General features: G+C 34.8%; 1 pseudogene; it reads left to right on the forward strand.

Moving 5' to 3' along the window:
- Positions 1-8,829: 8,829 nt before the first annotated feature.
- On the forward strand, positions 8,830-32,701 carry LOC109679321 (aldo-keto reductase family 1 member B1 pseudogene; annotated as a pseudogene).
- Positions 32,702-72,089: the final 39,388 nt, after the last annotated feature.

The raw sequence follows: 72,089 nt of genomic DNA on the forward strand, positions 1-72,089 counted from the left end.
TTTTGTAAAGGACTCCATTTTGTCTGGCAGGAAGGCTACTTTACTTTGTTTAGCAAAAACTGTTTCTGAACTAGAGCAGAACCCACTTGCATCTTGTTGACAACATATTCCATCCACATAGTTGTCATAAAAAATATTGCACAAGCTAACAAGCAACCACCTTGGCAAAATATTGAGAAACTAACCACCTTAGCTGGTTCCTGATAGAGAGAGATGAACTAAAAACGACAAAACATTAGTAGTGCATTCCTTCTACATTTTAAATGCTTATAAAGTACAGTTTTAACCTCATTCTGGTCTGACCCTTCCCGTAGTTCTTGCCCCATTTCTCTCCTAGAAAGTGAATAGCACTTTGCTTCTTCCACATTTCCTGTCTTTTCTGTGAAATCTTTCACACTCACACTCACACACACACCACCAGCCTTATAAACGAGGACCCAAGATTACCTAGTAGTTTCCTAAAGGTGATTTGTCATGTCTAATCTGAAACCATTCTAACAACTTCATATTCAGAGAAACTAAAGTTCATTTGTGATCTATCACACACATCTTGATTTCCAATAGTACTTTCTAGAAAAAGGAAATGAAGATCCTTGAGAAATTATTAATTTTACGACTGTGATAAAGGATATACATGATGATACTGGATTATCTTGCAATTCTAGTAAGGTGCACACAGGTGTTTTGCCCTCTGTGCACACAATGATGAGTGTATGTACATCACAGGAATCCAGGAAATAATTTATTTGTGCTATTTTCTTTCTTTCTTTCTTTCTCTCTCTCTCTCTCTCTCTCTCTCTCTCTCTCTCTCTCTCTCTCTCTCTCCCTCTCTCCCCCTTCCTTCCTTCCTTCTTTTCTTTTCTTTCTTCTTTCTTGTGCTACTGGAGACAGAACCCAGAATGTCACACATGATAAACAAACACTCTCCCCAACCCCAGGAACCAATTTCAAAGAGGTCCCAATAGCCAAACCTAAAATAATTTGAGCAATAAAATATATTTTGATGCATTTTTTATAACCTAAGAAAGACCTATTTCTATACGTCTTTGTTCCAGGATTGAGCATGCCATTTTATATTTAACTGTCATGAGTCCTTAGGATCCTCAATTTTGAAAAACACTGACTAGACATTTTCAGGTTATTTTTTCAAGAAATACATTGTGGAAAACAGCTATGAAAGAAAATGTGAAGGGAACACATGGGTGAAGTTGTGGTGAGTGTCCTGCCAAAGAAGAACACCCCGTCCCCAGCACTCACTCCCAGAAATAAACTTACTTTAGTGTTGCTGCTGCCTTCAGAAATTGCCATTGCCTAAGAGCTGGCATAGTGTTCCAGAGCTCAGCAGCTGGAACAGGCAATCAGGGATCTGAGAAGAACATTTTTATGACTGGAACAATCAAGGACATGTCTGAGGGGAACTGGAATTTATCTTTTGAATGTAAATATGTAACAGTCATGATGACAATGTCCATTGTTACACTTATTGCCATCAAAAACAAAAAATGGATTTGTGCTGAGGTAGTATTTTGCAGCACCACTATGAATATCAACACAATGGAAATGCAAATACTGTCTTAATATTATTATGAAAATATTCTTTCCATACGGTTCTTGTGGAAAAGGCTTGGAAGCTGTCTTCTAATTTTCCTCACTCCAAACATGTTGAAAACCACTCTGCTAGATTGAGTTAGGAAATGCATGACTGTATTAAATTTCTTCAGTTCATTTTTCTTGCTAAATGATATTCCATTATATGTATATGTCACAGTTTATTTAATTATCTCCTGTTCAATGATATTTCATTTCCACTTTAAAGAAAGTATCCTTACTGCTGCTATAGTATCTTGTGTAAATGGAAGTTTTTATTTCTCTTGGATATGGAATTGAATATCTGTTAGGTATATGTTCAACTTTATGAGGAAGTACCAAAGTGCTGCACATTTTGAACTCTTTCTAGCAATATATGAAAACTACAGTAAAAGAGAATATGTCAGTCACTGTAAGACATTGGGGGATGTAAACATCAAAATGTCTAATTTGGGAGTAGTTTGGGTGATGACATGTTTGCATTCAGATTGTGGCAAAAAAGTCACATAAATCTTCCATGCATTAAAATTAATTGAACTATACACCGATAAAATAATAGGTTTTACTGTTCATTGATCAAATAAAATTAAAGCTAAATGATTATGGGGCAAAAAATTTGAATATCAAAATATAATCTCATTTTAATAATTTTTAGTAGCCTTTACCATTGTTACTTCATTTTGGGGCAACCTTACAAAGGCAGAAATATAATTAATTTATGATTGTATTGATACCTAAAACCAATGGTTAAAAATAAACTGCCTCAAATAAAAAAGTGAAGGCAATTAATGGAAATATCACATTCCTTTGATATGTGTTGTTTTGAACTTGAACACAAACAACTGGACACAGGCACAATGCCATTTAAGCAGATAGTCTTGATTCCCTACAGGCAGGTAGATATGTGAATGTGCATAGCAAACAGACAAGCATCCCTGCTCTTGAAATCAGAATTATATTACTTAAAAATTATCTGCATATTTTCAGCACAAGAGTTGATGATACAGTTATAAAAATTACAGAAAATGGTATTGTTGTGTTAGTTGACAACTAACTTGTCTGCCAAAAATTGACAGTTTTTTCCTTTTAAATTTCCTGATTACTTCATTTTCTAGGTTAAAACAGTCTACAACAATGTAAAATTTCATGTTTTGTGACTCATGAATATCCTTTATCACTATGTTTTTAATATAGTCTTTGGGAATAAAAAGCCTAGTCTGTAGTAAGACATGGTGTGTTATTAAAACATATATGAATCACATCATTAAAATCAATTCATGTAATAATCCAAATATAAAAGTATTTTATTAATAAAACAGAAATATATGATATAGGATTTCTCTGGTAGTAAATGATATTTTTACTAATTGCATAAAGCTTTTCCGTAAATTACCTCATTTGAACAAACCATGAGACGAGTGAAAAGATATTATATTTACAATTCTAAAAGATACTGTGGTAGAAAAGGAAACATCTCTTGCCCAAAGATACCAAGACCTAATTCCTGGAACTTGTGAGTGTTACCTTGGAGAGCAAAAGAGATTTTAAAATGTGATTCAATTATGGATCATGACATGGAGAGATTATCTATGATTATCTAATTGGCCCTAATGTACTAAAAAAGATTCTTATGAGAGGAAAGATAAGGGTCAGGCATAGAAGATGGATGGTGGAAGGAACCAGAGGTTGGGATAGTGGGAGAAAGGGAACCGAAGCTGAGGAATGTGTGTAGAACATCAGGAGGAACTGAAAAAAAGAAACCTCCTAAAACCTCCAGGAGGAATGCCACCTTCCTGAAATATAGATTTTAGGGCTTCTGATCTCCAAAACTAAATATATAATAATAAATATGTTCTTTTAAAACACTGCACTGGAAAAACTAAAGCTCAGAAATAATAAATATTTGGACCCCAAATCTCAAAACAAATGTACAGATCTGACAGCGAATACCTGACTTGTTTTGAAGGATCAGCTCATCATCCACATAGAATTGTTACAAAATATCTCAGATGAAGAAAGGTCCAAGGAGTATCAACAGATCTATATACAAACATGAGTATGGAGAAATGAGCATCATGTAAATAAGAAGAAAAACTAAAGCACTAGAAAACGACCTTCTAAATTAATCAAAATGTAAATTCTGGCATGAACATATAGTTAGAAGCAAAGAAAAGTGTTTTAGAAACTGATACAGGTCCTGGATATGAATCCACACAGCTATGCCCACCTTATTTTTGACAAAGCTGCCAAAAACATGTGATGGAGAAATACAGCCTCTTCAACAAATGTTTCTGGGAAAAGTGGTTATCTGCCTGCAGAAAACTGAAACTAGATCCATGTTTATCACCCTATACTAGTATCAATTCAAAGTGGACTAAGGACCTTAATATCAGACCCAAAACCTTGCAGTTAGCACAGGAAAGCGCAGGGAATACTCTGGAAACAATACACGTAGGAAAGGACTTCCTCAGTAGAACTCCAGCAACCAAGCAACTGAGAGAAAGGATGGACAAATGGGACTGCATGAAATTAAAAAGCTTCTGCACAACAAAAGTAATGGTCTCTAAACTGAAGAGATCATCAAAAGAATGGGAAGAAATCTTTGCTAGCTATTATCAGACAAAGGACTGATAACCACCATAAACTGGGAGCTCAAAACAACGAAACTCTCCAAAAATAAATGAACCAATAAAGAAGTGGGCAACTGAACTAAGCAGAGCTTTTTCAATAGAAGAAATCCAAATGGCCAAAAAGTACATGAAAAAATGCTCACCATCCCTGTCCATAAAGGAAATGCAAATCAAAACCACACTAAGATTCTACCTCATCCCTCTTAGAATGGCTATCATCAAGAACACCACCAACAACAAATGTTGGCAAGGATGTAGGAAAAAAGGAACCCTCATACACGGCTGGTGGGAATGTAAGCTAGTACAACCACTTTGGGAAACAATATGGAGGCTTCATAAAAAACTAAACATAGATCTGCCATATGATCCAGCAATACCACTCTTAGGGATAAACCCAAAGGACTGTGACTGAAGTTTTACAAAAGTGCCTGCACACCCATGTTCATTGCAGCACTATTCACAACAGCCAAGTTATGGAAACAGCCAAGATGCCCCACTATCAATGAATAAATTAAGAAAATGTGGTATTTATACACAACGGAATTTTACTCAGTCACAAAGAAGAATGAAATTTTGTCATTCGCAAGTAAACGTATGGAACTGGAAGACATCATTTCAAGTGAATTTAGCCAGGCTCAGAAGGCCAAAAATCACATGCTCTCCCTCATGTGTGGATTATAGTCTCAAACAAATGCAGTAATATTGTTGGACATGGGTCACACACTAAGGGAAGAATGCACAAGGGAGAAATAGGGAAAGGAAAGGAAACCTAAATGTTGAAAATGTTTGATGTGCTCACTGTAGAGGAGCAAATAAAGTAATCTTAAACTGCAGAGGCCACTATGGGAAGGGGTCCAGGAAGGAGTGAAGGGTTTGGTGGAGATGAATCAATGTGGGTTGCAATACACAAGTGCATGGAAGCAACACCAGGAATCTCTCTGTATAGATATCTTTATCCGAGACTAGCAAAAACACTGTGCCTTTCTTATTATCTGTTATGTTTTCTCTTCAACAAAATCGCAAAATAAGAGGGTGGAACAGGTTCGGCCTGGAAGGGTGGCAGGGGGGAGGTTGCACAAACAATGTATATTCATGTAAGTAAATGAAAAAACAAAAAAAGAAAAGAAAACTGATAGAGTCAAAATTACTTGCATATTTGCCTTAAATCATCAATAAATAACATTACATAAGCTTATATATAGATATATATATAATATATATCTATATATATTATATATATATATTAGTTGAGCACTAAAGAGCTAATACTTGGGAACAGGAGATTAACTGATGTGGCGCAGGCTCACTGTGTGTTGTTTACCAACTTGTGTGAGTCTGCTGAGACAGAAAGCACTCATGCACAACAAGTTCTATTCAGCAGATCTATTACTCACAGAGAGGCAGCAGGAGACAAAAAGAATCCTAGGATGCATTGTGAACAATCCCCCAAGTCTTAGGACAACACTGCAGGTGGGTTGACCTTCATTTGCACATGCACCACTTATGTAACAGCTGAGAAAGCGGAAAAAGCAGTCCCCTGCGGGGTTTTATAATCAAGGGGTCATGTGGTATGCTGGGCTAAAGTGGTGAAGAACATCTTGTTTCCAGGCAAAATTACAATGGACTCCTTATCTAAGACTATTATATTCTAAGCACATTCTACAATTATTGTTGAGAAGTACAAATGAAAAAGTGGGGAGGGGGAATTGGGACATTTTAAGACCACCTGGAGGAGAACTGCCCTGCAACTGAGATTTTGCAATTCACAGGGAATCCAAGAGGAACACAATGGCATGTAAGGCAGATTGACCCAAAATTTTTAATTCAAACTCTTGTTCTTATTCTCTCTTCAGATAATTGAATTAAGTTAAGTTGTCTCTATTGTTGATTGGGCTTCTCTCCCTTGATAAATGGACTTGAGGGGGAAGTGCATGAATGTGTCTCCCAGTCTGTATTGAGTGCTAGGCTCCTTTTAAGTACCTCTGGGCTTTTTGAGAAGTACTAGAAATATAGGTCTTATCACTTCTGGGAAAACAATCTAAAAAACTACTCATGCTCATAATTTAAATTCCATAGAAAGTATTTCTTACTGGAATGTTTCAAGATGATATTCTGCTACCAACTTAATCTCCTTTCATTAGCCGTATTTCAGTTTTCTAATTTCTTATGTATAGCATAAATGTTGAACTCTCAGATTACTTAAGTGAGAGGGCAATGTAAAAATTCTTTGTGGTCTTTTCATCTTGACCAATCTATCAATTGCTTATTATCTTTAACCAGTTCTATCTCACTGATAGAAGTGCCTTATCATTGTTCTTGCTTTCACTGTCCCACCTATACTTCACTACCATCCATTCTCTGTCATTCTGTTAGAAGGGCTTCTTTAAATAGAAAAGGAATGTCTCACTTTTCTGCTGAAAGCACTTTGAATATTTATCTAAGATACCCTAAACATGGACATCAACATACAAAGTTTTAGAAAATATACTCTTTGCAACTTCTACTTGGTATAATATATACTTCTGCATTTTAAATTTTGGGTTAAATTATGGTTTTAAAACTACCTCTGCATCTGTTCATCCTTCTAATTTGCCTCAACATTTTTAACCATCTTCGTCTGAACTACAAGATAAAAATTACAGCTTCTAGTTTTGTGCCACCTTTATAAAAGCGACCATTTTACCCAAAATGACAGTTAGCTGTTTGTATTTTTAAATTTTTCTCTATGAGCTTATTGAAGGGCCAGTTCCTCTTCAAATTTCAATGTCCTGTGCCTACATAGGGATTTATTGCTATATAATAGGCATTCAAGGGATGTTTATATACCAGATTAATTTTTGGATTTTTTTTCCCTTGACTAAACAAATCTACTTTTACCTTTTATTCAGAAAAGCTGAAGCAATTATAAACTGGTCAAAGAAACTGAACTCAGTTTGATGATTAATTAAAAAAATTTTCAAAGTTCATATGCTAAAAAAAAATCTAATTTGAGTATTGTATTTTTTTGGAAGCAAACCACATTGCTCATTAACAGATTTGTTTTTCTGTAAGAAATTAGTTTGTTTGCCCAGCAATCTCTACTTTTCACTTTAGTTGAAATTGGCAATACTGCCACAGGGAAGAATTGACATTTTCCATCAATTTCTGGAAAGTGCATTAGTACCAAATGTCATCAGACTTGAGCTATATTGGGAATTATTTGAACCACTCATGTACATGCTTACAAAGTTTAATGTCAATCTTAGTGGCGTAACAAGTGGGGCAATCTAGTGGCTAGAGCACCAGGCTGGCTCTGATGTGACTGAGTACTGCATTCAGTTCAATCAATCAAATACTTTTGCACACATTTTATGGTACTAATGTTAGACTAAACTCTATGAGACTCAAAAAAGAAGAGGGGGATCAGTCCTTACAAAATCATTCTTTCTAGATGAGGGGTCAAGAAAGCAACATATAAAAAATATCAAATAAGAAGTCAGAAGCTATTTCTACTGCATTAAAGGAATTTTTTATTTACTTCATATCTACAAATCATGAAAAGTATAATCTTACAGAAACTAACAATTTTCTAAATACAGATAGTTTTTTTAAAATTGTTGGTTAAGTAGTTAAGATATTAACAAAAAATGTTGTGGACAATTTTGGAATATAAGTAGTTTGGAAGTATCACAAGGTTTTTAACTCAGATAAGAAGTTGCAGTATGGACACTTAAAGGATGTACATTATGTGAAGAGGCTAGAATGGGGGATGGGAAATAGAAACATCACAATCGAAAAGACAGAAAACAGAATTCAGCATGGACTAGAGCACAACATGAAGTTAGACGAAAAGGGGGATTGAAACATCTTACATTAACTGGGTCATGTTCAAGGTGAACGAGAAAATGTCTTCATGCAACAATTTCTTCTGGGAGGGAGAGGGAGAGGTCCCCAGCAAGCAGGCATCCAGGGTTAAGGACAACTGTGGCTCTTTGACTGAGGATTGGTTACTTTTCTGTATTTTATAGTAGTTAACTAATCTTTCTATCCCTACTTTTTAATCTGTAAAACAGAAATAATAAGAAACTCACTGGGTTATCTAGAGAATAAGACGAAAGAAAATATGCAAACTTCACTATTATAGTTCCTGAAACATATTATGTAACCACTAGCTGTGTATTTCTTGCTGTGCAAGGAAAAACAAAACAAAACAAGTCAACAACTGTCCATCAAGGGAAGGTCAACTTTGAGTTGACTGGTAGTTTCTACAAAAGCAGAAACATATCAACTCTGATCATAGAAGACAAGACAATAGTGTCTATATAAAATTTAAAATACAAAGGTGTACACATACTAATATATATATATAAACCATGCCTGTAACTATTTCAATATTTAACATGCACATAAATATACATCTTAAAATATTTTCTTCAAGTAGAATTGACCAAGCCATTCCATTCTAAAAAAAAAGTCTGACTAAAAATTTGTAAACATCCAACTGCAAAATATAGGCTCAATTATAGTTAGATTAATCCAATATATTACACATCTTTCCTCAAATTGATATTTTAATTCCTTAAATGCATAAACACAAAATTCTAGGCACTTACAGAAAATGTTATAGTCAGACATGAATGCCTTCCCTTGGGACAATCATTTTCCAGCACAAATCCGTGACTCCTACCATCAGGGCAAGTACTGCATGGTAAGTGCCTTCCTTACTTGTAATTGAGGTACTACACAGGAATCACAGCACCTAATTTTCTTCAGCAGAAGCATGACAGCAGGTTAGCACTTAGAATTCTCAGGACAAACAAAAGATGATGAAGCACAGCTGTTCTAAAAGACAGAACAAACGTAGCTGAATGGGACAAATCCACAACATGTCAAAGCACAACATAGAAAAACTGTGTCAACCATAAAAGGGCTAGTAGAAACTCACAAAAAGCAAAAGAAAATTGTGGAAAATATTCTTTGCAGGTTTTTATTTGAAAGATTATGTGGGATAAGATTTAGTTTACTTAGAGCATGCTTCTCATTTAGGAACACATTTGATTTTTTTTAACAAAGGAACCACGGTGTGTATTTTCTAAAGTTTCCTAATACATTGGCACAGTGAAAGCTTACTTCAGGTTACTCAACTGAATTCAAGTTTAATTTTACAAAAACCCACTTTATAAGTATTTCAAAATATTATATACTTACTATATCATACTAGTTCTATCAATGATCACAAGTAACTTTCATTTTAATTTATAACTATGGTCAGTTAGTATCAACTTTCTGGAACACTGTGTTGATAATGTTGAAACTACATCCACATTTAGAGAAAGAGATTAGATAATAAGTGGTTGCACACTAAATATACATTTTAAGGATCTCAATTTAACTGTAACATCTTAGAATCATTTTATCCCCAAAAGAATTTTTATGTGATTTCATTCTTAGGTAAAATTTTAATGAATGTCCTTCACTATAAATGATATCAAGAACAGCCAAGGTATGTACATAACATCATGCTTCAGAACACTACAATCACAACAATAAAACAATCCACTGGTAAATGTATTATATTTCATAGCCCCACCATATTTGTGTCTTTGTGTTACTGTCTACCTTATTGGATTTTATGCTTTTAAAACTGTGAATTCTTTGAGGAAAAGATCACATTGAATCATTTTATTCCTATGCTAACAGCTACAATATAACTTTTTCTCTCTTAAACATTGTTGAAGAAATTACAAATGAAAGAATGTTGGAAATTCAGTAGAAAATGAGAAATATGGTACTAGAGAATGGAAAAACAATCTCACCTGTGCTGAAACTTTTTCAGGATATCTTAGTCTATTTTGTACTCCTATACTGGAGGATCTGAAACTGAACAATATGTAAAAAAACATAATTATTTCTTACAGTTCTGGAGGTTTAGAAGTCTAAGGTCAAAAGACCTACATCTGGTGAGGGCCTTCTTACTGTGCCATCCCCTGGAGGAAAGTGAACATTGAAGAGAGCATGTGTATGCATGGAAAACAGAAAAGGGAACATGAGAAAATTACCCTTCCTTTGTATTTTGTTCAGTTCAAGTCCCCAGCTTGTTGCATGGTGCCCTCCCACACAAATGGTGGTTTTTCCCCCAATCAGTTCAAGGACTAACATGACATTCTGTTCTGGAAATGTACTCACAAATATGCCCAGAAATAGTGCCTTACCAGTTCTTGAAATATTCTTTAATCCAGACAAAGTGACATCTAAAATTAATCATCAAAGAAGGATTTTAAAACTGTGGTCAATATCAATTGAACACTTAGAAAAAAAATCAAAAATGGGTGAAGAGAGATCTGAAATATAGTGTTTGTTTTGTTTCTGTGTCTATTTTGCTGTGTCCTTACTGTGAGAAATATAACCCTTCACCTTCTCCTTTAACTATTTCTATCTTTTTCCAGTCTAAGTTTGGAATCAGTGTATGTCTTGGAAGAACAACTAAAGTACAAAATTTTGCCTCTAATATAGCCTTTTTAGTGATTTGAATTAAAATATTTCAGGACATAATATATAATATATATACATGCATATTATTTTCTCTAATATAGAGCATAGTAAAAGTTTGTTAGCATGCAAGGTAGACAAATTAAGAATCAATGCTTCTGTTATTGTCATATCCACATCAGAAATCAATGGAATCATTGTAATTCATTGTTAAACTTTGGTAATAAAATTGGCATGTAACTTTGCCCAATAGTAGAAAGGATGTTAGAATTTTTTACACATGTGCATGGAAACAATGCTAGGAATCGCTCTGTATAGCCATCCTTATCTCAAACTAGCAAAAATGCTTTGTCTTTCTTATTATTGCTTATGTCTTCTCTTCAACAAAATTGGAGGAAAGGATAGAACAGGTTCTAGCTGGAAGCGAGGAGGGTGAGGGGGAGTGTGAGGGGTGGGGTACAGGGGGGAGAAATGCCCCAATGTATGCACATGTGAATAAATGAATAAAAAAATAATTTTTATTGGTGAAATGTGTTTTCAGAGTTTTAACTGTAAAAACATTGTATATGATTCCTAAACTATTTGCAAAAAAGATACAGACTGACCAAACCTGTGTCACCAGAGCACTAGTCAAGGTCAAGAGTCCTGTTGGCTCTGCTTTCGTCCTTTTCATGAAGAACCTACCACTTCTTCCAGGTGCAAGCCTGTTTGGCCCTTCTGTTCACATGGGCTTTCATCTGCCTTCAAGTTGTCCTTTCACAAGTGCTAATTGTAGTGCTGTGGTCAGCAAATGAAAATTCTGAAGCACCTAAAACACGTGTATGCCTGTTTTTCCTCCTTCCTAATAGTGTTTCTATGCTAAGAGAACATTGACCTTAGACTTACTTCTATTATGGACTTCCATATGAATATTTGGCACTAAATGTATCTATCCATTATCAGCTAACAGCATTTATTAAAGACACCTCATACTTGTTGAATCTAGCCTGGGTGGGTTTGCAGTAATAATGCTTTCATTGTCACTAATGTCTTTTCCTTTCTCAGTACACACCCTACCTTTTGAAGGCAGGGTTTCTTATTTATAGTCTAATATGGAATATATTTCTAAGAAAAAAAACTTTTAAAAAATAGCTGGCTGGATATTTTGGATCAAAGAAGAGTTTAAATATTCAAAAGTAAAAGTAATCCCCATTGGTAATCAGACTTTTATGATATGACAAATATAAAACAATATTTATAATTGGGTATCAGCAAGATCATTAAACAAAGACCATTCTATGGCTTTGAAATTAATCATAACTCCTCTTTTTTGAGTTATCACTGCTCTTTACTAATGACATTTTGGCCCAATTTTATTTCTATTACTTTCTAAAAGAATGTTACTAAAATATCCAATTGCTAAGCTTAGTGGTTCCTTGTCAGTGTCTATTCTAGGGTTGTTCTCACTTTCCCTTTCTTAGGATCATTCATTACAAAGACTAAACCCCATGAAAAGCTTCTCTGAGTCTTCTAATTGAGGCATTTCTAAAACTTCCTCTGCAGTGTATTTTCCTTTTTTGCAGCAGGTTAAATGAGCATCATATATTTTACTATGGCCTTGTTGCTAGTGTCCTTTGACTTATGGGCTTAGGATGATACTCAGTATAATAAAATATATGATTCTAATGTCAAAGTTGTGTTTTCTAAATCACATAGAACATGTAAGCTGCTGTATTGAATCGAATTCCCTAATTTACATGTGTCGCTTTCAACATTCCACTTTTACTGGTCATTTTAGTGTCTTAGCCCATGATTCTTAAGTTCTTCATTTTCTGTGACTTTTCATTTTGAATCTTCCTTGGTTTGGCTCTATTATCACCACTAAAGTACCATTGTGAAAATTACATTTATATTTAATAATGTAACCCTTAAATAAGTTTACTTATGAAGAAATTAAATTTCACAGCTGATATTTTATTCCAGTTTGACAGATAATAGTTGGATGCATGATCAGTGGCCCTAAATCTCTTTTCAGACTCTCATGTGTTATATAATAATATATCAACACAGCCTCTGTATTGGGATGAAGTCAGCAAAAAAAAAAAAATGATGGTGATTATATATACATAACTGATATATGAACAATTATCTTTGCATGGGCTATGGACAGAACTATATGTTGCTATTCAAAATAATTGGGGCCAAAGATGTAAAAGAGAAATCAATTATTCTATACTACATAATTCTTAATATGCAGTGCTTAGCGACATTCAACTTTTTCCTATATAAATAATAAAACTATCACAGAATTTAAAAAATCATAAAGGCCACTGATTTTGAAGTATAAATAGTGGTTTTTATACTGAACATAAAAGCAAATACCATTGAATCATTAATCTGAAAAGAATTTCAAAGAACATTTAATCTATCTCTCACCTCAAGATAGCACATTACTAAAACCACTTCTGTGAGATGTTAAATGCCTCCATAAAAATATTTCCTGAACTTTTCAAATAATTCGGAATTATACTCCACTTGATAAAAGGCTACAAAATGTGTATTATATATAAATCTTAGTCTGCCAACTCATATGTACAAGAATGATAACTTTTTCCTATAATTTTGCTTTCCTGTCCAACCTACCCCCATTGCTGTCAGTAAATTTTCTTGGGGTTGTGAGTGGAATCAATGAAAAGGCACTGTGTTTTGTGTTAGGCTAAATAGGAATTTGCTGAGATGCTGACTCTGTATATCAGCATGACACTTTTAATCCCATAGTTTTCTGTGTGTTCATGCACTTACCCACTTTCCTTTTCAGAACCTTTCAGATTATACAGCACAGAATTATCGTCTATGTCAGTTCTTTCCTCCTCACTGTCCCAATGCAGAACTAGGTAGCTTCTTTCCCCTAGGTATGACTGAACCAGACAATATTTCTAGGCCCTTATCTAAACTCTACATTTCATGGGAAATTTTTTCAAGTTCATTTCAGAAAAATTTGTTTTCTTCAACTTTTAGCCCAGATAGCTCAGTCTAGCTCCTGGCTTAGACCAAGTCATTGTTGCCTTAGAGCCCTCTTATTAGAGAAGCCCTCTTAGAGTCCTCTGGAGTAGAGGCATAATTCTTCTTTGTCTATCATTTGGGGAATTTGTTCCTTTTACTAAGTAACAAAATATTTTTTCTCCTGGATAAGTGCTGAGCTGTGTGCTTCATGATAGTAGTTGCACATAAGTGATTTCATGATGGAGTTGGACAGTGGAGACATAATTAGAGCTGTGAGTAAAGCTGTGCATAGTTTCTGACTTGACATTAAAGAGCACAGATTTTTATGTCAATAACTTTATTGTTTCTCTTTTCACTACATGAAATTAATTTTGTTCATTATTGTTGTCCTGGGGGTACATTGTGGTATTTACAAAAGTTCTTATAATGTATCATAGCTGAATTCACCCCCTCCATCATTCTCCTTTATCACCCTCCTGCAAATTCAGGGGATAGGTTCAACAGGTCTAATTTTTCCATTTTCAAACACGAGTACATAATATTTCCTCTATATTCACTTTTCTATACATTTTCATTATGTCTTCACCGCTTCTACTAGGAACAAACCCCAGACAGAACTTGCTTTGCCTTCCTGTCCTCTGTTTTTATTTTTTTTTAAATGACATTTTTGTTTGTTTTAGATAGCGATACAAGATGCTTCATTGTGATATTTCTATGTTTATGTGTATTATAACCCAAATTAATGCCCTATTAGTACCCTTTATTAGCCTAAAATAAACTCTTACTTTTGAATTTTCCCTTACATGCACTCTTTTAAATGTTTATTGTAAGCATACAATAATTATATGTGTGTACTTTTACCTAATGAATTGAATGATATTGCAATTCTCTTCCTCTCGCATTCTCTCTGTCTCTCTCTTTCTCTACCCTTATACACAAAATCACAACTGAAGGGTATCAAATAATTATTTAAAATGAAGTTCTTGTATTTTATTATGTAATATTTTTAATTTGAAATATCCTCAAATTGCTCAAACTTCACATTAGTTTAGATATGAGCAAAGTCAGGAATTTTTTTTTTGATTATTCATATGTGCATACAAGGCTTGGGTCATTTCTCCCCCCTGCCCCCACCCCCTCCCTTAGCACCCACTCCGCCCCCTCCCTCTGCCCCCTACCCCCTCAATACCCAGCAGAAACTATTTTGCCCTTATCTCTAATTTTGTTGTAGAGAGAGTATAAGCCATAATAGGAAGGAACAAGGGTTTTTGCTGGTTGAGATAAGGATAGCTATACAGGGAGTTGACTCACATTAATTTCCTGTGCGTGTGTGTTACCTTCTAGGTTAATTCTTTTTGATCTCACCTTTTCTCTAGTTCCTGATCCCCTTTTCCTATTATCCTCAGTTGCTTTTAAGGTATCTGCTTTAGTTTCTCTGCATTAAGGACAACAAATGCTAGCTAATTTTTTAGGTGTCTTACCTATCCTCACCCCTCCCTTGTGTGCTCTCGCTTTTATCATGTGCTCATAGTCCAATCCCATTGTTGTGTTTGCCCTTGATCTAATGTCCACATATGAGGGAGAACATATGATTTTTGGTCTTTTGGACCAGGCTAACCTCACTCAGAATGATGTTCTCCAATTCAATCCAATTACCAGTGAAAGATAACATTTCATTCTTCTTCATGCCTGCATAAAATTCCATTGTGTATAGATACCACATTTTCTTGTTCCATTCATCACTGGTGGGGCATCTTGGCTGTTTCCATAACTTGGCTATTGTGAATAGTGCCGCAATAAACTTGGGTGTGCAGGTGCCTCTGGAGTAACCTGTGTCACTGTCTTTTGGGCATATCCCCAAGACTGGTATTGCTGGATCAAATGGTAGATCAATGTTTAGCTTTTTAAGTAGCCTCCAAATTTTTTTCCAGAGTGGTTGTACTAGTTTACATTCCCAGCAACAGTGTAAGAGGGTTCCTTTTTCCCCGCATCCTCGCCAACACCTGTTGTTGGTGGTGTTGCTAATGACTGGCTATTCTAAAAGGGGTGAGGTGGAATCTTAGTGTGGTTTTAATTTGCATTTCCTTTATTGCTAGAGATGGTGAGCATTTTTTCATGTGTTTTTTGGCCATTTGAATTTCTTTTTTTGAGAAAGTTCTGTTTAGTTTGCTTGCCCATTTCTTTATTGGTTCATTAGTTTTGGGAGAATTTAGTTTTGTTTTTTTTTTAAGTTCCCTATATATTCTGGTTATCAGTCCTTTGTCTGATGTATAGTTGGCAAATATTTTCTCCCACTCTGTGGGTGTTCTCTTCAGTTTAGAGACCATTTCTTTTGATGAACAGAAGCTTTTTAGTTTTATGAAGTCCCATTTATCTATGGTATCTCTTAGTTGCTGTGCTGCTGGGGTTTCATTGAGAAAGTTCTTACCTATAGCTACTAACTCCGGAGTATTTCCTACTCTTTCCTGTATCAACTTTAGACTTTGTACTCTGATATTAAGATCCTTGATCCATTTTGAGTTAATCTTGGTATAGGGTGATATACATGGATCTAGTTTCAGTTTTTGGCAGACTGCTAACCAGTTTTCCCAGCAGTTTTTGTTGAAGAGGCTGCTATTTCTCCATCGTATATTTTTAGCTCCTTTGTCAAAGACAAGTTGGTTATAGTTTTGTGGCTTCATATCTGGGTTCTCTATTCTGTTCCACTGGTCTTCATGTCTGTTTTTGTGCCAGTACCATGCTGTTTTTATCGTTAAGCTTTGCAATATATTTTTAAGTCAGGTATCGTGATACCTCCAGCATTGTTCTTTTGACTGAGTATTGCCTTGGCTATTCATGGCCTCTTGTGTTTCCATATAAATTTAACAGTAGATTTTTCAATCTCTTTAATGAATGTCATTGGAATTTTGATGGGAATTGCATTAAACATGTAGATTACTTTTGAGAGTATAGACATTTTTACTATGTTGATGCTACCAATCCATGAGCATGGGAGATCTCTCCACTTTCTATAGTCTTCCTCAATCTCTTTCTTCAGAAGTGTATAGTTTTCCTTGTAGAGGTCTTTCACATCTTTTGTTAGGTTTACACCTAGGTATTTCATTTTTTTTGAGGCTATTGTAAATGGAATTGTTTTCATACATTCTTTTTCAGTTTGCTCATTGTTAGTGTATAGAAATGCTAATGATTTTTCTATGTTGATTTTATATCCTGCTACCTTGCTGTAGCTATTGATGATGTCTAGAAGCTTCTGAGTAGAGTTTTTTGGGTCTTTAAGGTATAGGATCATGTCGTCTGCAAATAGGGATATTTTGACAGTTTCTTTACCTATTTGTGTTCCTTTTATTCCTTCTTCTTGCCTAATTGCTCTGGCTAGGAATTCCAGTACTATGTTGAATAGGAGTGGAGATAGTGGGCATCCTTGTCTGGTTCCTGATTTTAGAGGGAATGGTTTCAGTTTTTCTCTGTTAAGTATAATGCTGACTGTAGGTTTGTCATATATAGCTTTTATAATGTTGAGGTACTTTCCTTCTATTCCTAGTTTTCTTAGAGCTTTTATCATGAAATGATGTTGGATCTTATCAAAGGCTTTTTCTGCATCTATTGAGATAATCAAGTGGTTTTTGTCTTTGCTTCTATTAATGTGGTTTATTACGTTTATTGATTTTTCATATGTTGAACCACCCCTGCATCCCTGGGATGAAGCCTACTTGGTCGTGGTGAATAATCTTTTTGATGTGTTGCTGAATTCGGTTTGCCATTATTTTGTTGAGGAGTTTTGTGTCAATGTTCATTAAGGAGATTGGCCTATAGTTCTCCTTTCTGGAGGTGTCTTTGCCTGGTTTTGGGATCTTTCAATCTTTTTAATATATGTACTCATGGCTATAAACGTACCTCTCAAGACTGCCTTAGCTGTGTCCCATATGTTCCGGTAGGTTGTGTTTTCATTTTCATTGACTTCCAGGAACTTTTTAATTTCCTCTTTTATTTCATTGATGATCCATTCTTCATTAAGTAATGAGTTATTTAGTTTCCAGCTGTTTGCATGTTTTTTGTCTTTACTTTTGTTGTTGAGTTCTACTTTTACTGCATTGTGATCAGATAGTATGCACGGTATTATTTCTATTTTCTTATATTTGCTGAGGCTTGCTTTGTGCCCCAGGATATGATCTATTTTGGAGAAGGTTCCCTGGGCTGCTGAGAAGAATGTATATTGTGTAGAGGTTGGATGAAATGTTCTGTAGACAACAACTAGGTCCATTTGATCTATTGCATATTTTAGATCTTGGATTTCTTTATTGATTTTTTGTTTGGATGACCTATGTATTGATGATAATGGGGTGTTAAAGTCTCCCACAACCACTGTGTTGGTGTTTATATATGCTTTTAGGTCTTTCAGGGTATGTTTGATGAAATTGGGTGCATTGACATTGGGTACATACAGGTTGATAATTATCATTTCCTTTTGGTCTATTTCCCCTTTTATCAGTATGGAATGTCCTTCTTTATCTCACTTGATCAATGTAGGTTTGAAGTCTCCTTTGTCAGAGATTAGTATTGCTACTCCTGCCTGTTTTTGGGAGCCATTGGCTTGGTAAATCTTCTTCCAGCCTTTCGTCCTAAGCCTATGCTTATTTCTGTCGGTGAGATGAGTCTCCTGTAAGCAACAAATTGTTGGATCTTCCTTTTTAATCCATTTCAGTAAGCAGTGCCTTTTGATGGGTGAATTAAGTTCGTTAACATTAAGCGTTAGTACTGATAGGTATGTGGTGATTCCTGTCATTTAGTTGTCTTAGTTGTTTGAAGGTTTGATTGTGTGTACCTAACTTGAGGTTACTATCTACTGTCTTGGTTTTTCTTTTCCTGTGGTTTGGTACTGCCTGTCTTTTCATGGTTAAGTTGGGTTTCACTTTCTGTGTGCAGAATCCCTTGAAGAATCTTTTGTAGTTGTGGCTTTGTGGTCACATATTGTTTTAGTTTCTGCTTATCATGGAAGACTTTTATTGCTCCATCTATTTTGAATGATAGTTTTCCTGGGTAGAGTATCCTGGGGTTGAAGTTATTTTCATTCAGTGCCCAGAAGATCTCACCCCATGCTCTTCTTGCTTTTAATGTTTCTGTTGAGAAGTCTGCTGTGATTTTGATGGGTTTACCTTTGCATGTTACTTGTTTTTTCTCTCGTACAGCCTTCAATATTCTTTCCTTAGTTTCTGAACTTGTTGTTTTAATGATGATATGTCGTGGGGTAGTTCTATTTTGATCTGGTCTGTTTGGTGTCCTGGAGGCCTCTTGCATCTGTATGGGAATATCTTTCTCAGATTTGGGAAATTTTCCATTATTATTTTGTTAAATACATTATGCATTCCCTTTGCTTGCACCTCTTCTCCTTCTTCGATGCCCATGATTCTCAAGTTCGGTCTTTTGATGGAGTCGGTGAGTTCTTGCATTTTCTTTTCACAGGTCTTGAGTTGTTTAATTAATAGTTCTTTGGTTTTTCCTTTAATTACTATTTCATCTTCAAGTTCTTAGATTCTGTCTTCTGTTTGTTCTATTCTGCTGGATTTGCCTTCCATTTTGTTTTGCCATTCTGTTTCATTCTTTTTTCTGAGGTTTTCCGTATCCTGTGTGGTTTCCTCTTTAATGTTTTCTATTTTTGTTATGAGTTCATTTATCTCTTTATTAATCGTGTTGTCTCTTTCGGTTTGGTGTTTATAGAGTGCTTCTATGGTTTCCTTTATTTCTTCTTTTGCTTTTTCAAATTCTCTATTTTTGTTGTCTTGGAATTTCTTGAGTGTCTCCTGTACATTTTGGTTGACCCTATCCAGTATCATCTCTATAAAATTCTCATTGACTATTGTAGTATGTCTTCTTTTAAATTATTCTTGTGGGCTTCATTGGGTCCTTTGGCATAGTTTATCTTCATTTTGTTGGAATCTGGATCTGAGTACCTGTTTTCTTCATTCCCCTCTGGTTCCTGTACTCATTTTTTGCTGTGGGGAAACTGGTTTCCCTGTTTTTCCTTTCTTCCCGTCATTGTCTTCAGTGTTGTTACTGTCCCTGTACTGTGTGCAATTAAATATTTTCTAGCTTGTAATAATAACAATGGTATTATTTAGAATGGAAGGGTGAGCTGAGATGGAAAGCAAGAAGTTAAAGAGAGGGGAAAACAAATATACAGACAAGAAGGAGAAAACAGAACAATGTATCAGACAAGAAAGTTTCAAAGGTATAAACAGGGAGTGTTAGTGTACTAATTGACAGTAAGCTGAACAGATATTAGAGAGACAGAGAGAGGATTGAAAATCAAAAATAAAAAAATAAAGATAAGAATAAAAATAAAAATAAGTAAATGAAAGAAATATCTATATATAAAAATGAATTAAAATAAGATGAAAAATAGAAAATTTAAAAAAAACCAAAAAACCAAAAAACCTCCAAGTTCAAATGCAATGAAGTTTCAGTCTTAATAATTTGGGTGTCCGTCTCAGTCTCCAATCCTGGAGATGGTGCCTCAGATATTGTTCTGTAGTGTCTCATCAAAGGGGATGCATAAAGTAGAACAAAACTCTACACACACACACACACACACACAAAACTCCACCAAGTGTCCCAAGTTCAAATGCAATACAGTTTCAGTAAGTTTTTCAGCATGCAGGTGTAATTCGGTTGTTCTCTCATCAAAGGTAGGGAGAAAAAGAAAAAAAAGAGTCTGGAGACAGTTCTGAAAATGGTATCTTCAGCTGTGGCTTGCCTGCCTGCTGCTGTCAGCCTGCTGTTGCTGGTGGCATTGTTTATGCAGATCTCTGTGGTGAGCTTAGCACTCACCTGGCCCCACAGGGTTTGTTTGCTCAGAGTTCTCCTGTGCGGGAACCTCTGCTACAAGCCTTCCCCTTTCCAAGCACACTGGGAAAGGTGACACTGCACCTGCATTGTCAGGCCTGTGTGTTTATTTACAGTTCACGTGGGAGGTGTGTCTTCCCCCCTATCCTGTGGAGTTTTCCTCCCACCGCCACTTTCACAAGCTTTCTTGCTCCAGATTACTGGACGGTGCTGCTGCTCCTGCCAGCCACCATGTTTGTTTACAGTTCATGTGGGAAGTGGGTCTTCCCTCCTCTCCTGTGGAGTTTTCCTCCTTCCACCACTCTCACAAACTTTCCTGCTCCTTGTTACTGGGCATGCACCCCCATTCCTGCCAGAGCCTCTCCAGCCCACCCAGCTTGTTTATTTACAGTTTTGGGAAGGATTCCCTTCCCCCAATCTACAGCACTCAGGGCGCCCCACCCTCTTTCCCACTTGTCTTTATTTTTCTTATTTCTTATTTTCAGTTTCTCTTTTTTCCCTGGGTGGAGGTCAGTCTGTCCAGAGGGCTATGCTGTTCTGGCCCAGGCTTGTCTGTGGGAGTACCGTGGTACTGCGAAGCTCAACTGGGGTGCGTCTTCCCAAGCCTTCTGGGCACGGGCGACTGGTGGCCTGGGGGCCCTCCTGGGTTTCTCTGTTTAACGTGAAGTGGAGATTCTGCAAATTGTGTCTCCAGCATCTCTCCAAGATTTCACTATAGGAGGCTCTCTTTCTGCTTCCTCCCTCTAGCCAACATCTTGGAATACTCCTATTACTTGAATTAAAATAAAAATTGCTCATTTCACATTTGGGTGCAAACATCATGGGAAAGTATTGTTTTAGAAATGACTTTGATCCATAAAATGCAAAATAAGATCAAGTAATTTTTTTCAATATGATTTATTTCTGTCCTATTATTGAAAAGAAGAAGAATATCTGTTAGTTAACCAACTGTTCAGTAAGTATCCTAAGGTAAGGAAGTATACATTGGTGTAGAAAAATCTCTACTGGGGCCTTAGAAAATAGGGCAGAAGTTGTTTTGATAACCTCTTTTCTAAGGTAACCATGTACTGCATAAACAAAACAAGATTAAAATCAATTTCTCTAATGGAAAAATGCACGTATTTGCAATTATAACTGGCAATTGTCTTCAAGTCATTGTAGACATTGTTTAAAAACACGAAAAGACAGATTTACATATTTATTTTCAATTGTATTTCTAACACTTAGAAATTTTACTTATACAATATATTTGACAGTAATGGAGCAAAAATGAGTTATAAAGGCATTATTGACATAATTGTATACCATAATGTTTTATAAAAATAATAAGTCTAGTTCTAGAGACTGGATTAAAGTTCATCCAAATAATAAAATGCAATGACTCAATGAAAATATGGTGTATGAATATTTATTAGCTTAAAAGAGGTTTACATAATCCTTTGAAACAAATAGTGTTTAAATGCATAACTAACAACTTTGAAGTCAATTTTACCATAAGAAATGTGAATCCGAGTAAGTGTTCTTATGTATAGGAAAAACAGGAAATTTACATACATATCAAATTGTTGATGGTTTTTACCTCAGTGTGGAATAACTAAAGGATATTTTTATGTTCTTTCTTTTCTTTTTTTTAATTATCATTGTGCTGGGGGCAAATTGTGATATTTACAAAAATTTTTATAATATATCATAGTTGAATTCATCCTCTCCTCACTCTCCTTTATATCCTCTCCCTCATTCCTGGAAGAATTTCAACAGGTTTTGTTCAATTTTTTTCTTGATAACAATTCTATCTTTCTCCAATTCACACATGTGTGGGATGTAATAAAGGTTAAGTAGGTTAAAACACTAGTTAGGCCTTATAATTAAACACTGCAAGGATCCCCCAGTGTATTATTTTGAATCCACAAAACATTTACTCAAAAATAAAATATTCACTTACATTTGTGGTTGGTGCTTAGAGTTATATGATTCACTTCATTATTTTTAGCTTTAAAAATCTTTCATTAGATGTCAGGAGAGCAATTCTACTAATAAAGTAGAATAATGAATAGAAATATTAGAGAATGGAGAAATAGACAAGAGATATAGAAAAGTGGTAGAAAGAAAGGGAAATTTAGTTTTCTTCCTATTTTCCTTAGAAGTTGCCATGACAAACTCACTGCTAAAATTTACCTAGGACTATTTGTCAAAAAGCATTGTAAGGTGAGCATGATATCCATACAGATGACTTTTCAACTGAATTGGAGAATGAATAATTTATATTTCTAAGCAAAGTTTAAAGTACTTTTCAATTGGAAGTTTCAATTTAAAGTTATGATTCTCAAAGATTTGAAAGGTGAATAAGACACTCCACTAAGCAAATATCAAAACAATCAACTTTTTTCATTACTTGTTGGGACACAGAGAGATTGAGAGGGCATTTTTTTCATTGTGATAGAGGTTTCACATGTTCATCAAGGAAAGACTATGAGACACATTGAATCTGCATATATATAAAAAATACATATAAAGTTCTAGTAAAATCAAATTGTGTCACCCAGAAGTTCATGGATTATTATTGAAACTTTACAGTATTTCTTATGCTGAGGTACCACATGCAAAGATATTGAAACATTTTCATGAAAAGAACTATTTTTATTTATTTTAGTTCTCAATGATTGCCATGTAGTTGCTAGGTTTACTGGCTCAATTACAATTATTTCAGGCCGATCATTTCTCCATTGCTGTCTATACTTTTTTAGACCTGGATAGAAGCAGTTATTTTTGTCAGAAAACTCCACAGTAGCTGAAGTCAAGCCTAACATATCAAATCACAATGGAATGTGTGAGTGTCTCAAAATGTCTATTTTACAGGAAATAAATATAATTAGTTGACTAGGATGTCTGAGCTAATGTGAACCAATGTCACTAAATATTTGATAACTTTTATAGTAAAATAGAGTCAAAAATAAAGTTTCCATTTACTTGGCAGTAACAATACAGCCAAAAATTTCATATTTTCAGTAATAAGCACACAATAGAAATAATAAATTAAATATTAGAATTGATTGTGTACTATTTGAATACCAAAAAGGAAAGAAGAAAGAAAGGGATATGGAAAAGAAGGAAAGGAGGAAGGAAGAGCTACCAAATATCATCTTGTATAACAAAATATTTAATTGAAGTTGTTGAAATTTCCTTATGGACTAAGATAATAATCAGTTGTGAAATATTTGAAAAAAAATGAATCCAATTCTTGAGGGAAAATTTTAGTAAATTCAATTGGTTTAAAAACTTGAGATTTATTGAACAGCAAGGTGATGATAGTTGATAATTATTGCATATTTTCAAAATAACTTAGAGAATAAATTTCACATTTCTCACCACAGACCAGGATAAGTAAGTGATAGCAAGATACGTGAGGAGATCAATCTGTTAGCTAGCTCAAGTAAATCATTCTACTTTGCATACATATATCAAATCAACATACTATATATACTTATGATTTACCAAATAAAATAATATTGCTAAAGATTTAGAGTCAATGTACAAAATTAAATAAATTTAAAATTGAAATATTGTTATAATGATAAACATGGAAATAAACAGAAAAATGACACTTTTTAAATAAAATGATTTGAAGCAGGAAGGTTGAAAAAGAGAACAAACATGAAGCACAAAAATAAGAAGGTGGACATACAGCAGGAGGGAGGGAATGAGCCAGTGGACAGTGACCCAGGCAGGGATACAGGGGCTGGAGAGCAGCTGAGGTTCTGCAGGGTCCTCTACTGCCCCATGTACCCCATTGCACCTTGCTAAAAGATAATAGTAACTGTGGGCACTAATTGAAAAATTGAGACCTGAGCTACAACGGCTGATGGAGAAATGCAATATGGTTAAAATGTTGTCAGAACTCCTGATTCTCAGGATAGATGATGAAAATGACTTTGGGGCATCCATTGAGGAAGAAACAATTGTAGAACTGAGAACTATTGACAGCAAATCTGCATCATATCCAAACTATATTCTTAGATATTATAACTTGAGAGCCAAATTGGTTTCTAAAATAAGTAAATATTTGCCATGTAAAGGACTATCGTCACACTCTGACAAAGATTGATGAGAAAGAATACACCAGGCTCTGACTAACTGCTTTAGGACTAAGGATGCATAATGCTGTTCTAACATCACGTGATCCTGAAAACTATCAGGAAGCTCACACGTTGTTCTTTCAGAACAGAAACATGGCGATGTGGTTCTGGTCAACAATGATATTGACTTGGTTTGTGACATTACTGCTGCTATGATAAAACTGGTTGAAAACAGTAATCTCATCTCTCAGCTTTTAGGTAGTCTAATGAAACTAACATCTAATTCTGAAAAAGAAAGCATTCTGATTAAAGCCATAAGCTGCAAGAAACTTTACTGTTTTTAAGTTTGCACTTGTTCAAATATTGGTGAGTAACAAATGTTGCAGCATCATCAATTTTTCTTGTCCTTATGGTATTTTTATTTGCTATTTTTATATTGAGTATGTTAAACTTCATGTAGGAGAGATGTAATGAATCCTGTTAAAACCACCAAATACACTTTTATAATGTTTACTTGTATTTTTGGTCAATGCCTCTCATGACATCTTCAAATAAAGGAAAAGACTCTTGGTAATTTCCTCTATTTCACCAGACAGAAAAAGTCGACCCAAATCTAGGAGTTTGATACTTAGAATCTGCAAAAATTCTTAAAATAATATAGTTATTTTTAAATTCTCAGTGGTATACCCAAAATCAATATTCTCCTTTTTCAGATTTTAATAGGTTGTGACTGAATTTCAACTTAAGCAGATATAATGTAAAATTTAAAAAGTATAATTTGTATCTGATAAAACATTTGGCAAACTATATTTTGTAATAACTTAGATAAGTATAAAAGTATCTTTAGTGCTCTAGCCAATTCTAACATAAGAGAAAAGCAGTTGGATAGCAAATTAGCTGTTATTTTGCAATATGGTCAGAGCAACCATGTAAATAAAGAAATCTGCTAATCAAAAGCAATTTCTCATGAAACAAAGACAGCAGCTAATTGAGGCCAAAATAAGATTAACTTCAAAATGAAAGCCCTTGCAGCATCTTGTAGGAGACCTGTTGGGATAATATAAAAGTTTATAGTAGTTTAGAAGTGTAGATATTGGTAGAAATGCTATTTTTCAGTCCTGCAAACCCTGTAATTAACTTTCTATCTATTGAAACTGCTTGATAATACATAAGAGAATGATAAAAATGGATTGCTCAGGGTCCAGAATACTACAGCATATTATAGGCAAATCCACGGTAGAGTGAGCCTTCCATTGCCTGCTTGAGGTGCCTTGCACAGCTGCTGTTTTTGCCTCCAGAGCAGATATAGAGCATTCCAATGGGCTCTGACCCTCTTTCGCTTCAGTGAATGATGTTGTAGGAATATTAACCACAGCAGATTGTAAGATGAGCAGAGTCACAGGGAGAAAGACAGGCCTATGTGTGGGAGAGTGAGAACAGATGAGAGGGTAGGTGGCAGAAAGCCCATGGGCTTTCTCAGCATTGTGTTGAGTAGAGATTACACACCATAGTGTTTCTTAGTGGCAGCCTTTACTGGTTTATAGTAAAAAATGGTCCTAAGAAGTCATTTCACTAAAAGAAGGGACAAAAATTAATGCCACTTTCACAGGTAGCATATATTGGATAAAATAGAGATTTAAAGTAATGCAATTAGACAACCACTGAAACAGAACAAAGCTCAAACATATTGGTATCTCAAAGGTATTGATTTTATTTTGTTTCAAAAATGAAATACCACATTGATTTTGTTTTAAGGACTAAAAATATATTTGTGTATATTCCTATAACACAATACTGTATTAATTGATTAAGTATTAATAACATCACATATATTGTATAATTAGGAGTATGGTTATATACAGTGACACAATATTGAGCTAGATTATACACATGAATATATGATGTATATCTAAAGTGATAAGTAAATGAGAATGGAAGAAGAAAGAAGGGAAGGAGAGAAAAGCAAAGGGAGATGGGAAGGAAGAAGATGAGAGAATGAAAAGAGGGGCAGTGCCATTTTCCATATACAAGTAAAAAAGGTTTGTATGTAGAGATTTGTAGAGAATTGCTTTGTTTATGCAATTCTAGAATTCCTTACTGTTTAGGGCACTTTTAGTTTTAAGCTCAATCACTTTTATTTAACTGAATAATCAACCACCCTATCATTTCATAAAACATGCCTCTTCCTATCATTTCTTTCCTCACTTACCAGACGATCCAAGTCCTATCGGTCCCCCTGTGACATCTTTGTATTGTGCAAAAAGCATCAGTTGTTAGACTTTTTATCAGGTATCTATGTGATTGAAAACCAATTGCTGCCTCTGGTTGAATAAATGTAGACACACAGGTAACAGACATTTTGTTCCTTACCGTCCATTGTTATAATAACCTCCACTCCACAGCCTTCCAGGGGATTTTAAAAGCAAGTCTCCTTTCTCCCCATTATCTTTTTTTTCTCTTATTTTTTTTTCATATCTAGATATTAAAGATGAGGATACTCAAATCAACTGCATATACAGAACAAATGAAAGGGAAATAACTGTGCATGTTCAGGGAAAAATGTAGATTTAGAAAAGACCCCAGGTGACATGAAATTTTCTTACTCAGGATGATCCTTAGCAGAAAGAAAGCCTGTAATGATCAAAGAAAAAAGCAACAAATTATAACAAAAAATGTAAAAACTTTGGAAAGTATCTAAATTCCAAGGTTAATGATAGTATAATTGTTGATTAAATATCTACATTTCAATAACAAAAACAAAAATAAATCAGAAATAGAGAAGTATGCCATTCAAAGAAAAAATAATATAACAAAAAAAATCTCCCAGAGAAAGATGAGATGACAGCTATAATAGACAAAGAGTTTACCCTCCTTAAACTGATCCATGAAATAGAAAGGGAAGGAAAACTGCCAAACACATTTTATGAAGCCAGTATTACACTTATACCAAAACCAGGCAAAGACACCTCCAAAAAGGAGAACAATAGGCCAATCTCCTTAATGAACATTGACACAAAACTCCTCAACAAAATAATGGCAAACCGAATTCAACAATGCATCAAAAAGATTATTCACCACGACCAAGTAGGCTTCATCCCAGGGATGCAGGGGTGGTTCAACATATGAAAATCAATAAATGTAATAAACCACATTAATAGAAGCAAAGACAAAAACCACTTGATCATCTCAATAGATGCAGAAAAAGCCTTTGATAACATCCAACACCATTTCATGATAAAAGCTCTAAGAAAACTAGGAATAGAGGGAAAGTACCTCAACATTATAAAAGCTATCTATATATGACAAACCTAGAGCCAGCATTATACTTAACAGAGAAAAACTGAAACCATTCCCTCTAAAATCAGGAACCAGACAAGGATGCCCACTATCTCCACTCCTATTCAACATAGTACTGGAATTCCTAGCCAGAGCAATTAGGCAAGAAGAAGGAATAAAAGGAATACAAATAGGTAAAGAAACTGTTAAAATATCCCTATTTGCAGATGACATGATCCTATACCTTAAAGACCCAAAAAACTCTACTCAGAAGCTTCTAGACATCATCAGTAGCTATAGAAAGGTAGCAGGATATAAAATCAACATAGAAAAATCATTAGCATTTCTATACACTAACAATGAGCAAACGGAAAAAGAATGTATGAAAACAATTCCAAAAAAAATCAAATACCTAGGTGTAAACCTAACAAAAGATTTGAATGACCTCTACAAGGAAAACTATAAACTTCTGAAGAAAGAGATTGAGGAAGACTGTAGAAAGTGGAGAGATCTCTCATGCTTATGGATTGGTAAAATTAACATAGTAAAAATGTCTATAGTCCTAAAAGTAATCTACATGTTTAATGCAATTCCCATCAAAATTCCAATGACATTCATTAGAGATTGAAAAATCTGCCATGAAATTTATATGGAAACACAAGAGGCCACAAATAGCCAAGGCAATACTCAGTCAAAAGAACAATGCTAGAGGTATCACGATACCTGACTTCAAACTATATTACAAAGCAATAACAATAAAAACAGCATAGTACTGGCACAAAAACAGACATGAAGACCAGTGGAACAGAATAGAGGACCCAGATATGAAGCCACACAACTATAACGAACTTGTCTTTGACAAAAGAGCTAAAAATATACGATGGAGAAATAGCAGCCTCTTCAACAAAAACTGCTGGGAAAACTGGTTAGCAGTCTGCCAAAAACTGAAACTAGATCCATGTACCAATATTAACTCAAAATGGATCAAGGATCTTAATATCAGAGTACAAACTCTAAAGTTGATACAGGAAAGAGTAGGAAATACTCTGGAGTTAGTAGGTATAGGTATGAACTTTCTCAACGAAACCCCAGCAGCACAGCAACTAAGAGATAGCATAGATAAATGGGACCTCATAAAACTAAAAAGCTTCTGTTCATCAAAAGAAATGGTCTCTAAACTGAAGAGAACACCCACAGAGTGGGAGAAAATATTTGCCAGCTATACATCAGACAAAGGACTGATAACCAGAATATATAGGACACTTAAAAAACTAAATTCTCCCCAAATTAATGAACCAATAAAGAAATGGACAAGTGAACTAAACAAAACTTTCTCAAAAGAAGAAATTCTAATGGCCAAAAAACACATGAAAAAATGCTCACCATCTCTAGCAATAAAGGAAATGCAAATTAAAACTACACTAAGATTCCACCTCACCCCTTTTAGAATAGCCATTATTAGCAACACCACGAACAACAGGTTTTGGCGAGGATGCAGGGCAAAAGGAACCCTCTTACACTGTTGCTGGGAATGTAAACTAGTACAACCACTTGGAAAAAAATTTGGAGGCTACTTAAAAAGCTAAACATTGATCTACCATTTGATCCAGCAATACCACTCTTGGGGATATACCCAAAAGACTGTGACACAGGTGACTCCAGAGGCACCTGCACACCCATGTTTATTGCAGCGCTATTCACAATAACCAAGTTATGGAAACAGCCAAGATGCCCCACCACTGAAGAATGGATTAAGAAAATGTGGTATCTATACACAATGGAATTTTATGCAACCATGAAGATGAACGAAGTGTTATCATTCGCTGGTAAATGGATGGAATTGGAGAACATCATTCTGAGTGAGGTTAGCCTGGCTCAAAAGACCAAAAATCGTATGTTCTCCCTCATATGTGGACATTAGATCAAAGGTAAACACAAGAAGGGGATTGGACTTTGAGCATATGATAAAAGTGAGAGCACACAAGGGAGGGGTAAGGGTAGGTAAGACACCTAAAAAATTAGCTAGCATTTGTTGCCCTTAATGCAGAGAAACTAAAGCAGATACCTTAAAAGCAACTGAGGCCAATAGGAAAAGGGGACCAGGAACTAGAGAAAAGGTGAGATCAAAAAGAATTAACCTAGAAGTTAACACACATGCATAGGAAATTTATGTGAGTCAACTCCCTGTATAGCTATCCTTATCTCAACCAGCAAAAACCCTTGTTCCTTTCTGTTATTGCTTATATTCTCTCTTCAACAAAATTAGAGATAAGGGCAAAATAGTTTCTGCCAGGTATTAGGGTGTGGGGAGGCAAGGGAGGGGCAGAGTGGGTGGTAAGGGAGGGGGTGGGGGCAAGTGGGAGAAATGACCCAAGCCTTGTATGCACATATGAATAATTAAACATTAAAAAATAAGAATTTAACATAACTGTCTCAATGATGCTCAAGAAATAAAAATATAGAAAAAAGTAAAAACTAAATATGTATAAAGAAAATATAAACACCAATAAATAAATAGAAAACCTAAAAAGAAACTAGTGTGAAATTTTAGATCTGAAAAGTGCAATAACTTCTAGAGATGAGAAATTCACAATTGGTCTTAAAAGACAAACTTGAAGAAGAAAGAAGTGGTGAACTTGAACTTTAGAACAACTGAACTTATTGTGCCTGAAGAAAAGCAAAAACAATGAAGAAAAATGAAAAGATCCTAAAACATTTGTGGGACACCATCCAGACAATCAAAATATGCACTTTGGAAATTCCATAAGAAGATGAGTGCGATAAAGGGCAGAAAAATTATTTGAATAAATATTATAAATAAATATTTTATCTTTATAAAAAACATCTTAAATCCACCAAAAGACAAGTGACTTGCCACATACAAAGAACTTAATAAGACCTTCTAGGATTTATCATCAGAAACTGCAACCCTGATCTTCTGAGACATTAGACTGATCCTATATCTGCCAGAGCTGGTCATCAAAAGCCAGGGAAGAGTAAAGATTTTTTTATATAAACAAAATCTGAAGGAATTCATTGACACTAGAACTGTCCTGAAAGAAATGCTAAAGGGAGTCAAGCTAGTATTTTTGTAACTATGTTACAAACTTATTTTTATCAGCATTTTAAAGTACTTTGATCATATTCTTCCTCTCTATTAGTCTTTCAAATACCCCCCTTTACAATTTTACAAAAAGGAAAATAAAAGAAAAAAATAGAAGATAAAAAGAGGAAGGAGACACTTACTTTTTAAATCCCATGGAAGACTCTGAAGGTAGAGTTCTGTATTCAATGGTGAAAGACTGAATTATTTTTCCCTAAGTTAAGGAACCAAGCAAGAATACTCACTTTTGCTTCTCCTATTCAGACAACCAAAATATGCACTTTGGGAATTCCATAAAAAGAAGAATGAGATAAAGGGCAGAGATTATGTGAATAAATATTACAATATTTATTCAAGACTCTGGAAGTCTTGGCCAGAGCAATTAAACAACAAAAAGAAATAATAAAAGGGCCTACTCAGGGGCTCAAGCCTCTAATCCTAGCTACTACAGAGATTGGGAGGATAGCAGTTTCAAGATCAGCCTAGAGAAGAGTTCAGGAGATGTCATCTCAACCAATGACTAGGCTCTGTGGCACACACTTGTCACTCCAGGTATGCAGGGAAGCACAAATAGGAGGATCACAGTCCAGGCCAACCCAGGCATACAGAGAGACCCTATCTCAAAAATAACCAACACAAAAAGGGCTTGTGGAGTGGTAGTGTGCCTGTATAGCAAGCATGAGGCCCTGAGTTCAAAGCCAGTACCACCAAAAAATAAAAAGGAAAAGAAAGGAAGGAAGGAAGGAAGGAAGGAGGGAGGGAGTGAGGGAGGGAGGGAGGGAAAGAAAGAAAGAAAGAAGGAAAAAAAGAAAAAGAAAATTGGCAAAGAAGAGTTCATAGATCATGGGATCTTGTTTATAGAAAACCCTAATGGACACACACACACAAAAGAAATCTGCTAGAACCATAATGAATTCAGGCAACAAGCAGTTTACAAAGTTGTCATCCATAGTAGTTGAATTTTATACAAAAATAATTAGTAATCTAAAAAGGAAACTGGTCAGCTGTGAGCTGGGGTTTGAAACACATGGTAGGCTGGCCACATCAGGGTCAACAACCATGTCAAGAAGCCCATCCTGGGGCTGGGCACCTGGAGTTCTCCTCTAGGCCAAGTGACTGAGGCTGTGAAGGAAGCAATTCACCATGGATACTGCCACATTGACTGGCCCATGTGTACCAGAATGAGAAGGAAGTGGGAGCCTGCCAGAAGACACTCAGTGACCTGAAGCTGGATTACCTGGACCTCTACCTCATTCTCTGGCCAATAGGCTTCAAGCATGGGAATGAATTTTTCCCCTCCATGCATCGGGTAACATGATTCCCAGTGACACAGATTTCATGCACATGGAAGAGCTGGTGGATGAAGGGCTGGTGAAAACAATTGGCATTCCCAACTTCAACCATCTCTAGATTGAGAAGCTATTAAACAAACCTGGCTTAAAATATAAGCCAATTGTTAACCAGATTGAGTGCAGCCCATACATAGCTCAAAAGAAGTTGACCAATTACTGGCATTCCAAAGGCATTATGGTGACTGCCTACAGTCCCCTCAGCTCTCCTGACAGGTGGTAATCCCCAAGTGTGTGACACCAGCACACATTGCTGTAAATTTTCAGGACTTTGACTTTGTACTAAGCAGCAAGGACAAGGCCACTTTACTCAGCTGTAACAGGAACTGGAGGGTCTATGCCTTGGTGAGTTGTGCTGTCCACAAGGATTATCCCTTCAATGCACAGTTTTGAAACTATGGATGACTGCACTTCCCTGGGTGACTTGGACGTGTTCTTCCTGCTTTTTTTGTCCCTGCAATTATGTGTGACCCATGTCCCTTGGCAGGGGACCACAAACTGCAGACTAGGTACCCAGGATTTGTTAGCTTGCCATAGAATTTGAAGAACAGTATCAGTAGACTATATGTCTCTTCCAATCTTTTCTTTGCCTTTCTTCTAGCCCAGCTAGAGAAAGAATGACCCAAGTACCCTTTCTAACCAAAGAGAAACAAAATTTACAATGTCAAAATAGTGCCACTAACAACTGTGTTTTGACTGCTTTGAACTGTAATCCTTTCAGCCAGATTTCTCTTTATCTAAAATAAAAAGTGCTTTTGTGAAAAAAAAGGGAAACTATGAACGAATTACATTTATAATAGCATCAAAAAAGAATACAATACTTAAAAAATTAACTTAGGGAAAGTAAGACCTGTGCAATGAAAACTATAAGGTATTGGTAAATGGAAACACAACACATCCCATGTTCATGGATAGGAAGATTTAATAAAGTTAAGATGCCAGTACTACCCAGAGCTATCTACAGATCCAAAGGAAAGCTGAGGGAACTAGGCATTGAAGGAAAGAAACATGAAGCAAAGGTGCTTCAGACAAGTGTCTCTAAGTATACTTATCTGATAACTTCTGACCTTCCTTAACACTAAGAAATATGAGCAAAATAAAAAAGTTTTGTTGTGCATAACTGATGCTATGTGTATGTGTATAATGTGTATTAGTGTGGAATGCAGTAGTACTGTTGTTATTATCTAAAACAGGTGACTCTCATCTAATTTGAAGAAATATGGGTGAATTTACCTGAGTAGAGCAAATTCTCTACCTGTCAATCTCAAGAAAGTCATTCAGTGTCTGATAAATTTGATGCCTTTGATTTATATCATTAATTTATTAGTTAGTTATACAGAGAATGACTGCAATAAAACTAATTGGTTCTCAAATATAAAAGACAAAATATTTTCCTACTCCAAAGTGTCCACCTCTTGCAAATAGAAATAATGTGATTTTTTTTATTTGTTCTCTCTTATGGTTTAAGACATTAATTAAAATAACTCTACTTTAAAATCTAAAGCAAACTACATCTTCCTTTTTGATTGTAGATAATTTGTCTTTCAATGGCCACCATAAGCAGTCAATGTGTAGAATACAATAGAACACAGGGTGTTCCCTGTAGGACCTAAAAGTCATGCCATAATGACTTTTAAGGAGAATAACAAGATTGATATGAGATAATAATGCAGAAGATTCACATTAAAGAAGTGTTAGAAGAAAATATGTGAGCATGCAATATAATAAAAATAAATAAGTAAAAGTAAAATAGATGTACTGCTCAGAGTTATCCTAGTGTACAAGCCACTGATAAGCCTTAGGAAGAAAATCAGTTTAGAGGTTTCAAATCACTTATTTCATTTATATTTCCTTCTATCCACAAACGACTCTCAGTTGCATGCTATGTGCTTCATCTATCTTTACCCAGGAAATTCCTACTGTGAATGCAGATAGAATCTAATGAAATCTGTGTAGGTAATGCTGATATATATTATTACTTTACCACTAGGTTTTATCTTTTTGTAGTAGTGTTCTTCCTTACATGAATTCTGTATTCTTTGCTTAATGTCTATCCTTGTTAGAAAATAAACCCTCATGAAGATAGAAATAGCATTTGTTTTTTGTTTGAATGAATAAACACTCTTAAACTCATCAAAATATCCTATTATATGTAAGTGGGTATTAGTTTCTATATGTAATTATTCCAGGGGACATATTCTGACTTGAGCAGATGACTTTATTATAAGATTTTACTGTCGCCATTTTAACATGTTGATAAAAGGGGCCAGTGTGAGCCAGTAAATTTCTGATATTTCTCAGCACCAAATTTTGTGCAGATCTGATGAAAACTTTAAGGTCAGGCATCTAAAGCATGTGTATCACTAAGCCTCTATTTTATCTTGTAATTGAAAGCCACCATTTCAAGGATTTCATTCACATTTAGCTATTTTTGTATGTACCTAATACTCACAAGAACATAGAATGCCAATTTAGTAACATTACTCTAGGTGTTGTCAATTAAAATACAAAATATCCTTTAATGATTGGTACTTTAAACTCTACCACTTCCCTCATTTATTTTAATATTTTAACTAATCCATTATACATTAGGAAAGACTTGAAGTGAAGTGTTATTTGTTTCATACATCAGTGGTATCACCAGCTAATGGATACTGCATAATGCTGTTTGAACTTCAAATACTTCTCTAAGAATGTGGTCAAATGGGTGAGAAGAGAGAGATCACAAAGCCAGAAGCAAGTGAAGAGCTTCCTTCAAGGTGGTTGTGTGGAGAAATAAGTACACATAATGAAGAGAGCTGAAAGCATAAAACTTTGGTTATGATTTTACACTTTGGCCCTATTTATATACTCTCTTTCACATACCAATCAGAAAGCATTTAGAGGTAGAAGGGTTCATGTGCTCAATCCAAGTGTTTCATTAAAATGTAATACTACATATGGCGATTTAATAGGAGACTTATTAAGAGATAAAGAAAGCTCCATTGCTCTGGAATATAAAGATGAACAATCCTGGCACTTTTTTGGCAGGGTATTGTCAAGCAGCCCACAGAAATACTTTGTGAGCCAGAGGGCAAGCCAATATACTCAGATGACTTTTTAAAATAGAGAAAATGAATTCTAAGTGCTTAAAACCATCTAGGAACAAGTAAGAAAAAGAATGATAGCAACTAATATTAATCCATTCCCTTACCAGAAATTGATTAGCAATCATCTTACTGGAAGAGAGGGTCTTTCAGTATCTTATATGATTTTAATGATACAACCTTACCTTCTACAATGAGAAGTTGTTTCCCTAGATGACTGCTTAGCATTATGCTATTAAAGCTTCTTGAGTACAAAGAAAATTCCCTCTCCTCTACCATTACCATAATCGATAAGAAATCCGTCACTTTTTAAATGATGGCTACAATTGTTTCCATATTTCATGCTGCAGGTGTTGCTGTGGTTTCTACAAGTCACTGTAGCAATATATTTCAGCTTCAGTGAGTATAAAATAAGTTAACTTTGTTTTAAATACAATTTCCATTTTTTTCCTTCTGGGTAAGCTAGTCATGTACAGCAATAGATTTTTTATCTTACCAGTGGTCAACAAGATACACAGTGGGCTGCAGGGAGGGAGACAGAACACATAAAAGAAAACTTTAAGAAAATTTTTGCTTATTTCAAAGATGTTTATTTGAACTACATGTGGCTAAATTTTTTAAAAAGTGATTGTTATTTTATAGGTTATTAGTCACATGTACAAGACATAAGCAAAAGATAATGTTTGTCTAGGAGAATTAAATTACCAAGGACATGTCAACACTATAATGGTTTACCTTGACACAGTAGAATAGATGCTCTAGGGGCTAGAATGTGCTCAAAGGCAAAATTTAAGTCAATGAAAATTGACCTATTTAATCTTCTACTAAACTAGAAGTTTTCAGTATTTGTAATTGTCGGCAACCTCCTACTTTGTGACTATCACAGTGCCCTTCTCATGGTAGGAGAGACAATAATTGTTTCATTTTAGGAGAGAGGCTGTGTCAGATTTCATACCTGCTGAAGTCCAGCACTGGTCATTAGACTTGCCACTCTTTCAATTAACCTCACTTTCAGTCTACAGAAGGGACAGCTTGAGAAAGTTGAAAATAAACAGTTAGGAGAGGAACATATCCTATTTGAATCTAGTGATTTGCTTCCTCAGTTTTCTCATTCCTCCCTAGCCTACCACAAAATTTTAACAGAAGATTTGATAGTGTAATTAAGCATGCACGGGGATGCTAATATGTCACTGATCACCCATGATTGCCAGTGGAACTAAAATCAGAAACCTGAGGCTCTTGCTCTTAAGAATGTCCTTGAGAACTCTTCTGCCTGGGAATCACACAGTGGGGAATGAGTCCCTTTCCCAAATCTTCGTTTTCTTGTTTTTGTGCCAACAATAGGTTTCCATTTCTCTTCTGAAAGCCTCTAGGTAGCCAAATTTAGAGAGTTCTTCCTTGAATGATTCTCTTGGTTCCTTCAATGTACAATTTCCTGGCTATAGACTTTATTGTATGTGTGTGTATAAAATATAATATAACATACCATAATATAATATAGCTTAACATTAGTAATATAATATAACATAAGTATGGTGTAGTGTACAGAATAGGTAATATAACTTATAACAGAACACACAAACTTCCCCTTGTAGCATTCTTTTGTTGTTCTTCCTTCTTGTGCTAAAGTGACATGACTTTTGCTTAAATTGCAGCTAATTCCCTAGTATGGTATAAACTCTGGCATTCAGTTTTCAATGCTCCTCATATTGCTTCTGTTTCTTCTGTTTTAGGGAAGTAGAACCATAATTTTGGGGGGAAAATAAAGTATAATAAGTACCTTGTATTCTACCCTGATTAAGTTAATTCCCTCTTTTCCACAGGAGTAGGGGTGAGTGCATGGATGGGGCTGGGATGCCAAACTCAGAATTCTGAGATTGTATGACCACCATTACTTACAGTTTAGCTGTCTGGCTGAGGACTGGAATGCAGCTCTTACACAGGTAACGGAAGTGGGTCAACTATGAGTAGTATATGACAAAAAAAAAAAAATGAGGTCTCCCTAAAGCACAACTTCTAAAAATGTGACCCAGCTAGGAAATCAGAACATTAACTATAGAGTCCAGGCTACAGCAATCAGAGATAAAGCAGATATTTTTGATGTATTCCACAACCTGATTGTGAGGCAGAAAGGGAAGATTTCAAAGACTGCAAGATTCTTCCAGCACTGACTGAAAAGAAAAATATTTAGAGATAATACAATAATTGTGCCAGCTATTCCTAAGCATCAAGGCCAATGTTTGTTCAAAGTGGATATATTTTTCTTTTTAGCAATACTGGTTTTTTAACTCAGGGCCTTGTGGTTGATAAGTAGATCCTCTAATACTTGAGCCACACCCCAGACCTTCAAAGTAGAATATTAAAACAAACAAATAAGAATCAGTATACACTCTTCAGTTTCACTTGATTATTATTTCAAGTAGATTAAGTTTATTTCTGTAAATTTAAATCATAATATAAGCTACAATTCTGTTCTCAACATGAACTGCATATCCTAATACAGAAAAGGCAGTAGAAATATATGTACATACCAAGCTAAAAATGTTTTTTTAAATGTGTATTAGGAACTCTTTTTTAACACTTGGTATTTGATGTATCTGATAATGATTAACAAACAGCTTGAAACCACCAGTATTTCTTCATTGATTTAACTTTATCTAGCTTTATTGATCTGTTCATCAAAGTGTGTTCCTCCAACTGCAGTCATTTTCAACAAAAAATAAATCCCCAATATGCCACAAGACCAACGTTCAAAGCATACAATGTGACATGGAGCACTAAATAGGAAGATCATCAGCTGTAACAATCTGTGGTGATAGCCTCTTATTTAAGATTCCCCTGAATGACATAACTATTTTCAAAGAGGCATACAGAGCAGCACTGCACCTCAAACCTCACTGCAGGACATCAGAACACTTTCCTTAGGGCCATTAAACAAGATTGCTGTGCCTGGTTGTTATTTTTCTTCCTTTGAATTTTGAGCTCTATTGTCTTACCAGAATGTCATAATTTAAGGGACATTACAGTGTCAGAGAAATCAAACAAAACTTCCACTCACCTTCATAATTCTCAGTTATTCCAACATGCGGGGGGTGGGGGTGAGCACAGGTAATTAATACACTGATCTTTCAAGCTTGGAGTAATTAAAAATAACCAGCTCACAGCGTATATTTTAGTAAAAGATAGAAATGATGTAAAGCAATCAGGCTTCTAATGATCTTTTTCTACTGAGGAAGGAAATGAAAAAACAAGCTTATTAGTACCTAAGCTCTGGACCTCATAACTTGCAATTCAAAAAGAATTTAAAGACCATGGATTCTAATCAAATCAATCTGTTCTAAGCCTTTTATTTTCTTTTTGGCAGTACTGGAGTGTGAAATAAGGGTGCTCTTAACACTTGAGTCATACCCCTAACCATTTTTGCTCTCACTTATTTTTCTGATAGTGTCTTTTTATCAAATGTGTCTCAAAACAGTTTTTCCCAGAGCCAATCTTATACCTTGATTCCTCTCACTCCACCTCCAGGGTAGCTGGGATTATAGGCACACACCAAAACACCCTGCTTGTTTTTTGAGATAGGGTTTCTCCAACTTTTTCCAAGGCTGGCCTTAACCAGAAATCTTCCTTTCCCTGCCCCTGAGTACAGGGATTTTAGGTAAGCACCACTATACTTAGTTGTCTAGAACATTTTTAATTAAACCATTACATATTTACACAAAAGCTCAATAAAATATCATAAAGTAAGTCTACTTGTGAAAAAAATAGCAAACAGAGCTAGATAAATAATACTTAGATATTTATATCCAGAGACCTCCCAGTTATCACTCACTGTATTTCCCCCAAAAAAACCACTGACTTGATTTATAATCCACATATAACTTCAGACATTTTTCTTTTTACACTTATGTAATTCAAATTGTAGGGTCAGAATTAGCTACATCACTTATGGGGACCAATGCAAGCTGAAAATGATGAAGCTTTCCTTCAAAAGTCAGACAAATGTCAAGATGGTGATAGGAGAACATATAAATTAAGTGAGGACCTGTATAACCACACAGACTGCAGACTCAAAGTCAATATACTTTATGTATTATATTTCGTTTATCATTACATGAAAACACCATATATGTAAAATTTATTTCCTTGTGACAGAAACTTGTGTTATTTCCAAAGGAAATGACTATGAATTATACTGAGACAAATTTTCACCAATGTCTTTTTGGGGATATTTGTCTTCATTTCAACTGAGCTTTTTTTACCAGAGTAAAATCTATTTGCCACTGTAAACATGACATAAAGTTAATAAACAAATTCAAATCTTCATTATCACTGCCTAAATTTTGGGTTTTTTTGTAGTTATTTATTCATATGTGTATACAATGTTTGGGCCATTTCTCCCAACCCCCTCCCTCTCCCCTACCCCCTTGCTTCCAGGCAGAAACTGTTCTGCCCTTATCTCTAATTTTGTTGAAGAGATGACATAAGCAATAATAAGAAAGACAAAACATTTTTGCTAGTTGAGATAAGGATAGCTATACAGGGAGATCTAGCATTCCTTCCATGTACAAATATGTTGTATTCTAAGTTGACTCTTCTTGAACTGACCTTTTCTCTAGTTCCTGATCCCCTTCTCCTATTAACCTCTGTCATTTTAAAGTTTCTGCATTAGTTCCTCTGCATTGAGGCCATCAAATACTATTATGTTTTTTGAGTTTTTTACCTATCCCAATACCTCCCGTGTGTTTTCTCGCCTTATCATGTGATCAAAGTGCAATCACATCACTGTATTTGCTAAAGTCCATATATGAGGGAGAACATATGATTATTGGTCTTCTGAGCCTGGCTAACCTCGCTCAGAATGATGTTCTCTAGTTCCATCCATTTACTTGCGAATGATAAGAGTTCATTCTTCTTCATGGTTGAGTAGAATTCCATTGCGTATAAATACCACATTTTCTTTTTCTTTTCTTTTCTTTTATTCATATTTGTACACAATGTTTGGGTCATTTCTCCCACATTTTCTTAATCCATTCATCAGTAGTGGGGCATCTCGGCTGTTTCCATAGCTTGGCTATTGTGAGGCCACTCCAGCACAGAAGTTTTTGAAGTTCCCTGTCAGTACCAACACATGCCATTGTTTGACTTTTCAATTTCAATGAAACTTGTGAGTATAAGAACAGCAGTGTTAGCTCACACCTGTAATTCTAGCTACTCAGGAGACAGAGATCAGAAGAGTCCAAGCCAGCACTGGGCAAATAGCTTGTGAGACCCTATCTCAAAAAACCCTTCATAAAAACAGGGCTGGTGGAGTGGCTCAAGGTGAACCCAACATCACACACACACAAAAAAAATTATGGGTGCACAGTAGAATCACATTGATGCTTAATTTGGAAATTGGGAAATTTTCAGTTTTATTTACTCCAAATACATTTTTAATTTTTGTACTTGTTCAAGTTTCTCCCTCTATGTAGTGTAGTGTGTGTGTGTGTGTGTGTGTGTGTGTGTGTGTGTGTGTGTGTGTATGTTGCGGTGGGGGGGGCGGGTGTACACACTTGGACGCCCAGCCTACTTCTGAAAGATTTATAGGAAGTTTTTCTTTATGTATAAGAACTTTGAAAGGAATTATTCTCTCTCCTACTCTAGAAACCAAAGAGAATTTCTTTCCTGCTTCATCCCACTCATCTTTCTGCTGGTTGAATTTTTGCAGCAAATGAACAGACATGGGCTGTTGGGACTCATGGAGCTAGGCTTCTTTCTAGCTCAGACCTCCAATAACAATTTTAATTAAAAACTTCTACTCTGTGAGTGACATTATGAAAGAATGAAAAAACAAGCCATATATTGGGAGAAAATATTCCCCAAACACATGCCTGATAAAGGACTAGAACTGTAAGTCATAATAAAATAACTTATCCATACTATAACACTGTGTTATTAGTGACAGAAAATGGACTAAAGCAATTAAGAACACATTTAATAAATCATGTTGACTATCTATACTGATTGCCATAGAGCAGTGCTACAGAAGATTAGAGAAATATAAAGATACCAATATTTGAAATTTATGGATCAGAAGACTCAGCATGTCTAAGATGTTAATTTTCATACAACTGACACAAGAGTTCTATTAATAATATGTAAAGAATTTCAAAAGGTCAATAACAGTATGAAAAACAAATGAAGCCATCAAAATATTGAACAAGCATTCCACAATGTAGTACATGTTAATGGACAATAACACTATTAGTATCTAGGGGAACAGAAATAATAACCCATGGCACATTACACTCACTAAAATAACTAAAATTAAATAGGTGTGCAGTATTAAATGTTGGCAAATGTGCTATGTAACAGTGTATTTCTTTTGAAATTATTTCTGCAATTTCTTATCTGTCTTGTGACCCTGGGTATGCAATTGTTTGCTGGAGACCAATGAAAACATATGCCCCCATGAATACTTCAATATATCAATGTTCATAGCAGTTTTATTCAAAATATTTAAAATAAGACTGATCTGATTTTTCATCTACATGACAAAATAGATTTAAAATTGTCAGATATTCCTTTGTGGACCAACAATTTAAAGGAATGTGTTATAGACACATACAGCAGCATGAATGGATCTCCAAAACAACATTTTGAGTGAAAGAAGAAACACATGAAAAGTAATTACATTAATATATAGAATTCTGTAAAATAAAATTCAACAAAATGCAAACTAGTCTACCAGGATACAAATCATGTACTTCTCTGTTCCCTATGGGCTAGGAGAGTATACAGATTACTTGGCTTAGTCAAGATAGAAGTTATAATAGAAACATTTTTTCTTTATTCAACTATTAATTGCATACTTATTTATAGCCATAAAATTAATCAACCTGTGGCTTTTCAAACAATAAATATTTATTGCATTGCTAATATGTCCCTTCAAGTAAATCAAATACCTCTGGTGATGAGAAAACTGTAACCTTAAGAGAATGAATAAGTATGTGAGCCCATTCATTTTGCTATATTTATAGAGTTGTGATTGCATACATCAAAGGATGGGAATATTGATTATATGGAGGGATGAGGGGTTATTGAATGATAGAATCAAGGCCTTTTTAATGCTTCTGTGAGGCCTTTCTAGCTTCTGTGAAATAATACAGGAATTGAAATGATAAAAAGAAAATGATAAAATTTATACATCTCATTACATATTATATGCTTTTCACTTAAGAAAATTGAAACCTACAAAAAAGAGTCTGTTATATTTGAACAGTTTTTCAGCATTTGCTTCTGTTTTAAGCAACTTCATTTGACTTTTTTAATTATTAAAATTCAGTAACATTAGAGGTTATTTTGATTTTGGTAACTAGTTAAATTACATATTTTTAAAGTACAGCCTGTTAGTAAAATGTAAATATCTAAGGTATCTATTCTCATGTTTTATGTTGTTTAAGGAAATGTCCTGATCACTATAGCAATAATGTTTTTAAGAAATTGTATGTCTTTGTTTTTTATATCCACACTGATTTTTCAAATTTAATATGTATGGTTGTGGCAGCTATTGTCTGACAGAAAGTATGTAAAGATTAGATACTAGTAAAGCAAAAATTGCAAATTAAGCCTTAATAAATATTATTTTCACTGAACTGAGAATAATCCCAAACTGCGAGGCTGAAGCAGGATGATTGTGAGTTTGAGGTCAGCCTTGGCTACAAAGTAAGAAAAAATAGCACTTTGTGTAATGCCCAAGGTACTGCCCTTATTCTCCATGTCTCATGAATCAGCAAGTAGAAATGATTTTTAAACTACCACCAATTTGTGTTGAATAGAGCTTATTAATTAAGGACAACTGATAGGAGATAGCTTGCTTTAAATTTTTTTGTGTCATGGTATCTCAACAATACCTTCAAAAGTTCCAACTGAAGTGCCTTGCTTCTTAATGATTAATGGAAAATTTAAGAATTCCTCTTCAATTTTCAATATTTAAGGAGTGCTAAAAGCAAAGTCAGGCAAGGTTATTAAAATTCATGACAGAAACATTGGAACAATCAAAGATTACAGTTCTGCTATAAATACCTACCAGTTAGTCAGCTGTCTGTGACTTCATGGAGATAACTTGCCTCAGAGTTGCAATCACTTTACCTTATTTCAATCATTCAAATGAGCTAGAAACTGAAACTTAAAACTGTATCCTAAAAAGGTATACAAACTATGTTTTATACCTGAGTTTTACTACATTTTTATTAAATTTTTAGTTTGAGAGAATTGGAGATTTACATGCAGTTGTAAGAAACTAGAGGACAGATGAATCAAGTTTTGCCCAATTTTGATAACTTTCAAAAGTATGGTACAATGTCAGACCAGGATGATGGTACTGGACTGGCAAATCAGAACTTATCACCAAAATTGGTCCTGGAGGCCTGAAGTGTGCTTGCATGGCGTCCTGGTTGTAAGCCCATATGCCACACACACAAAAAAAGATGGACATGGTGTAATATGCGTGTAATTCCAACATGCATTAGGCTGCGATGAGTTTCAGGCTGCCCTGGGGTACACAGTTAGATTGTTCCTCAAAAAAAAAAAAAATGTTCCTCACTTTGTCTAAATGTAGCCTTTCTTATTACTCTCCTGTCACAAATTCCTCCTTTACCCTGGAGGCCATTAACCTGTAATCCATTCTTTTTATTGTTATTATTATTATTATTCATTTATTCAAATGTGCATATATTGTTTGGGTCATTTCTCCCCCCTGCCCTCCTCCCCCACCCTTTCCCCTCTTTCCCCTTCAGTTCCAGGCAGGTCCTGTTCTGCCTTTATCTCTAATTTTTTTGAAGAAAAGAGACAAGCATAATAAGGAAGACAAAGTGTTTTTGCTAGTTGAGTTAAGGATAGATATACAAGATTCCTAACATTGCTTTGTGTACATGTGTTATGGCCTATGTTGACTTATCTCTAACTAACCTTTACACTGGATACTGGTCCCCTTTCTCATATTAACATCTGTTGCTTTAAGGTTTCTGTATTAGTTCCTCTGGAGTGCGGACATCAAATGCTTTCATGTTTTGGGTTTTCTACCTATTTCTATATCACCGGTATGTGCTCTCCCCTTGTCATGTGGTCCCAGTCCAATCACATTGCTGCATTTGCCCTAGATCTAAACTGCATATATGAGGGAGAACATACCATTTTTGGTCTTCTGAGCTTGGCTGACCTCACTCAGAATGATGTTCTCTAGTTCCATCCATTTACCTGCAAATGATAAGATTTCATTCTTCTTCATGGCTGAGTAAAATTCCATTGTGTTCAAGTACCACATTTTCTTGATCCATTCATCAATAGTGGGGCATCTTGGTTGTTTCCATAACTTGGCTATTGTGAATAGCACTGAAATAAACACGGGTGTGCAGGTGCCTCTGGAATGCAACTTGTGTTGCATTCCTTTGGGTATATCCCCAGGAGTGGAATTGCTGTACTCCATTCTTCCTCATGTCTTTTCAATAAAAGTATGAAAATTGAATTTTCATAAGGTATATATAATATGTTGGGAGTGACATTTTTCAGGCAGCTAAATTCTCTTAAGATTTATATACGTTTCTGTACAAAGCAGTAATTTGTTCCTTTTCATTACTAAGTAATACTTTGTGGCATGAATATTTCATAGTTACTTTTTAAATTGTTCACTTATTGAAAGAAATCAAGGTTGACAATTTTGTGTAGGCACATCTCCATTTCTCTGGGGAAGATGCTGAGGAATGCAATTTTTGAGTTGCATGGATATTTTCATAATTAGATTTTAAGAAATTCCAGTTTTCCAGAGTATCACATTTTTCATTCCCCTAAGCAATGTAAGAGCAATGAAGTTGTCTGCATCCTTGTAGCTTTTGGTGATATAAATATTTTACTTTAACCATTTTGATGATATATCATCTTATCCCATAATGATTTTTAAATGTATTTCCTAATTGATAACAATGTTAAATGTTTTATGTACATAGTTGCTATCTGGACATCCACTTCAGTGAGATTCTAATCTGGATAGATTTTGGTTTACTTTTAGTTTGATAGCTATTTATATATTTAAGATACTAGTCTTTTCTGGAATATGTGCTTGTCAGATCATTTCTCCCAGTCTGTTTTTGTGTTCTTTAATGTAGACTTTCACACCACAAAAATTTGAATTTTATTGTGACTATTATCTATTTTTCCTTTTATGAACCAAATTTTCATATCAGGTTTAAGAACTCTTTATTTTGCCTTCATTTTGGAATATTTTCTTGTATATTTTTCCAAAAGTATGACAGTTTTGTATTCTACATTTAAATCTGTGGTCCATTTTTGTTTAATTTTTAAATAAAGTATGAAAAAATTGAGGGTTTTGTCATTGTTGATTTTTAACCTATGGAAGACTAATTTCTCCAATAATATTTATTAATGAATCTATCCTTCCTCCACATTGCTTGTCAAAAATGAATTTGATTTATTTATGAACTCTTGATACAGCTGCATTGATCTATGTCCCCCTGTATCAAGCTACACTGTCAATTATTATAATGGTATCATACATCTTACAAAGGGGAGGTTCTTACCTTATTTTTCAAATAAAAACTTTAAATTTAAAGGCAGTCTTGTCTATGTTTATACAAAATGTCAGCATTCATGGTCATTATAATACCAATTTGGGGAGATTTGTCAGTTTATTATTTGAAGTCTTTTCATAAATACAGAATGATCTCCATTGTCTAAGGTATTCTTTGATTTTTTTCATCAGCATTTTGTTTTCAGTATAAAACTACTGTGCAACCAGATACAAAATGGCAATGGAGACAGAACCACAGACCTCCTGAGCTTCTGACGAGAAGCTGGAGACACACCTGGCTGAGGTAAAACACCAGGGAGAGCCAAAAACACGGCACTCTAAACCCTTAGATCAATGAAGTCTTCTCCACTCCACGATCTAATAAAAGAACAGCCACCTGCCAAATCCCTGCCCCGTAGGACCGCAGAGCTGCTGCTCTGTTCTGCTGGGCTCTCTGCCCCTCGGGCTGCGCCAGGCCACAGCCTAGCACTGGAGCCACCCGCAGTGGGATCCCAGCCTCTCAGGCTGCGCTGGATCCACACACCACTGGGATACCAGCCCCTCACCGCACTGGCCTCCAGTCCAGAACTGGACACACACCACGCCAGGACCCCTGCCCCTCAGCCATGCTGCCAGATCCTCGACCACCAGGATTCCTGCCACCCATCTGCACAGGACCCCAGCCCAGAGCTGGCCCCACAGCTCACCTGGCTACCCAAACCCCTGAGCCCACTGCCCTTCAAGCCCTGCTGAGCCCCAGCTACGTGTGGAACAACTGGAGCCCCACCTCACTGGGATAAGCACCAGCCTGGTACGAGACAGATGCATCCACCAGACCACCAGGAACCCCCCCACTCAGGAGGAGCCAGCCCCAGCTCTACAGGCTTCCCAGATAACCGCTCCACCAGGCTCCCCCTCATGCCACCACTAGAGAGCTTCAAACATGCCCAAGAGATGCACACAGACTGGACTGGACGCTAAAGGACTAATAAGAACTGAGCCTGCAATTCTACTGTTCCAGAACTGGTGATTTTTTTCTTTTTCTTTTTCTCCCTTCTTAAAGGGTTTGGCAATCTGGTTTGCTGTTTGATCACCCAACATCTCTCCTATTTTTTTCTTTCTTTTTGTCTTCTCTTCTCTCTTCCTTTTACCTTTCCTTCTCTTTCTCTTTTTTATCCTTCTCTCACAATTTTGTTAGTATTAATATATTGTAACCCAGCTAATACCGAATTACACATAGTCCAGGGACAGAAATGGTACTTAGTGGAAATATAGGAAGAAGAAAAAGGGATGGAAACCATTCTCCCCCCAAAAATATAGTAGTATAGGATTTAGAGTGAAATGAAGAAAACAGATACCCAGATCCAGACTCCAACAAAACAAAGATAAACTATACCAAGGAACACAAAGAAAACCACTAGAACACCCTGAAAGAAGAAATTCTGCAAGGAATAATGAGAATTTCATAAAGATGCTACTAGACATGTTCAAACAAAATGTATAGGATGCACTCAAGAAATTCCAAGACAACAAAAACAAAGAATATGAAAAAACCCAGAAACAAATAAATGAAATCATTGGAGCCCTAAACAAACACCAAACTGAAACAAAGATCACCATAAGCAGAGAGATAAATGAATTAAGGGCAATAATTGACAATATTAAAGAAGAAGTAACCAATGATATGGAAAACCTCAGAAAAAAGAATGAAATAGAAATACAAAACAAAATGCAAGGCCATTACAGCAGAATAGAACAAACAGAAGACAGAATCTCAAAACTCGAAGATGAAATGGCAGTTAAAGGAAAAACTGAAGAACTATTAGTTAAACTACTCAAGATTTGTGAAAACAAAATGCAAGAACTCCATTTTGGTCTTTTGACTCCATCAAAAGACCAAACCTGAGAATCATGGGCATTGAAGAAGGAGAAGAGATGCAAGTAAAAGGAATGCATAATATATCTAATAAAATAATAACAGAAAATTTCCCAAATCTAGAGAAAACTATGCCTATTCAGGTACAGGAAGCCTCCAGAACACTGAACAGACCTGAACAAAATACAACTACCTCATGACATATTATCATTAAAACAACAAGTACAGAGACTAGAGAAAGAATATTGAGGGCCATAAGAGAGAAAAAACAAATATATAAAAAGGTAAACACATCAAAATCATAGCAGACTTCTCAACAGAAACATTTAAAGCAAGAAGAACATGGGGTAACATCTTCCAAGCACTGAATGAAAATAACCTCAATCCTAGGATACTTTACCCAGCAAAACATTCATTCAAAATAGATGGAACAATAAAAGTCTTCTATGATAAGCAGAAATTAAAACAATATATGACCACCAAGCCACCACTACAAAAGATTATCCAAGGAATTCTGCACACAGATAATGAAAGCAAACAAAACTATGAAAGGGCAGGCAATACCAAACCACAAGAGAAGAAATGGCAAGTAAAAAGTAACATTGATTCAGATACACAAAATCAAACTTGTAATGAACAAAGACAACTACATGACAGGGATCACCATATACTTATCAATACTAATACTGAACGTTAATGAACTAAATATCCCCATCAAAAGACACCGACTGGAAAACTGGATTAAAAAGGAAGATCCAACAGTCTGCTGCCTACAGGAGGCCCACCTTATTGACAGAAATAAGCACAGGCTGAAAGTGAAAGGCTGGAAGAAGATTTACCAAGTCAATGGTTGCTGAAAACAGTCAGGAGTAGCAATACTTATCTCAGACAAAGTAGACTTCAAACCTACATTGATCAAATGAGATAAAGAAGGGCATTCCATACTAATAAAAGGGGAAATAACCAAAAGGAAATAACAATTATCAACCTATATGCACCCAATGTCAACGCACCCAATTTCATCAAACATACCCTGAAGGACCCAAAAGCATATATAGACTCCAACACAGTGGTAGTGGGAGACTTTAATACCCCTCTATCACCAATAGATAGGTCATCCAAACAAAAAATCAATAAAGAAATCCTAGAGCTAAATCACACCATAGATCAAATGGCCCTAGCTGATGTCTACAGAACATTTCATCCAACTTCTGCACAATACACCTTCTTCTCAACAGCCCATGGAACATTCTCAAAAATTGGTCATATCTTAGGGCACAAAGCAAACCTCATCAAATATAAAAAAATAGAAATAATCCCATGCATTCTATCTGACCACAGTGCATTAAAACTAGAAATCAACCACAAAAACAGAAGTAAAAAACATGCAAACAACTGGGAGCTGAACAACACATTGCTCAATGATGAATGAGTCATTGATGAAATAAAAGAGGAAATTAAAAGTTTCCTGGAAGCTAAGGAAAATGAAAACACGACCTACCAGAACCTATGGGACACAGCCAAGGCAGTCCTGAGAGGAAAGTTTATAGCCACGAGTGCATATATTAAAAGGACAGAAAGATCTTAAGTCAATAACCTAATACTACAGCTCAAACTCTTAGAAAAACAAGAACAAGCAAATCACAAAACAAGAAGAAGGAAAGAAATAGTTAAAATAAGGGCTGAAATCAATTAAATAGAATCCAAAAAAACCATACAAAGAATCAATGAAACAAAAAGCTGGTTCTTTGAAAAAATAAATAAGATTGACAGACCCCTGGCAAACCTGACTAAAATGAGGAGAGAAAAAACCCAAATCAGTAAAATCAGAAATGCAAAAGGGGAGATAACAACAAACACCACGGAAATCCAGGAAATTATCAGAGACTATTTTGAGAGCCTACACTCTAATAAACTTGAAAATCTTGAAGAAATGGACAGATTTCTAAAAACTTACAACCATCCAAAACTGAACCAAGAAGATATTAATCACTTGAATAGACCTATATCACAAAAAGAAATTGAAGCAGCAATTAAGAGTCTCCCAACAAAGAAAAGTCCAGGACCTGATGGATTCACTGATGAATTCTATCAAACGTTTAAAGAAGAACTAATACCAACTCTTCTTAAACTGTTCCACAAAATAGAAAGGGAAGGAACACTGCTTAGCTCATTCTATGAAGCCAATATTACTCTCATCCCAAAACTTGACAAAGACACCTCCAAAAAGGAGAATTATAGGACAATTTCCTTAATGAATATCCATGCAAAAATCCTTTATAAAATAATGGCAAACTGAATCCAACAACACATCAGAAAGATCATTCACCATCACCAAGTTGGCTTCATCCCAGGGATGCAGGGGTGGTTCAACATATGCAAATCTATAAATGTAATACAGCACATCAATAGAAGTAAAGACAAAAACCACTTGATCATCTCAATAGATGCAGAAAAAGCCTTTGACAAGATCCAACATCACTGCATGATAAAAGCTCTAAGAAAACTAGGAATAGAAGGAATGTACCTCTCTATTGTAATGGCTATTTATGACAAACCTACAGCCAACATCATACTTAACAGTGAAAAACTGAAACCAATCCCCCTAAAATCAGGAATGAGACAAGAGTGTCCAATATTTCCACTCCTGTTCAACATAGTACTGTAATTTCTAGCCAGAGCAACTAGGCAAGAAGAAGAAATAAAAGGAACACAAATAGCCAAAGAAACTGTCAAATTATCCCTATTTGCAGACAATATGATCCTGTATCTTAAAGACCCAAAAAACTCTATCCAAAAACTCCTAGACACCACAAACAGCTACAGCAAGGTGGCAGGATACAAAATCAACTTACAAAAATCATTTGCTTTTCTGTACACTAATAACAAACAAACTGAGAAGGAATATATGGAAACAATTCTTCACAATAGCCTCAAAAATCAAATACCTAGGAGTAAACTTAATAAAGGATTAAGGGTGGCAGGGAGAAGGGGGAGAAATGACTCAAACATTGTATACACACATGAATAAAATTAAAAAATGGTATTAACAGAAAAAAAAAACTTAAAAAAAATAATTAAAAATAAAGGATGTGAATGACATCTACAAGAAGAATTACAAACCCCTGAAGAAAGAGATTGAGGAAGATTACAGAAGGTGGAGAGATCTCCTGTGCTCATGGATTGATAGACTAAACATTAAAAATGGCTATATTACCAAAAGCAATATACATATTTAATGCAATTCCTATCAAAATCCCAATGACATTCATCACAGAGGTTGAAAAATCTACCCTTAAATTCATTTGGAAACACAAGAGACCATGAATAGCCAAGGCAGTACTCAGCAAAAAGACCAGTACTCTAGAGGTCTCAAAATACCTGACTTCAAACTATATTACAAAGAAATGGCAATAATGGCAATATAAACAGCATGGTACTGGCATAAAAACAGACATGAAGACCAGTGGAACAGAATCAAGGACCCAGTTATGAATCCACACAACTATGCCTACCTTATTTTTGACAAAGGTGCTAAAAATATATGATAGAGAAAAGACAGCCTCTTCAACAAATATTGTTGGGAAAAGAGGTTATCTGTCTATAGGCAAGGACTTCCTCAATAGAACCCCAGTAGCTCAGCAACTAAAAAGTATGGACAAATGGGACTTCACAAAACTAAAAAGCTTCTGAACAACAAAAGAAATGGTCTCTGAACTGAAGAGAACACCCACAGAGTGGAAGAAAATATTGCCAGCTATACACCAGACAAAGGACTGATAACCAGAATATATAGGGAACTCAAAAAACTAACCTCTCCCAAAATCAATGAACCAATAAAGAAATGGGCAACTGAATTAAACAGAACTTTCTCAAAAGAAGAAATTCAAATAGCCGAAAAACACATGAAAAAAATATTCACCATTTCTAGCTATAAAGGAAATGAAAATCAAGACTACACTAAGAATCCCTGTTTGAATAGCCATCATTAAAAACACCACTAACAACAGATGTTGGCAAGGATGTGGGGATAAAAGACCATTGTACACTGCTGGTGGGAATGCAACCACTCTAGAAAAAAAACTTGGAGACTTCTTAAAAATCTAAACATAGATCTGCCATATGATCCAGCAATCCCACTCCTGGGAATATACCAAAAGAAATACAACACAGATTACTCCAGAGGCACCTGCACACCCATGTTTATTGCGGCGCTATTCACAATAGCCAAGTTATGGAAACAACCAAGATGCCCCACTACTGATGAATGGATCAAGAAAATGTGGTACTTGTACACAATAGAATTTTACTCAGTCATGAAGAAGAATGAAATCTTATCATTTGCAGGTAAATGGATGGAACTAGAGAACATCATTCTGAGTGAGATCAGCCAAGCTCAGAAGACCAAAAATGGTATGTTCTCCCTCATATGCGGACTTTAGATCTAGGGCAAATGCAGCAATGTGGTTGGACTGGGACCACATGACAAGGGGACAGCACATATGGGTGATATAGAAATAGGTAGAAAACCTTAAACATGAGGGAGTGGGGGGGTAGGGGAGGGGGTGAAGGGAGGAGAAATGACCCAAACATTGTATCACATATGAATAAAAGCAAAAAAAAAGATGAATCAACATGGATCATAACACATGTACACTAATGCAATGCTAGGAATATTTCTGGATAGCTATCCTTAACTCAACTAGCAAAAATACTTTGTCTTCCTTATTATGCTTGTCTTTTTGCTTCAACAAAACTAATGATAAAGGCAGAACAGGACCTGCCTGGAACTGAGCAGGGAAGGGGGAAGAGCGTGGGAGAGGGGGGCAGGGGGAAGGAATGACCCAAACAATGTATGATGCACATGTGAATAATTGAAAAAAAACACCAAAAATCCCAGTATCACCAAAAAATAACTCCCCCCCCCAAAAAGAAAAGACAACCAATAAAATAGAAAAAGAAAAAAAAATACTGTGCTGCACTGTTATATTTTATCTTAAGTATTTCATTTTTGAAGGAATATAAAAAATATTGTACCTTAATTAATGTTTGCATTTTACAGTCATTGGCTAATTTTAGTTTCATAGAATTTCTTTTGGAATTCTGTAACAGAATTATTGTTCTTAAAGTGATTTTACTCTCTAAACTATCGTTTTACAATTTCAGAGTGTCCATCATTCCCTGAGAAATTCTGTACATTCTCAAAAATAACTTACAAAGAGAAAATAGTGAGAATCTCTAAAACAACAATCTCCCAGATTCAGAATATGCTCATTAAATGTGAAATAATATTGAATAAATTGCTTTTCAATTTATCTAGAACACAGAAGAAAGATGCTGTCTGAAATGAAACCTAAGAAAATGAAGGTTTTATAGGAGTCACAGAATGAAGGGCTGATTCTCATTGGAAATGGGAAGAAAAGGAGGATCCCCTAAATAAAACCAGTTTGGCAGCTTCATGGTACCCTTTTTACTGTTGGTTTTGTCATGGGCTGAGTGGCCTCAGATATTGCTCCATATTCAGTGTTAAGACTTGCAGAAAAGCAAAAATGGTATCTCTGGAGGGTAGTCTGGCACCTTCTGCCTGGCTTGCCAATTCTGTTCTGAAGTTTTAGACCAGAGGACTTGACTCTGGGGTATAAGGTCCTGTTATATGCACCTGTAGTCTTCCACTAATAAAAAGAAACTGGAGTGAAGAAAAAAAGAATGGGTTGTCAGTATGGCTCAAGCTGGGAAGATAACTAGTCTGGAAATATTTTTTCCTCTTACTACGAATAGCTTTAGGCTTATTTAGAGGAGAACAAAATCAGGGATCCAAAAAGATGTATGTGCATAGCCATTTAGGTCAGGGTACAATCCAGTTTGAAGTCTATTTTCTGGAGTCCTGTTAGAGTCCTGTTAGAATCCTTCTGCTATCTTCTTGATGCCAGAATTGTTATTGTTTGGGGGTCAATTTGCATTCTCAGCTTGAGGTGACTCCTGGCAGAAGGCTGGAGGAGGAGTGTTTTAGAAGAGTGGTTTACAGGAACAAAATGAATTCAATGAGCAATGACTAGGTTTTTCTTTAAATTCTCCTATTTTAAAAGAGCAGTATTATAAAAAGCGTGCCCAAGTTATTTATTTTTGATTATTAATTGGAATAGCTAATCATCAGCAGTGATTTATAAATATGCTACTTGTGTTGATATAATATTATTGATGAAAAACTCAAAGAGATAAGAATCCCTAAAATTCAACGCTGAATTAGGCAGCATGCAATTTGTCTCTTTTCTGACCACTAATTGTCCTTTGCTTCATTATAATGTTTTCTCCATGTCATTAGCCTTGCAAAATTCCTTTTTCTAATCATGCATCTGATGTAATAAGACATCTGAAAACCCCATATAAGGACAAAAAAGGGTATTTCACTGCCCTGGGCACATCACTGTTACTCTGAAGCCCTGCCCAAGCAAATGCATTGACCACCATAGACATTGAGCTGCCAGATCTTTGACACTGAGGATGCTTGGGCACTGAAATGACCTCCCTTTTTGGGAAGGGAATGCCCAATCCTGGAGTTGGGAGTAAGATCAAACACTATCTTCTTTGTAGGCAACTGACTACTTTAATTCCTTTTCTCTTCTCCTTTTGGGCACTGAAAGGGATAGGAGAATAAACACATTTCAAATAACGTATACTCATGTATGCAAATGCAAAAGTGATACCTGTTGAAATTCTTTAGGTATAGGGGAAGAGGGGATGAAGGAGAGCAGTTGAGGGGGTAAATTCAAGTATAAATAAATAAATAATGAGTAGACTTACCACAATGGGCAACATCCCTTCTATACTGCTGACCATTCCTTGCCTGTGTTATCCACCATTTTAAAAGGAAATATTAGTCCTCAATGGTTGAAAGGAAGAAAGGAAGGAAAGTAGGAAGGAAGGAAGGAAGAAAACCTTTTCAGAAGAATCTAAATATACCACATTCCTGGGTTGGAGGAAACTGTATCAGCTCTTTCAGAAGGTGCAAATAAGGGTGCATTTACACACTTACTAATTCTGATTTCCCTAGACAGTCCCTTATATACATTCATGTCCCATTGTCATCCTTGTAATCATCATCATCATTTTAGGTCTAGGTTCCACAAATGTGGAAGAACATGAGATGTTTGACCTTTTAAGCTTGACATGTCTCACTCAGCTTGAACTCCAGTTCTATGCATTTTCCTGCAAATTACATAATTTAATATTTTTATGGTTTAGGAATATTCCATAGAAGATAGATAGATGACAGATGATAGATAGATAGATAGATAGATAGATAGATAGATAGATAGATAGATAGATTTAGACTTAGATATAGATATAGATTGTGTTTTCTTTACCCATTCATCAGTTGTTGGGCACCTCTGCTGCTTCTGGTGCCTCTTCTAAGAAAACCCAGTGTTATCTGGAGCCTGTCCTAGCTGAAATGCAGACACTTAACAGTTAACTATCCTGCCAGCTTGTGACTAAGGAAAAACTAAAAAACACAAAAGAGAAATTTTAAAATTCAAATCTCGATGAAATTTGCTTAAAACCTGAAGCAAATACAAACATGTTTTAGAGTTTGGCTGTATAAACAGATGATCTTAATTTGCTTCACCCTGTAATAAATATAAACTGTATTCAACATTCATTTTAAATTGGTAAATTTGTTTTGCTATATTACTTTGTCTTCTGACTATTGTTTTAACATTAAGATTCTATTCTCTTGGATTATATGAATGTATGTTTTTTATGTTACCTTTGGATCTATGTTATATACTGTGTTTACATAAAAATGTCCCCCAAAATATTTCTATTCAAATTGGCTTATAAATAAATGATCACTCATGCAAAATTAGTACAAATTCCTTTTAGCTCTTACAACTTAAATAAGTCTTTAAAAAATAAGCTAATTTAAAATGTGCTCATAAGATAAAAATAAAAATGTCTCCATCATTATTAATTTATGTTTTGCCTGTGTTTACATCATTTGGATGTTTGATAGTGATGTCCATCACTTTCTGTTTTAGGTGAAACTTCCTGGTTCTTCATTAAAATTTAAGGTTATCAGGGGTTATTTTACTTCATTGAAGAAAGAAATAATTCATTTAAAAATCAAGGATTTTTGTTGAATTTACTAATATAAAAGCAGAATCTAATTCTCTATGATTAAAGCTATAAGGTTTTCTAAAAATACTTATCTACTCTTGATAACATTTCCCAAAAATAGTATAAAGAACAATTTTTGTATTTTATCAAGATAATTTTCCCTTTCTCTACTATTGTTTTTATACCTTAGTCTTTTGGCCTATGTTGGGGAGGTGGGAAGAGAAATTCAGGGTCTGCACTTGCTATGCAGGGCTCTACCATTTAGCTAAATGTACAGTCACAGAAACTAAGTCTTAAAAGATGGTTTTAATATCTTTTAAATGATCACTTTATAACACTGGTTTAGTAATTACTATTTTGTATTATTATACTCTATTTGACACCCTACATATCTGTAACTAGAGATGTATGCATCTGAGAGCTAACTATGCTGTAGTTTTATCTAAATGCTATGCAAAAGTTAAAATCCACTAATCCCACTTCACTGGTGAAACTGACCTTCTGGGCATTCAACAACGGAGACCTGGAAGCCAGAGACAGAGAATTAGGGGGCTGAGAAAATTGCCAATATTTTGAGTCTTCCCTCCAGGGTCAGAGAGGACTCAGGGGACTCATCCTCTTGAGAAAAGCCTTAAAGACAGACTCCAAAGACTGGATTCTAACCAGTACTCAGACTGGATTCTAACCAGTACTCGTTCTGTAAAAAGTAGAATCATTGGAGAAGGAATGTCCCCAGTGCCTCCAAGGGAAGAAACATGGTCAGCAAGAACCAGAGCTATAGCAGCAGATAGCACAATTGGTACAGAAAAAAAACAAAAGGAGATAAGAGGTTCCTCATGAGTCTCTAAAGTAATCCCTAGAGAGCCTCTACTAACCTTAACAATAGAAAAAAAAGTTAATTTTGTCCACCTACATGGTCTTAAACACCCCAGTAAAAGTAACCAAAGAATGGAGTAAGTAGTAACAATACAAAGCCTCCAAAGCCAGTCCAACTCTAAAAAGAATCTAAGCAGTATACTAGCTATTGTAGGAACAACTTTTTAAAAAATAAACTTTATTAAACACAGGGTTTAGGGAGAAAAACTAAAAGTTCCAGCAGTCTCTGAACACATTTGTGACATCTTAACCAACAGCCATTAAAAAAAAAATCCAGATTCCTAGTACCATTAGCTCTTCCAAAAATACATTCTTCAATTCTTCTTATTGTATTGATATCATGTTATTTTAATATGTATTCAAGTACGTTTTCATTATTTAAAGAAACTTTCTGTTGTCTATCCCACGGTAGATATGTTTGGAAATCTGAAGCACTAACTGCAATGGCCTTAGGTCTACAAGTTGAGACTAGATCTGTGCTCTACAACAGAAGTTGTTCCAAGATTCCTGTGCTGTTTAATGTCCCAGTGGTCATTTGGCTTCACCTAAAGCTGCATTCATTTCTATGCCTTGCCTTTTGGTTTATAATGATTCTTCTTACTCTAAGATTGAATGTCTAGATTTTTTATGGTAATGTTACTAGATCCTAAAAACATTTGAACAACAATAAATAGAAGCTGTCTAAACTATTCTAACCAGGTTCCTATCATTCTTAGGGTACCTGGAGATAATTTTTCTGAACCTCCTATTTGATACCTCTATTTTTTTACCTTCTTGTAAAATTTGTATCATCCAGACTCCAACAGTCCCATGCTAAAATGATGGTCCTGAAAGGTTTTCCTACTTTAGACCTACTTGCAGTGCATCTGACTTCCTAGATCAGACAGCTAGAAATTACCTTCCCCTTGATAGGCAGGGTCAATGGCCCAATGTGAGCTGTAAGTAATTATGAAAACTGGACCTTCATGTCTTTTCAATCCTTAAGATTAAGGGATGGAAATCTCTGAAAGAGATAGGATAAGGATAGAAAAAGAGGAGGCAACCTGAGTGGTGGCTAGAAGCTGATGCAACTGCAGAGCTGTTTTACAGCAGGACGTTATCTGAAATGCTACCAATAAAACAAGACCACTCAAAACTGTGGACCAACATGGCTGTCAGAGACAACTGCTAACAGTCCTTTGATTCATTATTATGGCATCTCCTCATAAAATGGCCAGCCATATTCTAGGAAAATCCTGACTCATTCCTGGAGTTTTCTTATTTTCCCCAAACTTATCCCATGAATAATTCTCCCCTCCATTAAAATTTATCTCATAAGATGCTACCCAAATTTCTGGGCAATGCAACCCTCTCTTGAGAAACCCACAATTTCTTTTTAGTGTGTCCTTTGACTCTGAAATAAACTTCCTCTTAATTTCTTAATTTGTCTTGTCTCTAAATTCTTTCTTTGACTTTGGCAAGAGCCTGGAAGCACTGGGTAGAAGTCTCAAAATTGTCTCCCTATCTTTAAACTTCCCTTCACCCACCAGCAACAAAATTATATTACTTCATCTTTATCACAGTACTATATGGTAATATTTTTCATTTTCTGCATCAGGAAATTAAATATCACAAAGTTTATGTATCTTACCCCTCTAAGATTACAATGAACTAATGAGCTATTTGAATATGATCTTGTCTTGCTCTAAAATATCTCATCCTTACTACCAAATTCAATTTATTTTGCTTCTGTACATTAAAAGTACAATCAACTTCCCTTCCATATGTGTACAATTTTCTTTTTTAAAATGTGCTTCTAAAAATATGTCTTATATGATAGAATGAAGGAAAGCAACCTTGACTTTAACCACTACAATCTCTTTGAACTGATTCAGCAAACAAATGTAGAAAATATACTCAATTGTGAAATTTCCTAAGACTACAAGTCTCACTGTCACCCACAAGAAGGTTGAACTGAGATACTTCTTAATTAAAAAAAATGCTTAGAGTCTCCAATACTGAATAAAATCATTGTTGAGGTTATATTATTATGGCTGAGAGAAAAATAATATGTGATTCTATCTCTATGTGTATTTCAAAAGTACCACAAAATTAGCAAGCACTTTAATTTATGAACTATACCAAATATTATAATTGTTCCTTATTTATTTACTAAAGTCTTTCTTTTTCCTTTCCTGATCATAAATCCCTTTATTTGCCAGAGAGCAGAATATTGTTGTTTTGTCTGGCATAAAAGAAAGATAAAGCAAATGAAAGGAAAAGAACACTAAGCCATATTTACATAACGAACACTTTCATCATAGCTGTACATTAAGGACTTTCCTAGACTCCTGTGTTCTGCTGTATTCTATTGATTTTCCTCTTTTACTTCATGACTTTCAAAACATTCCACCGAATGTGTCTGAATAATCAAGAGTATTCTGTGAATGTCAAAAGATCTTTTCTCTATTCTGGAAAACTCAAAAAATATTATTAGCACCATAACTTTGATTTAAATGTTACTTGGCAAATACTGAGATTAAATTCTTTTATCTACCCCCTAGACAAAAATTAGTTTATGGCCTTTACTTGGTTAACAGACAATAGCAATATAAAAAAAAAAAAGAGGGGGGAAAAAAGACACAGAGAAAGTAGCCTGGCTATTGAATCAGAATGACCTTAATAAGAGACCCATGGAACAGTTCACCTACTGGTAATGAAAATGAAATCTCTGCTTAGCAAGGTTGGCAGCCGTCAACTCACTTTGAGCTTTAACAAGTCGGCTGATATACATGTGACCCACACTGTGAAGAGGAGAGTTCGACTTCACTGAAAGATAGCCTATCCAGAAAATTGCTAGGAGAGAAAGCAGTCAAATAGCCCCATATTCCCTAGAGTCAGGGGATTCTGACTAAACTGATGAAGCCATGACAGTGTATTATAGCAGCTCATTATTCATTTCACATCCTCTGTGGGAGATAGACTCTTCTCTGCTCTGATGATGTGACTTTTAGGTAGTTTCTATTTTTAACATAAATTAGGGGCAAAGTGCAAACTACCTTAAGAAGGGAAATGTTTAGGGATAAGGGAAATAATTCATACAAACTAATTTCTTTGTGACTATATTTTGAAAGGGCATTTCTAGAAAAAGTTAAGGAAGGGCCGAACCTTTAAAGTGAACTTAATCTGGTCCCAGCATAGAACAATTTCTTTCACAGTTTTTATCTCCACGTAAGTACCCTTTATTCTGAGGGAAAGCAATGTAGGCCAGATTTCCTCTTCTCTACTTACTATCACTCTCATAATCTTGAAAAACACTCCTGGTTTGAAGAAATGTAAAAATTATTTAAAACAAGATGACATCATTCAAATGGGTTTTGAAGCAAAGAAAATTACACCACACACACACACACACACACACACACACAGAGAGAGAGCTTGTTTGCAAGATTTACTTTTCTTCAGCTGTGAAACATTCCAAGAAAGGCAATTCAGGTTCTATGGTCTATGGTCTACAGTTACACCTTCACAGACCTAAGTCCTAGAAGTCATTAAAAAAGTTTTTAAATGTCAGATTTCTGAAAACATCTCTCCTAAAAAGTTGAAGAAATGAATGCATGAAAATGCTAATTTTTATCCCACCCATCTATGGACGACATAAATTCAATTTTACATATGTGATGCTTGGGAAAGAACTGAAGATGGAGAACATTTAAAAAATTTACCTATATCATTATAAATATACATTAAATGCAAGTGTATATTTATATAAGTAAATTTTAAAATAAATGGACTATATGTACATATAGATATAGACTGATTAGTGTCCCACTCAAATTCACATATGGAAGTTCTAACCCCATGTGTAATGGTAGTGGGCAGTAGAGACTTTGGGAGGTAATTAAGACTGGAGGAGATCATGACAGAAGGTCCTTCATGATGGGATTAGTGCCATTATAAGAATACATACCCCTTTCTGTCTCTCTCTTCATATGTGAGGACACAGAGAGAAAGCAACTTTCACAAGTCAAAAGAGATCTCTCATCAACTTCAAGCAATGCTGACACCCTGATCTTTGACTTTCAAGACTCTAGAACTGTGAGAAATTTCTAGGCATTTAAATCCCACTGTGTTGTTTTGCTATGCCAAACCTGAGAAGACTACCATGAATGCAAATAGGGGAATCTTTTACTTCATTGTTCTATTTTGAGTATAATTTTGTATATGTCCATGTGTATATACAAACTACCTTCTTCTTATGTTTTAAAACAGTGCCCTGTGATTTGAGACATTTAGAGATGGTGTAATAAAAAGTGGGTTTCCAGGTTATAGAAAGCTATAAATCAAATACCAAGAAGGTTAACGTGGTGGTTAACAATTGGAGCTATACAAAGCCACCAGTTTTAGCTTGGTGATTGTCACAGTCAGGAGCACAAACCTTAGCACATAGTTTCTAAAATCTGTCACTTCAGGCCACGGTTATCTCTTTAGATAAAGAATTTTAATAGAAGTCCCCAAACAGATCCCTACATAACCTTATATGTTCTGTTCAAAAATGTAAATCTAAACATAGAAATACTTAAAGATTAATCCTACATATCAAACATAATGCTATCAAAATGCAACTTGGTTCAGTTCTGATAAAAAAGTACTCAGTATTTATAATATGTTTGACACTTAAAAATTGTGCTGTAAAGCCAACTAGACTCAATCAGAACTACTACACAAATGATTCTCTTTTGCATTTTTGATGAGTTATGCCCATAACAGATATAATTGTGAGTAAACTGTGAGGCAAAGAATATGATTTACACTTAATTATTCAACCCTACTTGGATTGTAAAGGGAATTTAGACCAGGAAGCATTTCTTTTCTCAAGCCTCCATTTCCCTTCCATTTATTTAACTGAAGAAACCGACATATCCATGCAATCTACTGAAAGTTGAAATATGAAATTTATTATTTTACATGTTAACTCTTATTGATAACTATTAAAAATCAGTAGAGATGTCTTTTGGTACCTGTGGAGATTGGTAGCAGAACCCCCTGTGAATAGCAACATCTGCAGATGCCCAAGTCCCTTATATAGAATGGTGACGTGTTTGCATAGAATTTAGATGCACTTTTTGGCATACTTTAATATTTAGATTATATAGAATAATGAATACAATGTACATATTATGGAAAGAATTGTTATGCCATATTGTTTATGGACTATGATAAGAAAAAGTCTGTGAATGTTTAGTACACATACTTTTTTTTCCATATATTTTCAATCTCCCAGTGTTTGAATCTTCAGATGTAGAACCTGTAGATATAGAGGTTCCACTGTTTTCTTATGTTTAGCTCACTGATAACCAGATATTTCTCATGACTTAGAATTTTTACCTGTTATTTTATTACTGCCATCATCCCAAATTATGAGTTATTTAATAATTGCTTGTATGAAAGCATCATTATAATTTAAAAATTTATATTTATCAACTTTCTGAGTTGATAATTGAAACATTCACAGAAATTCCGAAGCTGGATTAAGCAAAGAGAAAGAGAAACACAAAATGGATATATTTCAAATATTTTCCTTTCCAAAACCAACAACTTTAGGTTGACAAGAAAGGTGTATTCCTGAGGATTTCAATCCAATGCTAGCCAAAAGAATTCTACTCCTAAAGCAGCAAAGAAATGCACCACAAAATGAATGATCATTTACATATTCTATCTAAATAAGAAAAAAGTATTAAAAATTAATTAGGCTAAAGCAATGCATAGTTATCTTTCCGATATTAATATCAATGAAGAAGGTAAAAAAGCTAGAAATGATTCTATTTGTAAAATCCAATTTCCAAATAGAATTTAAAATTTTTACTTGATCTTTTTATGTGGGGCAGATATTGACTGGTATTGTAAACTCTGTTCAGAATTTCAAATTTTCCTCAAAATTCAATTTTAAAGATAAAATCACATGCACTTTAAAAAACTTACAGTATGAGAAAGTTATAGATTGGCATAAGAAATAATGAAGATTTGGAAACCAAATTAAGAGGCTTTACAGAAAATGAGGTAAGACATATATGGAAAATGAACTTGATTTCTAGCTGTGATTGTTGGAAGGAATCAATGGATTTGGAAGATATACAAAGACATAGAATTCAAGAGCAAATTCAAGTTAAAAAAGAGAAAGGAAAGCATGGTACTTTAAGATATCAATACATTGTTCTGTATGGCTGAAGATTCATTTGAAGTAAAGGAGAATGATTTACCAGATTATAACTAGGTTTCTGACAATGCAATATTAAGTAGTAGTCAGAATAGGTTTTGGAAATGGCCTACCTTGGTGTGACTCAAGGCCCCAATATTTACCTGAGGAATGATTTTGATATAGTACTGTCTGTATATCAGTTCATTTCTTTGGAAAATAGGATGATAATTGTACTTTCCAGATATAACTCAAAGACTCATTGAAAAGATTAATGATAATGTATTTATAGTAGCAGTTAACACAGTGCTAGTTGAACAAATGTGTGACAATGTTAGCTGCTGTGGTAATACTACTCACTAAGATAGGAAAAGCAGACTTGAATAAGAAGAGGTTATGATGAATATATTTTTAAGGATACTTGGGGGTTCCTCTGGAAACCCCTCATGGATATGTCCTAAAGGTAATAGTTTATGCCATTCTGAATCCCTGAAGTAGGATCTTAATTGAGATTGGGAGATGAATTCAATATTAAGGAGATCGTGTCTATATTCATGGAAATGTAAGAAATCTCAAGAAATATATGAAATGTGAAAAAGCAAAAAAGGAAGGTTTGGTCAGAACATAAAGAAAACAAAAATCTACGTGACGGTTTAAGGACAATGATCACACAAAGTAGAGTGAAGCAAGTCACTGCTGGTAAGCAGCCAACAAATCTCTAAACATGATGGACCCTTAAATTTGAAGGGTTAAAAAAAAGTGAGTCCTGAGGAGTGGTCATTAAACTTAGTTGAAAAGGTGTTGAAAAACGATGACTGAGTTTTCCTGGGATGGACTGAAGAATAAGAGGCATGAATTGATAAATTAATGGGAAGAGAAGAAGTGAGAACTTTAACTTTTTTCAAGAAGTTTTGTTGATCAATTTTGTGGTACCAAGAAAGAAGATAGAGGAGAAGGAAGAATTTTGGTGTTCTATACTTAGTAAGTTTTGATAATTTAAGAGGTTCGCACACCTTTTAAAGATGGGAAAGGGAGGTAGTTTTTAAAGAGGCTGAAACTGAATGCATAGCAAAGAGAAGGGAGGATGGAGAGAAATCCTTGAAGGTAGAAGGGTGCTCGGTCCAAAGCACAGTTGTAAAGATCAGCCACAGGCACGAATGGAAAAATTAACTTGCTCCAGTCATGAACTATGCCTGTGGCATGACCATGATGCTTCTAAATGATCCAGGAAACTTAGTCACAAATACCAGCACCTCCTACACAAACCGATTGAAAAAAGTTTTCTCTTTGATCAGATTAGTCTCAAAAGCCCCACTGAATATTCGAGTTTCTACCTCCACTGACGTTTAGATGCACCAGGACTATGAAGGAGCTACTTGTGCCCAGTATGAATACCAGGGGCCTCAGGACTTGAAGATCCTACTTGTACCATAAGCTGGCTAATTTTTTTCATGGATCAAACTGCACAGTATTTTATTGTAATCCTCAAGGGACTCCACACTTCATTTTCTTCAGGTGGCTAAAAGTTCCTAGTTTTGTGAAGCAGGCTTCAGCTTAGGTACCAATCCACCTTCTTGTCTGATTCATTTTTTTATCCAGGCTATTTTGTGTCAAAAGCAATTTACCTTACTGGTCATCTGGTAACAACATCAATCTAGTCCATGATAAATATCTCTTGGAATAAGGAAGTTGATTTCCTGTTAACGTAAGATTTTTCACTACTGACAGGAAAGCAGTGTTAAAGATTTTCAATATGTCATCTTTCTTGTAATAAGGCTGATAAAACAGTGTTTGTCCTAATACATTTAATCATGCTTCAGTAGATAACAGTTTTTTATATCAACTTCAGATTCTTATTTTTCAGTGATACTCTCAATATTAATTAATACTAACTTTCATTTTATAAAAGATTGAGGAATGGTTATAATATAAGATGTGGATCAACTGTAATTTCACATCTATTACTTTAATTTTATATACTTTCCAATGAATACACTGTAATGTATGAAAAATAAGTTATAGTGCAATTTCCTTAACTAATTTTCTTTATATCTTAATGTATTCTTTTTTTTTCCTTTAGTAATTTTTATATTTTAGTTATTTTTTCTTATGCTATTTTCATTTAGATTTTGGGAGCAAAGGCATGATTGTTGTTACACTATTCACAATAGCTAAAATATGGGAAAACTACAGATGCTTGGATAAAGAAAGTATGGCATATATGCATGATGGGATACTATTTAGTCACAAAAGGTTGAAATCCAGTCAATCGAGGCAATATTAGTGATGTTATGTGAAATCAGCCATACACAAAAAGGCAAAAAAACATATGCTATCACTCATATGTAAAATCTAAAAACCAACCTCAGAGAAGTAAAGAGTATAGAATGTGTTTATGAATGAGCAGGAATAGAGAGGAAGAAGGGATGATGAATGATAAGTCAACAAGAACAATGTCTCAAGTTGGAGAATTAAGTTCTGGTGTTCTATTACACAGTATGGTGGCTATAGTTAACAAGCTTATAATATCTATTTCAAAATAGCAGAAGACAAAATTTTAAATATTCTCACCAAAAATATGATACACATTTATGGTGATAAATGTGCTAATTATCTTTATTTGCTCATTATGCAATGTATGCATGTACTGAAACAAGGCATTGTTCCCTATAAATATGTGTAATTACCATTACTCAATCAAAAAATACAAATAAAAATTTGAAAAAATATTTAAACCGTCCTCAATGAAGATAAAATCACTTTTAATTACTTGACAAACTAGACCAAGAAGACACACTGGAACCAAGAGCAAATAAAAATGATGACATTGCTATCTGATAAAAAATTAGCTAAAAAGAAAATTTAGTTAACATATTAATATTCCTCTCTGCTTGCTAAATATTAAGGAAAGATTCAAAACTCTTTGAGAGATAAATTTAATTAATTTATCTGAAAGTAAATGCCATTCTCCAAATCATTTTTCTCCTTTGTTCTACAATTGTATATTTTTTTAATTAAGTATTTTCATGTTTCTCCCTCAAAACACAAATGATGCTAAGATTTTGATATCACACATGTAACTAAAAAAAAAAAGCATAAATACCTTTGACACCATTTATAACTTAAGTAATAGACTGATGTCAACTTGTTATATAAATGAAAGTAATATAAATATCATTTTATAAATATATATTCTCATCACAAAAGTAATGTTTTGTGATGAACAGATTTGTCTGAAGCAAAATTTGTTCATCTGCAAAATTTACCTTCATAAATGACCACTTTTCCTTCTCTACTTGTTTCTTCTATAGTTTTTTAATGTAACATAATAAATACTACTTGATTTTGTAATATTAGGGAAATCTTATATCTGGCACATACAGAGGAGAAAAAATAATCCCTCTTAAATCAGTGCCACTTTTTCCAAAAGTTTATGGTTAAAGTTTATGATTAAATCAGTAGCAACATCTATATAAGATTACTATTAAATAATGTTCAGTAACAAACTATATTGTATATTACATTTTTCCTTCTTACCCATTGTTTTTCCTACAATTACAAATGGCCTCATCTTTTTAGCTTAGTCTTTTTTATTAAGTGATCATCAATAATTAATGTGAAAACCCTGCTAAGCAACACTACTAATATGGTTAGCACAAGTTAATGAGTGCATTCTTTTTTTCCATCTTAAATCTCTTAAGAAGTCTTTAACCTTTATATGTTAATTACATAAGCTGTTCCTGTATTATTTGGGGTGTTATCAACTCTTAAGAGTGGGAGTCTCTTTATTCCTCTCCTTTGTTATTTTTCCCTTCCCTGGTTCCTATGTTTCTTATTCTTTTTTTCCTCTAAGGTTTTTTCCCCTACTCCCTCTCCTCCCTCTCTCTCCTTCTATTCCCGTATCACTTGTCATTTTTTGTCCACAACTTATAGTGCCATCCTCCCATGTGAGTGAAGGGTAAGTTTTTGAGACATTCCACATTTGAAACAAAAGTTCTCACCTAACATATTTTTAAATTTTAGTTTAAATTAATAGTAGGTTAAAAATAATTTCCCTTAGAATTTTGATGGAATTTCTCTATTTTCTTTTATATTTGAGTACTTCTGTTGAGGAACTCAAGACAATCTGTTTATTCCTGATCAAAATCTTTACTAACCTGTATTGTTAAAATGAACTGTCCTCTCATCTGGTTTTCTATTTTGGACTCTTCAGTCAGTGATTTGCTAAATTACAATTTTAATCATGTCACCTTTCAGTTGTCAGAATCAACTATTCTTAGGACGAAGTACACATTCCTTGACACTTTTTACATAATTATTTACACTCTACCCACAAGCTTCATCTCTTCCCACTCATGTCTTGCACTTCATGTCCTGAAATAATGTGAACTTTTCTTCAATTCACTGAATATATTATGCTCTTATTCACATTTTGGGGCTTTTTTTTTTGGTCATTTTTATATGTTATCCCTCATCATGGTATACTTTTGTCATTCACACTTATTTTTAACTTCTATTTACACTGTAAGTTCTAATTGAGGGTTGATGTCCCAGCCTTGTACTAGGGCACCACATACATCTCTAACCCAGAACCTAGCACACTATATCATATCATACCATCTCCTTCGGTTTATGCCTCTAAAGTTAAGAAAGTGAATATGGCCGATGTATTCTCTATACAAGAATAAATACAGAATTTGAAAACCTACTGAAACCACCACAAGAAAGGGACCAAGATAGAAAGAAGAAAAATAGAGGAGATGAACCAATTCCAGTTATAATATATCTATACATGGAAATTTCACAAGGAAACTCCCTGTGTAGCTATCAACAAACAAAAATGTCATTTTTCTTTTACAAAATTGATGATCAAGAGGGCAAAACAAGTCTGCACAGGGTGATTGGTACCAGTGTGTGAGGAGGTGGGGGTGGAGAAAGGGCATGGGAGGGTGAATAAAATGCAAATAATGTGTACACGTGTATGTAAATGGAAAAATGAGGCCTCTTGAAACTGTTCCAGGAATGGGGGAAAGGAGGAATCAAGGAGAATGGTGGAGGGGGTGAATTCAAGTATGATATGCTTGATATATTGTAAGAACTTTGGTAAATACCACAGTGCACCCCCACCCAACATAACAATAAAGAAAATAGATTCTCTTGATATGAATCATCTCTATATTCAAGTCCTATCTCATATTTTATTGCTTCCTTTAGTTGTGATCTATTATCACTTTTTAGAAATTTTCACAACTTTTGGAACTTCACATGAATATCATATACTGCCTTATGCTAAACTTCCTTTTGGATACATGTGATTAGCTAAAAAGTAAGCACAACTTATGTTTCTTTCTTTAGCATAAATCCTTACACCTAATGGGCTCACAATGAGATGATCTTAAAAAAGTAAGATAGTTCCTTTCTTGGCTACCAAATTATGCTGTTTATTTTGGTTGAGTCAATCTAAACAGTTCTATAATACAGTGGCAATGTAGAGCTGTCTATACATATGCAGGACACATAAGTCATATTGGTATGTGTAACACAAAAAGGCAGCACTAGTAAATAAATCTTCCAAATATATTTAATATATAAAATAAATCTCAAGAAGCTTATTATTCATTCTGAAAAAAAACAGATGCTGTTAAAAACCTGTAGAGGAAAGTAGAATATTTTTGTTAAGTCAAGGAAAGAATATCCCATTCCATCTGTGATGTAATCATCAACAGATTATGGGTTATAATACTTCTAGAATGCTTTGCAGAGTATTTATGAATCACAGAAGAAATAAAGACTAAAAAATCTCTCCATTTTAAAAGCACTAGTTATTTTAATTATTTATTTTAAATAAAAAAATAGAATAATTGAAACTTAATTCAGTTTTATGTTCTAAGCCTGAATTTTCTAGTTATAAAATAAGGATTTGCCACCAAATTTTGTAATATGTATTTAAATTGCTCTTCTTTAGTATAAAGGTAATGTAAATTCTCTACAATCGTGACAAGCTAAAACTGTCAATGGAAAAAGAACAATTAAATCAATGTTCTTTATTCTCTAAAGTGGACTACACTATGACTCAAAAATAAACTTCTTGAAAAAATATATTTTCTTTCTCTTGTAGAGGGGTGAAAGCATGAAAAAGCCCTGAAGAACCTTCCTATCACATGAATGCAGGCAATGCAGTGTGAAAAATCACAGGTACACATGCTGGCTCCCTTGCCCCTGCTCCAAGATCCTGGATGGTTCTAGTTCCATAGACACCAAGGTACATCAATAACCTTGTGCATAGTATTTCCCTTATCCTATAAAAAAGTTTGTACTATCTACTGTGTAGGACTTTCAGCAGGGTTAGATGAGTAATAAGCACAGTTCATGTAATAGCAATTACTGTTTCAGCATATGATTGCCCTATGTGGTCAATATCATCAAGTGAGTTGGGGTCCTCAGCAGAGGGATTTAGAGACAAAGTTTATACCATCTACATAGAGACAATCATTGTAGAGGTGCTTAGGACCAAGATGCACACCACTTTATATCTGCCCAAGTGAGATATCACATTAACAGAATGAAAGATAAGTCACAGGAACTTCTCAATAAAGGCAGAGCATTTCACGGAGTTCAACACCCTTCATAATAAAAATTCTGCAGAAACTAGAAGTAGAAGGAAATTCTCTTAACATAATAAAAATAATACACAAACTATTCATAGCTAATAACATAATCAATGGTAAAAACTGGAACCTACTCCTCCCTTGTTAGGCACAAAACACAAATGCCCTTTCTCACCATTTTTTTTATTAGAAGTATTAGCCAGAGCAATTAGACAAGATAAATAAATAAAAGACATCCAAATCAGAAATGAGAAAACAAAATTGTCATGTATTCATGGAAAGATTTAGAATATAAAAAACTCTAAAGATACCAACAAAAATACTATTGGAACTAATAAACAAATTTTCTAAATTTGCAAGAAGAACATCAATATCAAGACCAGGCATGGTATTGCATGCCAGTCATCCCAGCTACTTGGTAGGCCCAGACAGGAGGAGAGTAGTTCAAGTATACTCTGAGCAAAACATAGTAAGACCCATATCTTAAATGTAAGCCAGGCTTGGTGATGCAAGCATATAAGCCCAACAACTTAAGAAGTGGAGGTGGGAGGATCACAGTCTGAGACCAACCAGGTGAAGTTACCATGAGACCCTATCTAAACAACAGAGTAAAAAGGGAAGGACTAGGGGCACACATATTGAGTGGTAGAGCACTTCCACAGAAAGCGTGCAACCCTGTGTTCAATACCAAGTAATAAAAACTAAATAGGTAAATAAAAGATCCAATATACAGAAAAAATATAAACTTTTACCACAACCTATGTGAAAGTCTGTGGGAAATCCATGATTAACTCATGAATGCACCTTTCTGCTTAAGAACTACTAAAAAAAGAAGTGTGTTTATCTTTAAGCTATTATAATAACAGAAAAGGCATTGATAATATCCTTTAATAATGAGTATGTCACAGAAGAATGTGCTTTTTGAAGGTTGTATTGGTAGATTTACAAAGAAAAATCCTCAGTTTCCCAGATATGTATATAAATATGTTTAATCCACAAAATTAAAATACACATCACATAGAGTAGTCTTGTTTTAATAACTTATTTTTCAAGTACTTACATTTTATAAGTAAAAAATATAAACTGACCAATAAAGTGTTTAATGATTTATTTGGAAATATATGTGTCAAGTTTACAAAAAATAAAAATAATTGTTACTGATTTAGTTGATGGATACATTAAACTATATACTGTAATTTCATTTCATTGGCTTATTTGTATTTTTCTTATACAGTGTTTTGCAGAGACATATGAAGAAAATGTAACATAGCATGAGACACTAATTATAAGACAGAAACTTTCTTCCCAGATATTCTTCCTCTGTGCACAACTCCCCTGTTCTCCTGAACACTTTGGACCTGTTCTCTTGTTAACTTCTCGTCATCATCCAGGTACTAATTGAGGTTTGTTATCTCTTGCACTGTGTTCTAGGGCACAACATACAACTGTAAACCAGAAACTAATGCACTGTTAATGAATGATTTTATACCTTCTCAGTATTTAAAACATTAAGAAAAATTAAAAGACATAACTAACATTATAATGGAATATTAAAAGTCTAATAAAGCATTCTTTCAGAATTTGAAATGAACTTCCAATAATTTAAATTATAAAAGCAGTACAGTATATTGGAAATTTTTTTTTTAAATTGTATCGTATACCAATTGGCTTTAAAGTCATAAAAGAAAGGTTTCCTGCTTGTTCTACAGCCAATAGAAAACTGACAGTCATTCTCTTTCTGGTAATGCCATTGGCTTAAAGTAAAAAGATATATTGTTGTTCAAGTTACATTCTAGACTTAATTGTCCATATAGTTACACATTGTAATACCACATTCTTTCTAATAAACACGATCCTTTTTTGAAAAAATAACAAAAGGTCTATTGATAGCATATGTTAGGAGCTATAGTTCTGCAGACACAAATTAATTCAAAATGACAGAGAACCAGACTTGGGAGAGCAATCTGCACCCATCCCCTGGAATTAAAGCAACACATCAAATAAAGCCAAATTCTGTTAAGGTATGGGGTGTGTTGCAGTTATGTGCGTTAACCATCATTTTAAATATAAATCTCCAGAAAAGATTCAACTGTCATTCAAACATCATGAACTAATACCTGATCATACCATGTGTATCTAAATTAAAGCCAATATACTAAAATATTTCTTTCATATATTCTAACATCAATCTGAAAATATTAAATTTTTACAGTGGTCGCCAAACCATGAAATACTTACCAATAAGTATTTTCAAGACCTGCACATGGAAAATAGCAAAACATTGTGAAGAGGAACTAAGATTTTTTTTAAAAAATAGAAATATGCCTTTCATATATTGAAAGACAATATTTTAAAGACATTTATTCTTTTCAAATTGCTCTACAATTCAATGCAATCATATTTCCATCAGAATTTTCTATGGAGACTGACAAGGCAATTCCACAATTTATATGGAAGTTCAACAGACTGACTAGCTAGTAT

The sequence above is a fragment of the Castor canadensis genome, chromosome 14 (genome assembly GCF_047511655.1).
Source record: "Castor canadensis chromosome 14, mCasCan1.hap1v2, whole genome shotgun sequence".
NCBI classification, from domain to species: Eukaryota; Metazoa; Chordata; class Mammalia; order Rodentia; family Castoridae; genus Castor; species Castor canadensis.